The 61287-nt window shown below is 44.8% G+C and overlaps 1 protein-coding gene across 2 annotated transcripts; it reads left to right on the top strand.

The window, feature by feature from the left end:
- The first annotated feature begins 1183 nt into the window (after positions 1-1183).
- LOC142814152 (uncharacterized) lies at positions 1184-40798 on the top strand. Of its 2 annotated transcripts, none has more exons than XM_075892121.1 (8): positions 1184-1285; positions 20159-20256; positions 23390-23550; positions 25915-26069; positions 26978-27056; positions 28812-28962; positions 31658-31808; positions 40603-40798. In XM_075892121.1, exons 1-8 carry the CDS (start codon positions 1216-1218, stop codon positions 40665-40667), a joined length of 930 nt encoding a protein of 309 aa, XP_075748236.1. In that variant the 5' UTR covers positions 1184-1215; the 3' UTR covers positions 40668-40798. The 2 variants fall into 2 exon arrangements, with proteins under 2 accessions (XP_075748236.1, XP_075748235.1); XM_075892120.1 differs by lacking the exon at positions 40603-40798 and adding an exon at positions 34888-35299.
- The last annotated feature ends 20489 nt before the right edge of the window (positions 40799-61287 follow it).

Genomic DNA, 61287 nt, shown 5'->3' with positions numbered 1-61287 from the left:
AGTTTATGAAAAATTGTTGATTCACTGAACATGTTCTTGAAGTAAAACATTATGAGTGTCAGGGAAGAGATTTTACGCAGAAGAAAGGTTGCAATGGAAAGTGTTTTTTTTTTCAAGGAGTCTCAAGCTGTGAAGAAGAGCGCATATCACTGGAGAAAAAAAAAACACACAGAAATAATTTATTACAGCAAGATTTACTGATGAACTTGAGGAATTATTTTCCTGTCCCTCGTGTACATTACGGTGGCCTAAAATCTTCACAAGCTTTTAATAAAGTTCTTGAATAAATGACTGTTTTCTTCGGCTTCCACCCACTTTATAGAACCCCGATTGTATTTGAAAGGTAGCGCAATATATTTGTGATTTGTCTGCACGGACACGTCAGATAGACAGTGCTTATAAAGTGTTTGCGAAGTACATTCCGGACTTTGTACTAGCAGTGGCTAGAAAGTATACACAAAGTAAATAGAATGCGAGCATAAGTACCTATTCAGTGATTCATTTAAGGTGTTGTCCACGAGCATAGATAGCTTGGAAATCCAGAGAGCAAAGGGACGTTTGCTCAAAGGAATAAAAACTTTGGTCGAATAAATTACTTCGTCCTAATCTTTTTGTATGGTATATCGCACTTGGATTATTTTCGATTTAGGTGAACGTCAAAGAACCGCAGGTGGTCAAAATTTTCGAAGCCTTCCACTACGGCGTCTGTCATATTCCTATGGTGATTTGGGGACGTTAAAGCCTAACAATTATTACATAGATTATTCATGATATAACTTTGTGCACGCTACATATTTATTGCTGAGAGAGCCGGAGGCTTCTCTATGAACAACCAGAGATTGTACATGTGTGTGAGCTATAGACAACTGCTTTACTTACACTGGGAGATGTGAAACGTGTGCTAAGAAAAGTTAATATATCTTGCTGTTGTATACCCTAAAACAACATATGTATATATATAGGTGATATAAGATACACTTTAGTTGAGGGTTTCGAAAATTTCAAGCACATGGAATTATTCATTATGTGTCATTGTTGCGACGCTGTTAGTGCTTAGTTTCTTCTGATTTTTCGGCGGAGTAACGTTAGAGAGCAAACTCGAGCTATCTCAGCAAGTGTGGTCTGACCACTGAAGTTATTCAAGATGTTTACGGTTTGCATTCTTTCTTTCTTTTTTTTGCAGTTCAATATGACGTCACCTGTTCGAGCACGGAGATGAAAGTGGTCGTCTTCCTCAACGACTCAGCGTCAGCCACATACCTTGAGAAGCTCAAGGCCTACTCACGTAAGTCAGATTCGCTGTGCGCGATCACCAGGCTATTCAAGAAATCATGTTCCTGATTTAGTGGCAACAAAGAGCGCTGGACAGAGAATGGTTAAAACACAACAGACAATGCACTGAGTCTGTAGTTATTTCAGACATTAGCGCCTTGCCTGTCGTTTCACCACCATCTCGTTTTTCGCTCGCGTAATAATGATGTGCCCACCAGACCACTTAGGCGCCCTCCTGATTTGACCTTACAAAAATAATACTGAGCTGGCAATCGCCTTTTGGACTCATTTAGAGATAGAAAAGGAGTGGTAGACTGGTGATTTCAGGATAGAAAAGGCAACTATTTCTTCAATTTGTAAGGGAGAATAGCATACCGTAAAAAGAAAGCGGGGGTGGGGGGGGGGTGGAACATATTTATTAGTATATTTACAGTGAGAAATATGGATGAGACGAGTCTGAAGGGCCTGCCCTCCAAAAATACTAGGAGGGGATCTTATAGTCCGGTATCCCTGTAGCTGCTAAGTTGGCCGGGGCTCTAGCCACCAATGCATGTACCATAGCAGCCGAGCGGGACAGCTTCCTAGTTCTCTGGGGTGTAGGGGGGAATGGGGTAGGTAGGTGGGATTTGAGGAGAATGCCCACACCTTGTGATAGGTGTCCCAAGACTCCTCTGCACGGTGCGGGCGCGTGCCCGGAAAGGCTGAATTGAAGTACTTCAGTACTTCCGGGCACAGTACAGTATCGGTAAAGAGACGCAGAAGCCAGCGCTCCTCCGCCCTGCTGAGGCCCTTACAAAGGGGGGGTGGGGTAGAGACTTTGAGAGGATTGATAAAGAGAGAAGAGAGGTAATATCTCTCGAGGTGACAGCTGGATTGAAATCGGGTTCCGGAGCTAGACTTTGTATGAGTGTATGCCCGGCGAGTGAGCGCTCGGGTTGCAGCTTTGGGGCGTAACACAAATTTTATGAACAAGCAGCCGAGCAGCACTATAACCCCGCAGTTACCATGGTGGCCATTACTCCGTATTAAGAGGGCTCGGACTCAACAAATTCTGAAAATAAGAGAACTCTCCCCCCTTACCCCTGTAAAGCTCTCACTACCTCAAATAGGGTATTACTGCAAAAAAGTCAGCTTTACAAAACATTCTGTACTTGGGCTGAGAGGTTTAGGTAAGCTGTGGTGATGCGTTGCTTGCATGTAAGATATGATTTCGAAGTTTTCTGTACGGTGTGAAGAACGCACTGCCTACGAGACACCTATAGTTTACACTTTGCTCGGACAGGTTCAGAGAAACACTTACGTCGTCATGAACTCGGCGGGGCAATGCCTTTTTGTGCTCTGCATTGGGAAAGGGTTAGCATAGGCGGAACAAAAAAAGCTTTGGGGAATGAGATAATGAAGTAAACAAATGAGCGGTGTGACACACAGTTGTCCTAGCAAAATAATATTAGTCGGTAAACAAAGGAGTTCTGGGTACATACAATATGTATCTCTTACATATTGTACTTCTACATATTGTTAATTCTGGTAGTAATATATCTAGGCTATGCGTCGTTCTGAAATGACTTTTTAGTTTACATTGGCAAAACAAACGCGAAAGATTTTTCTGCCTTCCTTGATGTAAGTCACACTGTTTCGAACGTATTCATTAGCATGGATACGCAAAAAAACGAACGTAACTACCGCATACGGATAACGCTTATTAGCGAATTGTGTGTTTTCCTTGCAGCATGCCCACGCTTACCTATTAAAAAAACATTAGTTCAATATGAGGAGAAAAGGGAAAACCTGCAAATTTTGCAAGGCTAGGTCTGCCGTCTACCTACGACATTCTAAACCTATTTCTAATGTGTCTCAGAAATAGAAGGGATCCACTGATGCCGAAAGAATACATCTGAATGCAACTGCAACTTCATTTTCATTACATTGACAAACAAATATTATGAGTGAATTTTTTTATAGGTCTAAACCATTACATTACATTTCACTCACTTCTTTCGCACGGGGTCGTCGGATATCGAACTATGTGACGCCTTCCTGTTCAGATTCTAAAATTTCAGCTTCCGTGTGAGTCCAATCGCCTAATTTAGCAAGTGAGGTTTTAAAAGCCGTGATGTCGAAGTACACAAGAGTATAGCTTTATTATCTGGAGCCAAGATATCAGACACACATTCGTGCATTGTTGTCGCCACACTAAAACAATCATGCTTGTAACTTGAAGAATAACCGAGAACGGAACCGAATGCGACTTAGTCTTAAGTCTAAGAAAAGCATAAGCACTTAACCGTATTGCGATATGGGTTCCTATATAGAAGCAGTATCATCGCAGTTACGTTGGGACGCGAACGATTGAGTTTCAGAGGCTGAATAGAACTTCCATATCATTGTCTTCCACCCATTAAAGTATAAAGAAAAGAGAAAAGCTTGTAGCATGTAAGGTTAGCATGAAAGCCTCTGCTAAGCGCACCCTCGCCAGGTGCTATCACACACTTACTTTTTACCTTTGAGTAGGTGACTTATTGTGAATAAAGCAGCTGAACATTGTTGTTTGTAGTAGCATTGTTATTACGTTTCACGATATATATACACTAAATGGGAGAAAAGGGCACTAAGCAACACCTAGTAACTGCTACTGTGAGGCGCATTATGTGCGCCGGCCCTACAGGAAGGATAGAACAGAAAGTTTAGTGGTACGAAGAAGTGAACAAAATACAATAGAAAAACAACATGACATTTACGATGATTACAAAGAAGCAGAATAGTAATGAGAAATTAGTGTAGCATGAAAAGACTGCTGCGGGTATAGCGCTACATTGTACAAATTGTTAAAAAAATTGTTTTGCAAGGCTAGAAATGACTGCTTGGGTGGTCAGCTCTCGAGGCATTAGAGAAGAAGCGAATTAATGCAAAAAGGTAATCACACAAGAATTGAAGTCAAGCGCTTATGTTTGATCCAATTTGTTGTGCGAGTTCCAGTTCGTTGCATTCATTTGCCTCTCAATACATAATGCATGCAGCGGGTGATACACTCGTACCTTTGCTAACCTGCAACTGATTCGTCTGTTTGGATCAGATCGGTGTCTTTGAACAACGTACTTCCTTTTATAAGTACAATTGGACGGTGTGTCGGGCTGTCTAGCTGTAAAGCTGCATCGTTTCACGTAGGAGGAAACGGGCTTGAAACGATCGGGCGTGCCTCGTACTGCAGGATGGTACAGCTCACAGTCTTTGACCCTTGTTTCTTAAATCACTGATGTTGAGGCACTAGCATGAAGAAAAATAAGGCAGATGGCAAACCGCGTCAATGTTCGAAAGATTGAACATTGCTACCTTTGATCTAGAATGGATGCGGCAGTGTTCATGGGGCTTCCTCGCTGTGTATACTTTTGAAACTGTAGCAGGCCATCTCTGCTCTCAGATTGACTTAATTGGAAAGGGTTCACTGTTACGGTCTTTCAGGTAACATGTTTAAGCTAGCTTGAGAGGAAAAAAGAAACTGTAGATAAATGAGACAGTGCTGTGTGTCACACCGGTCCCGTTAATTCGGGAGGCAATCGCCGGGCTAATTCCAAGGGCCGAAGTATCAGCCCCCCGAACCGCACCACGAAAGCGTGGACAGTTTAGAAGTGGTCCTTTTTGGCGCGCCAACGGACGCCGGCTATGGCCCAAAGAACAAGTCAGAGCCGAGAGTTGATAAACAAAACAAATATTATATTCTCAAAAATGGCAGATCGAAAACAATACACAAGAATGCACACTCCAGAATAGTTAAATACAATACGTCACCAATCAAACAACGTACTACACAGTACAATCAGCCACACTCAAAACAACGGACACAGACAACAATACGCTCTACAATGCAGTCGCATGCATTGAACAACCAAGACACTTAAAGACTAAAGAGATAGAAAACCTATCCAGTCCAAAGTTCTTGGAACAAAAGTCTGGATGATACTCTTCCGAGAATCACTCACTGAAAGTCCCGCGTTGTTGTAGTTCCGCGCCCTCGAAGTTTCTCTTCCAGGAAACCTCGCGTCTTCTATTGGCCACTCTCCAAGCTTCAATCTTCTTCGCCCGATCACGTCGGCTTCACACACGCAGCTGTCGCCACGCGTCTTCGCTCAATAGCGGTAAACACACGCTCTTGCCTGTAGTTCGAGCCTTCACCCCTCAGGTGGAAATCCTCTTCATTTCCTGCTTTGTCGCTATGGACAAAACCTTCGCCGACTACACGGCGGGATCCCTTCGCGCTCTGGCGCTCACTTCCGTCTTCTCTTGCTCTCTCGTCTCGGCCGCTCGATTAAATACCTTCCGCGCCACATTCTGGAAAGTTCTCGTCATTTCATCGGCGCGATACGCAGCGAAGGCTGGGGAGAGGCGCGAGACTGTGCGGGGGCCGTCCCCGACAGATGAGTCAACCCGGCATACACACCCCGTTCCTGCTGGAAAAATCGAGTGCTTGCTCGGCCGCTGTTGTGGGGTGAGGAGGTTCGTCGGCGAAGCCACGCTTCTGCGGGGAGAGCGCGCGCCCGGGGAGCCTTGGATGTTTGTTTTCTTTTTTTTCCTTTGACCTCGCGGCGTTTCTCCCGCCCGTTATCGCAAGAATTTGGCGGCGCGCCCATTTTTAGCACTCGTTCTGTGACACTGCCCCCCACTTTAAGAATATTATCTCATAATATTCAAAACCACACAAACGAGCGCGAACAGTCCCCACACACTCAAAGACTGTAACATAGTCCGTCGCTCATGACACGTCACATTCGCAATAGATCGCCCAATACAATCTTACATTGTAGTTCAATTCCACAACACATGAAATATAGCCACAGGTACACGACTACAACACTTCATCACTCATTCCAAACAATACAAACGTACAAAGTTCTCTCATTACAACAATTTTACAACACTATACATCACATCACAGCACAGACACTTCGACACTTGTGACACAGGATAACACAACACTAACAACATATGGCACTCAGCACTGCCAAACACATTCTGATTCGACTTCAGCACTTATCCTGTGTATTTCGAGCTGCGCTTGCGTCCTTTCTTGCGGTGCTCGCTCGATCTCTTCTCGTTTTTCCTTGTTCTTTTTCGGTGAGCCTTCTCCAACGACGGGGTCTGAGGCGGCGTCTCCGCCATCGTTGTCACTTCTGACACTGTTAACGGGTGATAACGCTCAACCGATCCTGTCACCCGCTTGTTCACGTCCCGACATTTGGCCTGGCTGGCCAACTCCGTCTCCTTTGTACTGTCGGTCGGTTGAGGTCGTGCCGACGTAAGTGTCAGTTGCCCGGCCCGTGAACTCGTTCAACACGATCATCTTATCATTCATAGTCCCTTGCACCGCGGCTTCACCTTGGGCTCGAGTGGGATCCGTCACGGGTTGCTCCTCCACTGTATGTCGCGGTCGTTGGGTTGGCGAGGGCTCTATCTTAAGGTCTTCTCCCAAACGTTCTGGATCATTCGGCCCTCGCGCCCCGTCGATGTTTCCGAGGACAAGGTCATACAGGGGGGTCGTCATGCATAAAGCAGTAACCTTCCCGCTGAAGTACGGGGTTTTAACCTCAATATCTGCTTCGGGAAGCATCCTAACCGTACGGTCAATTATGCAAACCGGTTTCGTTCTGCCTGTCAACTCACTTTCCCGTACCAAATTTCTCCGCACGATAACCGTGGAGCTACCGGTATCTCTTAGAACCATAATCTTCTTGCCCGCAACCTTTCCAGGCAGTGTTGGCATTCCCTTCGTAACACCGGTTGGCTGTTTTGCCATTAGAGCACCCACAATAGGAATTTCCTTCCCATTTTTCAACTCTACGAATTCATCGGTGACGGCATTATTATCAGATTTCGGTGCCGCTTGCACACAGGGTACCTGGCGAGTTTGACTCACTTCGTTTCGACATGCGTCTACTTTGTGCCCAGTCTGACCACACTTAAAACGTTTTACTGCCGTAGGGCTCGTAAAGATCGTTCGACAGTTTTTCGCGCGATGACCCACTCGGTTGCACAGAAAACATCGCGGAATGCTCTCTGGTGCACGATTCTTTTCTTCGGGAGCCAATTTCTTCGAATCATTGGGACACTCCTTCTTGACCTTGGCCAAATTAGTTCCACCTTGCGCTTCCAAGAATTGATCAGCCAATTCAAGCCTTCCTTCAAGTGACTCAGCCTTCCTCTCTTTCAAGTACAGCGACAGGCTTGGGTGGCAACTAGTAAGAAATTGTTCTCTAATTAGGAGCTCTCTAAGTTCATCGCACTTCTGCGCTGTCCCTGAAAGTTCAATCCATCTGTCGAAATAATGGCTAAGTCGGGCGGCGTACTGTGTAGCCGTCTCACCATCAGCTGGCTTTCCTGTCCGAAATCTGTCCCGGAATCCTTCTACAGTAAATCTAAATCGCTTCAGCAAAGCAGCTTTCACCTTTGCATAGTAGGCTGCATCGGTCGGCGTCAGCCTACCGTACACACTGAGCGCTTCACCACTCAAGCAAGTACTCAAAGCAGTTGCCCATTGATGTTCCGGCCAATTCTGGCTCCTCACAATCGTCTCAAATCGGTGAAGGTACGCGTCAAGGTCGTCCTTCCTTTCATCAAATGCTACGAGCAACTTGCTTGGGTTCAAGCGGAAGCCATGATCTTCCCGTTCGCTGCTTTCAACTCTAGTTTGGACGGGAGTTTCGCTTCGCTGTTGCAAACGGAGCCGCGCGAGTTCCATCTCGTGCTGCCGCTGCCGTTCCCTTTCAGCCATCTCCGCTTCTCTTTCTTCTCTCCCCCTTTCGGCTGCCAACTTTTCTCTCTCCAGTTCCAACTTCAATTGTTGCTCTCTTTCTTCCTTCAGCTGTCGCTCCTTTGCCTCTCTTTCTTCCTTCTCTCTCGCAGCTGCCAACCTCTTTCTCTCCAACTCAGCTGCTTTTTCTTCCTTGGCCCTCTCAGCTGCCAACCTCTCTCTCTCCACCGCCTCTTTCTCCTTCTGGCTTACCCACTTCCGTAGTTCGGCGCAAGAAAGACCCATCTTCTCACCAAGAGCGTCTAACTTTTCGAGATCCATTGTGTCTTGCAACTCGCAAATAAAACCTTGCCGCGAGCAAAAAGTATCTGCCTAAATTAGTATATCGGAACACTCCCCTGCACTCGTTACCGAGAACACTGAACAACAAACAAAATTGTTCCGATAGCACTATCAACCACTCGAGGCTCTTTCTCACTATTTTGGACACACTGTGCACCAAAAGGTCCTGTCGCGGACGCAAGATTTAATTGTCACACCGGTCCCGTTAATTCGGGAGGCAATCGCCGGGCTAATTCCAAGGGCCGAAGTATCGGCCCCCGAACCGCACCACGAAAGCGTGGACAATTTAGAAGTGGTCCTTTTTGGCACGCCAACGGACGCCGGCTGTGGCCCAAAGAACAAGTCAGAGCCGAGAGTTGATAAACAAAACAAATAATATATTCTCAAAAATGGCAGATCGAAAACAATACACAAGAATGCACACTCCAGAATAGTTACATACAATACGTCACCAATCAAACAACGTACTACACAGTACAATCAGCCACACTCAAAACAACGGACACAGACAACAATACGCTCTACAATGCAGTCGCATGCATTGAACAACCAAGACACTTAAAGACTAAATTGATAGAAAACCTATCCAGTCCAAAGTTATTGGAACAAAAGTCTGGATGATACTCTTCCGAGAATCACTCACTCAAAGTCCAGCGTTGTTGTCGTTCCGCGCCCTCGAAGTTTCTCTTCCAGGAAACCTCGCGTCTTCTATTGGCCACTCTCCAAGCTTCAATCTTTTTCGCCCGATCACGTCGGCTTCACACACGCAGCTGTCACCACGCGTCTTCGCTCGATAGCGGTAAACACACGCTCTTGCCTGTAGTTCGAGCCTTCACCCCTCAGGTGGAAATCCTCTTCATTTCCTGCTTTGTCGCTACGGACAAAACCTTCGCCGACTACACGGCGGGATCCCTTCGCGCTCTGGCGCTCACTTCCGTCTTCTCCTGCTCTCTCGTCTCGGCCGCTCGATTAATTACCTTCCGCGCCACATTCTAGAAAGTTCTCGTCATTTCGTCGGCGCGATACGCAGCGAAGGCTGGGGAGAGGCGCGAGACTGTACGGGGGCCGTCCCCGACAGATGAGTCAACCCGGCATACACGCCCCGTTCCTTCTGGAAAAATCGAGTGCTTGCTCGGCCGCCGTTGTGGGGTGAGGAGGTTCGTCGGCGAAGCCACGCTTCTGCGGGGAGAGCGCGCGCCCGGGGAGCCTTGGATGTTTGTTTTCTTTTTTTTCTTTTGACCTCGCGGCGTTTCTCCCGCCCGTTATCGCAAGAATTTGGCGGCGCGCCCATTTTTAGCGCTCGTTCTGTGACACTGTGTTTTACAATAATTAAGAGCCTCAGTCTTTGAAACACAAAATGAAACCAACCGCTTTATTCTCTTTTTGAATGAGAAAGGAAGCTTAAATTCATTAGGTGCTTAATTAGAGTCCTTCCTTTGATTTGTTTTTGAGCAGTATCTAACTTGGAGACACGATTCTGTTTTTAATCGTGTCGACTCAAATTATTCGTTGTATGCAATCAAGTATAAAAAGTTTCATCCTGAACTTTCCGTGTCACTGCTTTTTCTTTAATGATTGATTAAATGCTTCTACCTGGTATTGTAAAGGTAGCGCGTTAAACTAAACGGTGTTCCTTGAATGGCAAGGTAAAGCCCATTATGCAGCGAGATTGTTTTTTTTGTTTGCAAAACTCCTTGGCGAAGACAAGTTTCCTTACGCTGCAAGCGTGTAATGCAAATACTAGGGGCGCATTGAACAGCATTAGCCGACCGAAGAATGTCACGAGTATGGAAATGCCACCTAATAAAGAAAGATGGCAACGACAACGATGTGAGATGCAGTCTCGAGCAACCCAGTTGGCTTGAACATTTGTGTTTTATAAGCTATGGCGTCGCCAATCTTCCTTGCGAATATAAGCTACTTTCCCCTATAGTTAACAGTACAAAGCGAAGCAAAACAAACCTGTGTGCTCAGAGAAGCGTTAGCCTTTCCAATGCTAACCGCGTACTGCTGAATAAATACTGCTTGCAACATAATTTAAATAAGCATGCCATTGTTCACTATACCTGCCTATCCACTTATAGTGAGGACATTTTTTTTCTGAATTAAGGGATACATGTTTATAACAGACAGCATATGCTTTCGAGTTTTTAATGGCTTTCTTAGTAAGGGTAAGAAAGCGAGACAGGAGGAAGTTGCTATCGTGTTAGTACACATAATCCGCTATTGGTATTGTGGGTTTTTGGACGTGGTGAAACGTTCTTGAACACGGAGTGTCGCATGTGCTTAGCTGAACTCCGTGCTCAGAAGCTTTTTATCTCTTCAAGCTTCGATCTTTCCCGGCACTTCTGCCTTATCTGAGAGATAACATGAAGTGGTTTGCGAAGAATAAAGCAATGGGAGTGTCAATGAATGCAATATATGTAGCTAAGTGTTAACTAAAAAAAAACTCAAAAGGTCAACCTGGCCCAACACACTGCACATCCATCGACAGCAGTCATAGACCTATGGACTTCTAGCTAGAGTGATTTATATATATATATATATATATATATATATATATATATATATATATATATATATATATATATATATATATATATATATATATATATATAGAGGAGAAGAAGTGTATATGAGGGCTAGTTTTCTGTGTTTTACACGATATTAATTAGATGTAACAGCCAATAAAGCCAAGGAAAGTATAGGGGAAGAAATTAGACCGAATTGTAATGTAACTAGGAAGAACGAAAAGTGGGGGAAAAGATAACTTGCCGTAAGCAGGAACCGAACCTGCCACCTTCGAATAACGAATAACGCGTTCGATGCTCTCTCTCTCTCTCTCTCTCTATATATATATATATATATTGTTACGCCACGTATGTGCCGGACGAAGAAGGAAAAAAGAAGCAAGGGGTGTGGAAGAAGAAGATCATCATCATCTGCCTGCGCCGATACGGCTCGTCCCTCGAACCGTGTATCAATAAACCCCCAGACGCCTACTGAGGTCGTAACAGAGTGGTGGAAGGTGCTGGGTATAGGAACCAACGACGGGACCGCTACCCCTCGGATTTCGCCGGAGTCGTCGCCTCGCCGGCCTGCCTCCTTCTTTGGCCATCATGCCTGACGAAACAGAAGCTCGGGAACCAGTCCCCAGCAGTTCTTGGCCGTATCACAGAGAGCCACGAACCTTCTCCGGGAGGGCCAATGACGACGTGGACTCATGGCTCAAACATTTCAAGCGAGTAAGCAACTGCAACAAATGGGATGCTGCCTCCCAACTGTCACGCGTTGTTTTCTACCTCACTGATGTTGCCCTCGTTTGGTATGAGAACCATGAAGATATTCTGACAACATGGGAACGCTTTGTTGAAGAAATCAAGAAGTGTTTCGGCAACTCAGCTGCAAAAAAGAAGCTTGCCGAGCAGAGTCTTGCACAGAGGGCCCAGCTATCCGGTGAGACCTGCACCGTGTATACTGAAGAGATTTTGAGGCTGTGTAGGGAAGTCGATTCCAGCATGTCGGAAGAGGACAAGGTGGGGCATTTGCTGAAGGGAATTGCAGAAGATGTTTACAACTTCCTTATTAGCAGGGAAAGCCTGACTTCAGTGTCTGACGTTGTACGGCACTGCCGCACGTTTGAAACCCTGAAGCAGCGCAGAATAGCGCCTAAGTTTGGTCGTCTGGCAAATGTCACCTCAGTAGCCAGCATAGAAGCGGCCTCAACTGGTGACCTTTCGGCAACCATCCGCCAAATTGTTCGGGAAGAGTTACTCAGACATGGCGAAATGACACGTGAACGGGCAGCTGCCACGTCTCCATCCTATTTCCCGCAGGACACCACTGCCCCACAGCTTACAGTTTATGAACATCCATCCGTCAACGCAACGGAGGTTGCAGGGCCTCGGCGTATTCAGCAGTCAAGTCCGGTTTTTTACGAGCGATCACAGTACCCTCAACGTTTCCGTTCCGTACGCCCATACCACCCACCGACAACTGATTTCATTGAATCTCGGGCTTACGCGAACGCTCGCAGACGTGAACACTTCGAAGAACGGCGACGACCTCGTCCTGCGCCTGTGTGCTACAACTGTGGTCTGACTGGTCACATATCGAGGTATTGCGATCGTTCGCGCATACCACGCTATGATCAGTGGACAAGCTTGACCGATAAACCTGCTGTCCCACCTTTTCAAGGACACTGGCCCACCGACTCAAGACCCGGCAGCAGCTTCTGGCACGGACACTGGCGCAACAACTCCCCTGCCTCTGATCGAAGTGTGACGCCACCTCCTGCGCCTCGATCCCACCGGTCTCCATCGCCACGGCGCCGCCCATCGTCACCACATCAGGAAAACTAAACAGTGCGGCCGATGGGGGTGAGGTCGCTGGTGACTTGCTGCAAAACGAAATACCCCCGTCTGTGTTGATGTTCAAGAACAAGGTAGAAGTTTTTGTTGATGGTGTGTGTACGATGGCTTTGGTGGATACTGGTGCTACAGTTTCGATTATGAGTGCTGCTTTTAAACACCGTTTAGGACAAAAGGTGATGTTTTTGTGGGAGAAGGCAACAACATTCTGTGGCGTTGGTGGTAACTCGCTGTGTCCCATTGGTGTCTGTACCGCAGAAGTGTGCTTGGGTGATCAAGTGTTTGTCACAGAGTTTACGATTCTTCCAAGGAGCACACACGACATAATCCTGGGGATTGACTTCCTTCGAATGTGTGGCGCCACTGTTGATTGTAGAAATGGAGAGGTGTACATATGTGATGCTGCCCCTGGAGAACTATTAGAGAATTCAGACAGGGAGCACGGTGCGCTCCGGGTCAGTGAAGATAGCATTGTGCCGGCATTCTCTGCAGTCTGTGTTCCTGTATACTCTTCACGCATTGAAAACAGTGACAGTGCGTTCGACGCATTAGTGGAGCCCTTTCATCTCAGTTGCATTAAGAAGAACACATTGGTGCCGCATTGCATAGTGTCACTCGTTCAAGGACGCACAGGACTATGGGCGGTAAACTGTTCAGCTGAGTCGGTGGTTCTACCAGGAGGACTGAAGCTTGCCAAGTTCAAAACATACTCACCGATGGCAGTGGCTGCCCTCAGTGATGCTCCAGGTGGGGCCTCAGCCAATACTTCTACGGCCGATTCAAAACTTTTACCTATGATCGACAAGTCACTTACTACTGACAAACGCCGCATGCTTCTGGACGTTTTGTCGAAATACGTGGCGATTTTCGATTTTTCCCATGACCATGCGCCCTCGATTCCCGCGTCTCGGATTCTCCACAGGATAAACACGGGAACAGCACAGCCCATCCGCCAGAAACCCTACCGAGTGTCGCCGTCTGAACGCAAGATAATTGATGAACAAGTGCGTGATATGCTGCAGAAGGGTGTCATTCGAGAATCATCGAGTCCTTGGGCGGCTCCCGTGATTCTAGTCAAAAAGAAGGATGGTACCTGGAGATTCTGTGTGGACTATCGCCGTCTAAACTCCGTCACAAAGAGAGATGTCTACCCTCTCCCACGCATTGATGACGCTCTAGACTGCCTCCATTCAGCATCCTACTTTTCGTCCATAGACTTACGCTCAGGCTATTGGCAAATACCTGTGCATTCAATGGACAAAGAAAAGACGGCTTTCGTTACTCCGGATGGACTATATGAATTTAACGTGATGCCTTTTGGTCTATGTAACGCGCCCGCTACATTTGAAAGATTCATGGACACCATTCTGCGCGGCCTGAAGTGGAACATCTGTATGTGTTATCTTGACGACGTTGTTATCTTCGGGCGTACATTCAGTGAACATAACGAAAGGGTAGAGCTGGTTTTGAAATGTATTCGAAATGCTGGCTTGGTTCTTAATGCAAAGAAGTGTCATTTCGGAGCTCGACAAACACTGGTGCTGGGACATCTCGTCAACAAGGATGGCATCAGGCCCGACCCGAATAAGACGGCGGCTGTTAGAGCTTTTAAACCACCTGGCTCAGTGAAGGAGCTTCGGAGCTTCTTGGGCCTCTGCTCTTACTTTCGCCGATTTATTCCCGCCTTTGCAGAAGTTGCCTTTCCACTGACCTGTCTTCTCCGCCAAGGTGCTAGTTTTGAATGGACTCCTGATTGTGAAACTTCTTTCAACCAACTGAAGTTCTTGCTCACGTCGCAGCCTATCCTGCGGCACTTCGATCCTTCTGCGGCGACTGAAGTTCACACCGACGCAAGCGGCATTGGCATAGGTGCAGTCCTCATACAGCGATGTAATCAAGTGGAACACGTAATCGCATATGCCAGTCGTACTTTAAGTAAGCCGGAACGCAATTACACTGTGACCGAACAAGAATGCCTTGCACTCGTCTTCGCTGTGCAGCGATTCCGCTCATACCTATACGGTCGTCCTTTCCAAGTAGTTACGGATCATCATTCTTTGTGCTGGCTTATCAACCTTCGGGATCCGTCAGGCCGTCTAGCACGCTGGGCCCTCCGGCTGCAAGAGTACAACTTCACGGTATCGTACAAGAGCGGCAGGAAACACGCGGACGCAGACTGCCTTTCAAGGATGCCAGTTGATGCTACAGTTTGCGACGCTGACGATTTCGATCATCTGATTGCGTCCGTAGCACCAGCGTTCCCGGATAAGGCCACCTTTGAAACTGAGCAGCGGAAGGACGTGAGTTTGAATCCGTTATTCGTGATCGCACAAGCATCCACTCCGGAAAGCCGCTTTTGCGTCCGTGATGGTCTACTGTACAAGAAATCCATCTCCGGCACCGGTTCCCGCTTCCTGCTGGTGGTTCCAGAGGCACTACGGTCATCTGTTTTGTACGCCATGCATGATGACGCCACTTCAGGTCACCTCGGAACGACGCGCACTCTTCATCGTACCCAGGAACGCTTCTACTGGCCACGTATGCGCCAGTCAGTTGAGTTGTACGTGGCCAGTTGTGCGCAATGCCAGGCGCACAAATCTCTCTCAGCAGCTCCGGCCGGACATCTACAACCTGTGACGCCTCCCAGTTCTCCGTTCGAACAAATTGGCATTGACCTGGTGGGCCCTTTTCCGCGTTCATCGAAAGGCAACAGATGGATTGTGGTATGTGCTGACCATCTTACTCGGTACTGCGAGACTGCTGCCCTGCCATCCGCGACTGCTGGTCAAGTGTCGTCCTTCCTTCTCCATTCTATCATACTGCGTCATGGGCCCCCTCGCGTCATCATAAGTGACCGTGGACGTCAATTCACGGCAGACGTTGTCGAACAACTTCTCCGTATGTGTGGCTCAGAGCTCAGACACTCGACGCCTTATCACCCGCAGACGAATGGTCTCGTCGAGCGAACAATTCGAACACTGGTGAATATGCTTTCTATGTACGTTGCTTCGAACCACAAGAACTGGGACGATGTCTTGCCGTTCGTCACATACGCGTTTAATACTTCCCAACATGAGACCACCGGCTACAGCCCGTTCTTCCTCCTCTATGTTCGACCCCCCCGTTATACTCTGGATACAATATTTTCCTTCTCTGATCGGGACCAATCAGAAATCTCCCTAGCAGAAACTCTTTGTCTCGCCGAAGAAGCTCGTCGTCTTGCTCGTTTACGTACAATAGCCTCGCAAGACAGATCGAAAGTTCGTTATGACAGCAAGCACCGGCAGGCCACATATATTCCGGGAGATCTCGTGTTGGTGTGGAAGCCTTTACGCAAACGTGGCTTGTGCCAAAAACTGCTCGCGCACTACATCGGACCTTTTGTTATCCTTGACCGCCTGAGCGCAGTCGACTACCGCATCGCACGTCTTACAGCTAGCGGGAGACGTTCCAGAAAGACAGAGGTCACGCATGTCGCTCGCCTGAAGCCTTTCAGTCAACGCGACACTGCATGAAACGCGCGGCGCGCTTTGTCTGCGAGGGGGGAAATGTTACGCCACGTATGTGCCGGACGAAGAAGGAAAAAAGAAGCAAGGGGTGTGGAAGAAGAAGATCATCATCATCTGCCTGCGCCGATACGGCTCGTCCCTCGAACCGTGTATCAATAAACCCCCAGACGCCTACTGAGGTCGTAACAATATATATATATATATATATATATATGTGTGTGTGTGTGTGTGTGTGTGTGTGTGTGTGTGTGTGTGTGTGTGTGTGTGTGTGTGTGTGAATGACTCAATTCTCATTACCATCAGTTTACACTTCGGCTGTTTTAGATAACCAGTACAACCAGCCCTTCTAGTGGCAGGTGACATAATATGTATAGAGCAAGAAAAAAATCTTGCAGGTACTTACGGTGCATCTTGTCAGTTATTCAAGTCTTTCAGATAAACGAAAATCATTTGGAACAAGTATTCAGAGGGTGTGGCTTTTCTCTTTCATACTACATATTCATTACTCCTGAGAGCAAATGAATGAATGAATGAATGAATGAATGAATGAATGAATGAATGAATGAATGAATAAATAACGAATGTGTTTACATGTGTTTGCATTATACCGAGGAGCAGTCATGATGAGTTCTCTACATCCACCCTCTTTCAGTTCCTCTCATCTTTTGCGTTAGAACATGTATACATCGCATGCTTTACAATAACGTCATCGCGTCTGCGTTGTTCGAATAACTTAGCTTGCAGTGACCTAAATTTACCGTTCATTCAGTTCAGCATTCTCCAATCACGACGTCCACATTGACTCTTAATCTGTAGTTACATAGATCCATTTCGAGTTGCGACACGACACTGTTGCCGTCTCCGGTGACTAGGTGCTGGCGTCTGTTTTGAGACATTGATTCGAGGCATGGCTCATTTCGTTTAGCTGAAAAAATACCTTCGAACACTGTTGTGTTTACTTACTAAGGCTACAGTCACATGTCTAGCGTAATGCGCTTCCCTTCCCCTTCATCGAACTCGCATTTCAGCTCACGGCGCTCGCAGGATGCACGTCGAGAGGATTTTCTTAAGGCTTTTTTGGAGGCCTCTCGCGCCGACTATGGAGCCGTGATCAACATTTGACAGGATTCCCATCGTTTGCTTCGAGGACGACGACTACTATCAGCGTTCACCAGGCGACCCGCCGCGGCAGCTTCCCGACTCCGTGACCGAGCGTGCTCGAGTGTTTCGAGCGTCGTGCGCCTCGTCCGCCGTGAGGGATTGGGGGGTTCTGGTCGGCCCACAAGAAGAAAAGATGAACGAAGTATAACACTCTAGTCGACCGACCGCAAGCAAACAATTTTCGTACGACGAGTGGTCCCCGAGGACAGCTCGTTTTTCACGCTCCTCTCGGAGGACATTACGTACGAACGCTGACTATACGAGGCATGGGATTAGACGGGTGATTGATGCCGAACCTCCCCCTCCTCGTGGATTGAACCAGCATTCGCCTGCGCTCTCTCTCTCGCGTTGCTTCAATAATTTCGTGATGAGCAAACCTGACATTGAAAGAGGAGGTGCCACGTGCCGCTGCTATGGAAGCGAGAACCTGACCTTACTGCACGTTTCTGTAGCTTGAGCCTATTCCGGTGCATAACTCGGCTAGGGATTAAGATAAAGTTAATGGAACAGTACTATCGAGATGCTGGATTTAAAACACGCGCGTCCTTTGGATATACTCGCGCAGGAGTTTAGAAACTGCTGCCCCCATCTGGATTTGTTTGATTGGGTTTTTAATGCTATGGAAGACGCTTCGTGTGTGAATTTGGAAGTAGGATTAGGTGCAATGACACTTGCCTAGGATCTGCTTAGCCTGGTTGTTTCAAGGGTTGGTTGATTGGTGTGGATTAACACTTCGAAGTAACAAGGGCTTCACTCGTTGGGCAGAGCCGAAAATGAATGCTTAACCTTGCCCGATGTATTAATGCGCACGCAGAAATTGGCACGTGGACGTTGATAAATTTAGCCAACGTAATAATACCATCGCCGCTGCAGGGAATATAGGCTTGTGGTATTGGTGCTGATATATTCAGTTGACATTCAAATGGTACAATAAGAAGTGAGAAATATTGTGCACACATTTTAGTATGTATGTAGGTGTCTGATAGTGGATCCATACTGAGGTTTCAATAATTCGGAAATCTCACTTAATAATTAGAAAGCGAGATAGATGAGCTAAATAAGTGCACAGCGCTCATTTTAAATGACACTACTTATTGTAAAACTCCATCGGTTGCGCCGACGTGGTGATCCAGTGACCAAGACATTCGGCTGCTGCCCCCCAGGTCGCAGGATTAAATCCCGGCTGCGGCTGCTGCATTTTTGATGCAGGCGAAAATGCGGTAGGCCCGTGTTGTCAGATTTGGATTCACCTTAAAGAGCCCTAGGTGGTCAAAATATTCGGTGCCGTCCACTACGGCGTCTCTTATAATCATGTGGTGGTTTTGGGACATTAAACGCCAGATAATATTATTATAAGCTCCGTCGTTTGAAATGGCTTGTCATTGTCTGTGCAGGCAACGAATGCAGTTAATACGTTGTGACTTCGATGTGGACGAGGTTGCGCAGAAAAAAAAAACGCCAGGCCTGCGCGTAAGGCGCAGCACAGTCACAGCGAAAGCTAGAAGAGCGGCCTTTCAGAGCTTTCTCTAAAAATTCATTGGGTAACTACTGCAAGCACACTTGCTTGATACTCATTACGGCATTATTAGTGAAATGTTTTGGTACAAGGCCGGCATTCGCTAAGCTATTTTTCGTCACTTGAGAAGTGTGGTATCCGACGAACACTTGCAAAGAAATTCCTGAGAATCGTTCATGCTGTTGCCGACGACGATGAGGAATTATGCCTGAAGTGGGTGTTCGCCACAGTTAATAGTAGAACAAGAACAAGCTTTTGTAATGGGCTGGAGGATTGGACGACCCACTGATTACGCTATTCGCACTGTGCAATGGCAGGTTGTTCTTTCGCCGTTTTATAACACTTTATAAGTCTCATTAACGCGATTGCTTTCCCAACATCAAGCCTACCTAAGGCAAGTTCGCCAACAAGCCCCAAGCACCGGTGTGGCTCAGTCCGCTGGGTGCCAGCTTAAGGTCAGCACTTGGGAGGGAGACCGCCTGGGCACACCGAATTCTGATGGCGTCCTCTTTTTCAATAAGAAAAAAAAAACGGCGTGGCTCAGAGGTAGAATACTGGATTGGCACCTAGCGGTTCCGGGTTCGAGCCCCACTGTGTCATTGGTGCAACTTTTTTTTTCTAAGTTCGCGCGATGTGAATATGGATGCCGGCGGCGGCGGCGGACAGCTACAGTGGCGCGTGACCCGAGTTGTGATCTCATAACAGCTTTCGCTGTAAGAACGTGTGAGGTATCTCAAGTTACAAAAGAAACATCTAATTCTTTACATGATCCTGATAATGATATCTAAATTCACTATGAATTGCAAGTCTTATCAAAAAACACTATGGTGTTGAGATAAGTTTTTTTTTATCGGGGGCTTTGTGAATATTGCGCATTTGGATCTCTTAACTTTTGAGGTGATTGTTATTAAACAAACTTGAAAATGACGTTCTCGCACTACGGAGGCGCAAAATATTTTCTTTTTCTTTTTGTGCCCTGGCCAAGGATAGCGTGAGAAGAAGCGGCGATTCGTTCTAAAGACAAAGTTTTTAGTCAGCTCGAGTAGCGACACCTCGTGAGAGGCGCTGAATAGAAAAAAAGGGCTGAGTTAGTTTGTCGAAATGTAGCATGCGAGCTCTGCCCCACCTTGCAACACAACAATGAGGAGAAATCGAGGGTTGCATTTTTGTACGCTATTCAGACACGCCTTTGCAGACACGCCTTTGCTCGCCGATTGGCGTAACTGTTCTTACACCTACACCGCAGATTGTCAACCACGAGTGTCGCCAGGAAAGGCAACGTTCGTCCTGCCCTTGGACAACATCTACGCTTGCGGTACTACAAGAATGCACAACAAGCTCACGGTAAGCAACTTCACCTGCCAAATTGGCATGGCTGAATCCTTAAGATAGAAATTTAAAAGTGTGAACAGGCAGTTGTTCCTTAAAAACGACAACTTTTCTTGCCTCTGTACAAACTTTTTCTTCTTGTAGTTGTTCGTGTACTACTACTACTACTACTACTACTACTACTACTACTACTACTACTACTACTACTACTACTACTACTAGTACTACTACTACTACTACTACTACTACTACTACTATACTAGTGCTTCTACTACGACTTTTACTACTACCACTACTACTACTACTTCTTAATCTTCAGAAACAATAAAAATTCGAAAATAAAATGACGATTGAAATGAAGAAGCTCAGCGAGTGAAGCTCAATAATAATGAAAAAAATGCAGAAGGCGTAAAGGTTATGCGTTAAAAAGTACAAAAAGATAAAATGGTATTTATCACTAAATTAACAAGGAAAATGGGTAAGTTTCATTGCCTGTCGAGCATTGTTGAAGTATGTCTTCTTATGGTATGCATAAACAAGTGTGAAATTGGGGAGGTTTTTTTTTTCCCTTCTGACAAAGCAATTGAAGTTTATCGACAGATTTTATTTACATTTGTAAGAAGCGTAGCTCTACCTAATCCTTAAATAGCAAAACTCGAGGGGCAAAGCCTGCTGATTAAACTAGAATTCGTATATGGCATATTCTTATCGATGCTTACTCAAACTATCGCTCACAGTCTTGGCGCACTCTTTTATCGAGCTGTACCATCAAGCTAAGCTCCAACTTACAGCGTTGTTGACAATCTCGCGACGCAGCACTTTTTGTATTGAGCCTGATAGACGACGAGCTGCGAGGACACACTTCTAATATATGGCGCTGCCTTGTTTGAGTTTGTCAGGCGTTATTGCACGGAAGACTGTTTACGGGAGGCAACGCAGGCACACGTACATGAATCAATGTTGACCGTGCGTGTTGTAACGGAGGGTCTCTCTTTCGTAAACTCATAAATCTCATTTGTAAAAACGTTCTTAAAGGGTGATGCGCTCTCGCCCTTATCTTGGACAGTATGCCACCCACGCGAAAAATCTTTTTCGCAGAGCTCTGCCGGCCCACGTTGAAACTGAGACGTCAGGAAGGTTTGTGGGGGCGAATTTTAAGTAATAAAAAAACGGCAACAAACAATGCCCTGCCTGCTGCACTGAAGTACCGGCTGCCGAAATAAAGAAAAAAAAATGAATATGACAACTGTGAAATGGTAATGTTGAAGAAGAAAAAGAAAGAAAAAAAATAAAGTATGGAGCACCACCACAGTTGCCAAATCACCTGCAAGGTGTCGCGTGAAGAACTCAGGGACATATAGTACAAAACGGACACGACAGAAGTGGTTCTGCGTTGTTTATGTTTTAATTATAGTGGCCCTTCCTGTCTGCTTCGCAAGAGGACTCGACTAGTCTCGCCAGCGCGACACGAGACACTGCTCCTCCTTGTAGGCGCAGATTCCCTGATCAATGGGCCCGGCTTTATTGTCACGCTAGTTACGTACACTCTTTGCGAAAGCTGTGACAGCGCGAAGGGCACCGCAAAGAGCCATGAGGAGCGGTCGTTGAATGTTTTGTACGTGCAGATATAGTGTGAGAGTTGAAGCTGTTACGTAAGTAATATAAAAACTTATATAAATTTAGAGAATATACCTGTCGATTGATTGTCCTTAAATACTCTTTCTTTCCAAATTCTATTAATGACTGGAATGCGCTAAAAATACCAATATTCTCTGATTCCAATTTCCTAACAGCCATTGAAACAGCATTTTGAGCTGCTGAAATAACCCGTATGTTTAACGTTGGCTTTGTACTTCTTTTGGTTGTTGATTTTTTTATATATATATAATTACTGCTGTCGTTGTATAATCCTGTGTTTTGTACTTTTGTTCTAATGCTGTACTACAAGTGGTGATTTCTCCTGTATACTGTAATGCACGACTTATTTGCTTTTAATTTTGCTGTTTTGTATTCTATCTTCTACTGTAACCCCCCTACAACAATGCCCAATGGGCAATGTAGGTACTTGTAATAAATAAATAAATAAATAAATAAATAAATAAATAAATAAATAAATAAATAAATAAATAGGTTAATTTTGGAGGAAGTGCTTGCGCATTGGGTTGCCCGATCTCTGTGCAGAAGTTAACTGGTAAACGAAGCCGTAGAAGTAACATTATTTTCCCATGGAGAGTTACAGATGTTACTACGTCCTGTGTGTTTTCGGTTTTACAGCAAAAGCTGCTGTGAGATCACAACAAGGGTGGCGTCCACAGGGAAACCAACAGTGAGATATTTAAATCCACAAGGGGATTTATATTTGCGAACTACTCGCACTTGGAGCACAGGAGAACGCAGCAACCTGAAACCATATGGACGCGCAGTGCGGTTTTCGGTTGGCGTGTTATTTTACTCAAGTGGGAATTGCGCACAACGCAGGTAGTCTAAATTACTCGCCATGAGTGTTTTCCGGTAAATTTGCACATGTGTAGGCAGTAAGTTTTCGTTTTCTATCCGCTCAACAGCGCATTTTATTTTCAAAAGCGGGACCCTTGAAGCAATGCATTCACGTAGATCGATTTTCTATGCCATATGCACAAATATACGCATTGCAGTAGTACACGGATTGCTGTTTGAAGAACAGCTAACTCATAACAAAATTCAGTGCCTCAGCACTCCGTTCAGATGGTTAGCCAGTGAAGCTCAAACCTGCGTCCCAGGCGTCCATCAGTAGATTAATGGCAATAGTTTGGTAGTCTTTCACTCCCTTAATTAAAACGGAGAGGATGACGTTACAAACGGTGCAGCCAACGGCGTGCCCCTATTTCTCTTTCGTTATTTTCGATATTACTCCATATTCAATGCACCTCCTCTTCGTCATCTTTAGCGGACGCGTGTTGAGTAGGGAGGCTCGCACATTTCTGTGACAGATATGAGCTAGGAGAGAGACATAAAGAGATACAAATCCATTTCGTGAAATTGCCCTTTTCACGGAGGTGTAAAAGCGTTTCCGCGCACATCGGGCTGAATAATTTTAGTTTCACCTTTTCATATGCAGCTTCGCTGTGACGATGCCACCAAACCATGCTGACTGCACTTGTTTATGCAGGGCCAATGGATCTACTACCACCGAATAATGGTGGAGACGCCCGGTGAGGAGACGCAAGTCATTCTCGCCAAGTGCGTCCTTCCAGGGGGTTTCAACCAAAGCATCACGTCTCGCGGACGCTCTCGTCGAGAATCGCTTCCATTCGACCTCATCGAGCCCGAGTAAGTAGTGATCGAGTCGACTTAGTCAGCATAGACTCTACAGCATTCTTTGCTCCTATTGTGAAGCCCTAAGGTGCGTTTACACAGGCTAGTGAGAGAGTTCATGCGACTGTTGCGACGCGCACCTCCGACGACGTTACGAAGGGCGCTACGAATGTCACCGCTGCAACCACTGTTTCGAAAGACGGCGATGCCAACACGGTCCCGAAGGCGCCACTGCTTCGAACTCCGCCGGGAAGGTAACCAGCCGTTTGGTAGCGTAGGTTTCTCAGCTCGCGACTGCTTCTGCGCAGAGCTGATAGACGAGCGGACGAGACGACGGTGAGTTAAACAAAGTTTATGTACAGCAAATATACAGAGGCGTTACAAATTCGGCACTGGGGCCGACAGAGGCGCGAAGAGCTTCTCTCTAATACATAGCTCTACTCTCAAATGGGTCTGCTGTGAAAGTGGTCTGCTCTGACACACATGTCAGCCCTCACACACACGTCTGCTTTCACCTAGGACCGCCGCTCGTGACGCGCCGCAGGGCTTCTTTTATATGCACCGGGTCCTACCCAAATGTCCAACCAGAAGCGCCGCTGGTCGTCAGGTCAGACTCCTCCAATGGGGGTCGCCGCTGGGCCGCGTCATTCTTTCTCATCAAATCTGGAGTGGCTGCGCTGCAGGTGGCTGCACCCAAGGACGAGTGACGTCGCCGCGCATTGCGTCAGACGCCAGACAGGAAGACGCCGGTTGTTTACTCGACGGCTCGCTTGCCGAGGTGACTCACTGCACGTGGGCGACAGAAAGGCGCCGTCGTGTGTTTACGCCGTTGAGTTGTTCGCGTCGGCGGGCTTGCGGGCTGGCCTTGACACAGATTGCCTTTTTCAGAGGCACGGACGTTCGCTGTCGACTCGCAGGCATAACACGACCGACAGCGACCTGCGTCGAAATGATTACATATTCAATAGGGCGAAAAAAAAGAGGACATAAAGAAGTTGCTCGTGGAATGCGCCGGCTTGAAACACACATTTATTCGTGTCAATTACAATTTTTGTCCCCGCCTTTTTAGCGCTATTCAACGAGCCAACATGCAGCTTTACAGCAATCTGTCCAGTTCTCCACTTTCGGTTACTCAAACTGACCAATGCTGCCATCGGCAAGGACGGCAGGCTTGTCACTGAGAACAACAACAACAAAAAAAACAAGAGTTTACGCTAGATGGGTAAAGCTTAAGAATGAGTGAAGCTAGTTGACCATAGGGGCATTCCGTGTACTCAGATTTGGGTGCACGTTAAAGAACCCCAGGGGGTCCAAATTTCCTGAGCCCCCCACTACGGCGTCTCTCATAATCATATGGTGGTTTGGGGACGTTAAACCCCACAAATCTAATCTAATAATCCATAAGGGCATCAACGTGGCCTTCTTCGCCGATGGTCTTTCCTCGGCGTGGGCAAAAGAGAGTTGAAGAACAGCCTGTCACAGATCATGCTAGAAGGCCTGAACTCCAGCGCCAGTACTAACGTGCCTGGCTGGCCGGGACACCCCTCGTAGAAACGCAGGCCTTTCTTCGCTCGTAGTCGGCTCACGCGACGGGCATAATCGGCGCGGCGGCTACGCATACTGTCCCTGTCGGTGGGCGCGCCTGATTAGCGAGGCGCGCACGTGAGCAGCAGTGGCGTGGAGGGTATCCTGTCGACACCCTACGTTTTCATTCAAGCTATAGGAGATTCGCTCTTGGTCAGCACACACCTTGCTAGTGCACCCCAGACATGTTAAGTAGAATTGCGACTAAAAAAAGAGCAATGGGGGTCTCGTTGAATGCCCAACCATAAGGGTGGCTATATGACACGATAAACTAAAACGCCCTGCCTATGCTGCGATATAATCGCAGCTGACTCATGACACTGGAATGAAGATGCGCTTTTAAAGTGACAAAATAAACCTGTTAATTCGTAGACAGTGGGACTAGTTGGTTTTGGTAACAGCTATGTACGTATCATATGCTGGCGACCAGGACAAGGGCGAGTTGGGGGCTTTCTACTCGACCGTGTAATCTTCGCCAGTATCATACGCTGTATAGCTATAAAAGAGAGCTGCTTGCCCAGCGAAGCGTACGTTAGGGACGACTATGTATGCTTCCGATTGCTTTGTGACCAGCTGGATCATGCGATCTTTGCGAGTCACTGGTGCGAACATTATTTTTTGTAGTATGGCGCACTCGTTGTGTCAGTACTACGGTTCGTGGGGCTGCCACAGGGACCGTGTTCTTGCGATGTTTTTCGTTGACTGCTAAGCGCGAGAAAACAGCGCTTTGTGACGTTGTTTTTGCTTATATGCTATTGTATCAGATTTGAGCTAATTAATGACCCCCTATTGCAGGCATCTGAACATCACCGAGTATATCGAGGCCCGGGCACCTGTACCCTACCTTGACGTGGCGATCCGGCAAAACGGTCGCGTGCTGGACACTACCCTCAACGTGCAGCCCGGAACGCCGCTGGAAATGCTTGTATTTTTGGACCCAAAGAGTAGAGGTATAACTACTGCCTAATTACTTGCGCCTGTCTTAAATCGCAAGAAGTCGGCCGAATTTTAAGTCTTTAGTTTAGACGTTTATTTTACGAGGCACAAGAATGTGTGGGCTAGTCAGCACGCTTATCGCTGGAAGGTAATCACTTAGCGTCATAACACCGTTTTTTGCATTTATTTATATTTGGGGTCAAACTGTTACTAATCTTCAGCTTCACCTCAAAGGTGAAACCACTGGCTTGGTGTAGCATTGAGATTTGATTCACGGACGGTGTTCTAAACATGCGCATGTGGGACCATACCAATAAATGCTTCGACGCACGTTGTTCGTTATAATAGCGTAAGTTGTGAAGGAAAGGTTTTATTTGCGGGTAAGCTTTCAGGAAATGTTCCAGACTCTAGAACAGCTGCTCTAGAAACATCAACGATTGAATAGTGTATCCACCATACATTAGCATATAGCGTACGTATGAATATGAGATGCCCCACGGTGACAGAGATGGCAACAATTTGCCTGAAATTCCCGTAAATATGGTTGGTATCGTAATTTTTAATCTATTTGAAACTCATGTGTTGTGACCCTATTCAAAGTACTGTAGGTCACTCATGGGCACTTGCATTGCGAAACCATGTTGCGATACTGTCACGAGACTTGTAAACGAGGTCGAACAGATGTTTGTTAACAGGGGATGGACCGCCAGTGCATGCTGGTACTGCGCGCCGTTCTCCTCTTCACCGTTCTGTTGTTGTTGCCGCTGCTGTTGGTTCAATAGATTTAACCCACTGTAACAATATCATACGTACGTCCACTGCTACATAGGACTTGCAGGGTGAAATTTAAATCTGGGACAGTTACTTGCAAATATTGTCTAGATGTATGCGCACTGCATGCGTGATTGGATGTTTTATGCAGGCACCTATGGCATCTTGACCAGTTACCTGAAAGTCACAGACAGCGCGAACAAGCAGGAAGAAGTGATCGTCATGAATGGGTGAGCACAGCGTGCGAGATGCGAACAAGTGTGGCTGTACAGGTTACGCTTACTGCGACATCTTGTTAAGTAATTCAAGACATGCATTCTACATTGTTTCCTGTAGATATATCAATTTTTAGAACGAATATCAGTTGAATTTTTTCAAGGTGTTCTGAAAATCTTGCGCAAAGAGCACCAAATCTAGACGGTGCAACAAAATATTTTATAGCTTACTAAAATTAATTTCAAGACAAGAAGGCTGGACCCACTTGTTAGGACGAAATAGATAACTGGAATATTCCTCTACTGACTGATTTGCTTTGAAACAATGATGGTCTTTGCCAGTATCACCTAAACACTGTCCATCAATGTAACTTTGTCCAGCCCATCTTTTTAGTTACCCAGATGAAAATAATATGAGCTGCTAAAAAATGAAAAAGCTTGATATTGCTTCTACAACAACGCTTGCGCCTTCGTCAGAAGAGCACGTTGCCTGAACCAACTTTTTATGGTTGCTGAAAGCTTGCATGCTTTGTGTCGTGACTGTGGGATGAAAAGACAACATATATTTATTGTTAATAAAGATCTGGAGACGCGTAGCTTGATTATGCGATTTAGGGGAACTCAGGTTTCTCAAGAACAGCACCTGCCATGTTTAATGACATCGTGGTTAAGCCACCGAGACCTTGCCTTTTCGTACGCGTTGCACACTCCCACTCGGATTAGTTCGTGGTGCAAGCGTCTGCCGTTATGTGTTTTTTGCCTATGACTGCTTGTAATAAGATTAACTCAGAGCTCTGAGGTCAGCGTCTGATATTGCGAAGCGTACACTCGTTAGAATTGTTAAGTGACATGTGTATAAAAAAAAGAAGTATTGGCACAGTCACCGTCAAAAAGTTAATAATAGACTCTGCTGCCCCTGCAGGTTGGTCTGATACATATTTAAAAGCGTAATTACAAGTGGCAGATTACATATGCATAATCGAATTGCATAGACTGAAGATTTTCACCAGTCCGTGGGAGAGTAAGCATGATGATTCAAATTGAAAATTAAGCATTAAGTCACGTGTAATATGGTCTAAACTAATGAAATCATTCTATAATACAGATAAAGTATCAACAATTCTAATAACGTGCACATAGAAAGAAGAAAGAAAGCCAAATAGAAGTCTACAATTTACTTGGTATGCATTGAAGAATGCTTATCCGTTTTTTGCTATAACAGGGAAACTGATTACTTCTGTTAAAGCAAAAAAGGTGGGCTTTTTTCGTCATACCATGGGCATTGCTTTTTTTTTTTGCTTCTCACAATGGTGTATAGTAAAAGATATCGACAAAAGCCATGTTGCTAAGTAGGCTTATGACAATTTCAACTAACTTTAGTATCCACGTTTTGATGATGATGATGATGATGATGAAGAATTAACTTTTAATCAGCCCAAACTACTTAGGTAGTGCAAACAGGCATGAAACGAGGTGGTTCCCTAGCTATGGAACCCCCAATATCCATGACTTGGGCGATATCTACAAATGAAACAAGAAAATTTTTTCTAGAAAATGGTAAATGTGCGGTAATTCTGAGAAAAGTGTATGCGTGATATCAAGGGCATAGATGCCGGCAACAATGCAGGTTTTATAAACACCAATATTATTTTATACTTGATGAAGCCCAGCGAGCACTGCTTGAGTGTTAAATAGGGCCGGATGGAACGTTACACCTAAGAACCTTCGAAGTAGGATAATAATAGTGGCTTTACCCTTACTGCGTTTCAGGTGCTCCATCGACCCGTACATTTTCGGCAACTTCGAGACTCTCGACGGTGGTGACACACTTTCAGCCAAGTTCAGGGCCTTCAAGTTCCCCGAGTCGAATTATGTGCTCTTTGTCGGCACCGTCAACGTGTGCATCAAGGAATGTAAAGGCGTAAGCGAAACTTCCCACATGCATCAATTTTTCATCGCGTACTCTCTAGGACCCGATTGAAAACTTTGTGAACCTCTAAACGATACCTGTTGGTAGTTATCACAGTGGGCAAGTGTCATTAAAATGCTAAGGCTTAGGCTTTGATGGCCTGGTCGTTGTGAGTTCACACTTTTCATTTAACTAGCACTAATGTTGTGCTACTTACGAAACAAAATGTCGCTGTTGCATCCCAAGGGGGAGCAACCAATGCGGGTGCGAGAAATTCAAACGTCATATGCAGAAAGTCTAGCAGCTCAAAACGTACCGCGTGCTGCTCAAACACAAAGGATGCATAAAAAAAAGACGCAGGGAAAGAACAACAATAAAAGAAAGACAGAGAGGATAACGATGGCTGAGTCCAGTAGGCTACCCTGCATAAAGGAGAAGGAGATTAAAAAGTTCAGAAGGGAGAATAAAAGGAGAGTTACAGAAGAAGCATAAAAAAAAGTCGCAGTTTTGCCAGACGGGCGAAGCACTGAACGTGATAGCAACATATTCTAATGTTTTACGAAGTAAGGCTAGCATTTTTAGGAGCAAAGGTAATTGTAGTAAACATGCGCTTGCTAAGTAACCAAGTTTTTTTGCGGCGCAGCCACAGCATATGACCACAACAAGGCTCGTGCGTAGCGACGGCGTTGACGAGAAGCGCCCCCCGTTGGCAGCGCATGCTGGTACTAAGGGCTGTCTGTGGCAGGGACGATGATTACACTAAATCAGATGAACAGAAAAGGTGAAACAATGAATGCGATAGTGACAAATGGCAATGTTATACGAAGTGAGGCTGGCAGTCAACTCATTCAGATCCGATCTCACGAAACTCGACAAAACGCTGGTACAAGAGAACACAGCCGCTCCAGATACACTCTTGGCCCCGTTTTTTTTTTTCGCGTTGAGGGCGCAGCCCGCAGAAGCTCCCGCCTGCTACGGGGGCACAAGGCGCGCGTTGATTGTTGCCACGATAGCGCAGCAACCATAAGCGCTCTTCTCTCCCCTCCCCCAACCTTGTTCGCTAACGAGATAAGCGCGCGCAGACGACCCCGGCCGGAAAGGCGATGTTCGCTCTGCAGAAAGGGAAGGATAGCGCATCCTTCCCCGTATATTATACATACATTTAAGTATACGTGAAAGACGGTGGCGGCGACGACGGCAAAAAAAAAATGAAAAAACAGCTGAGACGGTTCATATAATTGTTATTGCAATAAAGGTCTCTAGAACGCACAGGCTAAACTAGACGAGCGTGAACTATTATTGTGTTGGTTAGTAGTTCGCGCTCAAGCGAACTACCAGCTCATGAATCCTTCTTGTGTTTAAGCAGCAACCCTACCCCTGTCGACTGTGCATAACCAATTAGCCCCTACTTTGACTCATTCAGCGAACGGCTACTTGTTTCGCAAACACGATCACGGCAGCGAGATAACTACTTCTTCGCGGTCCATAGCATCAGCGCAGACTTTGTGCTGAAAGCACAACACGCGCAAACCTAACCCTAATAGATAAGCGTGGTAGCACGCTCCATTGCGCCTTGCTGGTCAATTTACCATGTGGAGGTGAGCATCCTAACTCCGGCGAAAGACAAGCTGGGTGACAAACTTGAAAGCACGCCCTTTGAGCCACTGTGCGAAGAAATAGCGAACGAGCTTCTGCCGCGCTGAAGCATATCAGAGCTCTGCGTGCTTCTAGTGGTATACGGTGTGCTTAAGAGCTGCTGGTGGCATGCCGGAGAACGTACGCAGCAAGACAAAGCCGTTTAGCACGTCGTGCTGTGGAGCGAAGGGGCGTGGTTAGAATTCCTGGTCGCACGACTCGTAATAAGTTCACAAAAAGTGGCAGTGGCATAGCTCAGCTATTCTAGGATATACGTAGCGTTAGCAAAGGTTCAGCTGATTATTCTTAGCTTTCCAGAGTGTCTAGGATTAACTTGATTATCATGCTTATTGCTGCTACAATGACACACGTATATTTATTTTGCCGGGCCACTACTTCAGGATTTGATGAGTTAAGCTTCTCCGCTCTACTGCACCGTTGAGCAGCATTTGCACTCTCCTTTTCCATGGCTATACCACAGCGGCAAACGCCAGTCAGAGGCGCTATCAAGCGGCTCCAGCACAGTGTCAGATGGCGACTGCACAGGGAAGGCGCGCGCGTCGGCGTCCATACGTCTACCAAGGCTATGACGGCACTCCTCTGGAAAGCGCACACCGGCGGCGGCGAGTCGCGTGCGGCCGCGGCCGAGTGCGAGGGAGGTGCCGGCTCCGGTGCGTGACACCACTGATCGTATGCGCAGCGCATTGAATTGCGCGCACACCGGCGGCGAGCCGCGCGCGGTAGTGGTGGAGTATCATTGCGTATGCGAAGACCAGTGCCACGCGAAATTGGCTCAGTGAGGCCAGTGTAGCTAACGCTACAATATCTATAAAATAATATTGTTTCCGTAACAGTTAACGGTTACCGAGACTCGGCCACGCTGAAGCACAAAGGATCACTCCTGTTTTCGCAGTTGAGCCGAACTTACTTAGTTTGCGTGGAATGAAACAATACTATTTGCCAGTTCTGTTAATGACATTCGTTCATTGTTTGCTTTAAAGAGTCGCTGAATGTTGCTTACATAACTGATAGCTCGAAGTGCAACGTGGTTCATTCACTTTACCTTTATCAGGTTCCGTGTGGCAACGATCAATACGGCTTTGGCAGGAGGAGGCGTTCCATCCCCCCGGAGATTCCGAACGATCCGAACAAAGTGTTCGAAGTGGAACTCACCACGTTCCTCAAAGTTCAATACAGGGACGACCTTTTCACGCTCAAAAAAGGTAAGCCCACCGCTCAAAATGTCGAACAAAAGTTGTCGTTTTTTGTGTTGTTGGTTGTTGATGCCGTTTTCTAGAGTTACTTTTTAATTAAAGCTGTGATTTGTTGTATAGACAAGTCGATTGACGTGAAACGGGCAAGTATATTCCAAGGAACAAAATGAAGTTGTATTACCACTATGGTATTGAAGATAGCAAACGCAAATTGACGGAGGTGCAGGAGCACAGATGCGCTTTTTAATACCTACTCATTAAATTTCGCTAGCTACAGCCCGAAAATTGGTAACATCACCAGCAAGTATATAAAGTTAGGACTTCTCATTCAAAAACCTTTGCTGATTTATTTCACTAACCTTCGCTACACAGAAGGAACACACGCACATTTGCTGTTTGTGGAATAATAACGTTTCGGCCGAGGCGTCCTATTTTAATAAGGAATCACACTGTTATCAATCGGTTACCGCAGAGGAATGGTGGTATCTGAATTCGTTTTTCGCAAAGGTGCAACTATGTTTAAAACTGTTTTCATTAAACATAGTTATCAATACAAACAGTAGTTCTAAGCAATGATATGTAGGTAGCACAGCAATATTTCTTTGATGAAAAAATTCATGGTGAAGAAATTGAGGCCAGGCTTGAAACTTGTTTTCACTTTTGCATAAAGCGTAACTCGCGTTTGGAACACATGCATTCTCTGTGTGTGGTTCTCTGCTATGCGCTCATATTTTATGCACGGATGTTGTAAAGCCGCACATACCTGAAATTTGTCACTCATCAACAAAAGAGTGATTATCACCATTAGCAGGAATTATCTCAGATATACATTTCCCTTAAACATGTAAAATTAAAGTTCAGATAACATCTGTGTGATTCAACTTTCAGTAATTCGTATGCATATCACAGACCCATTCCTAAGTCACAAAGTGAGCTTCACATGAAACTTTCTGTCACTATGCCCACTTAGTTTGAAATTCTTCGCAAAGAGAAACCATCTTGTAAAAATTTTTTATTCATTCTCATTCTTCATTCGACATTCCTAACTTGAATATGAGGGCACCACAAGTACTGGATCTTATTGTATTAGAGTCATTAATTGTGACACTACTATTATGCGCTGCCTCTGCTTTTAACCATGCTCAGCACTCCTCCATGCTTTCCTAACTGGTCCTTCCGCAACGTCGCTTTGCTTGTCTTCATAATAACGCACTCCATTGCTTTTGTGAGTTTATATGAAGCCCAGCCAAACAAAGTGACCGTAAAGCAATGGGTATCATAAACAGTCAGTATATATTTATTCCAAAGCCAAGACTGGGTGCCATTTTTCCGAATGCTATGGATATTGGAATACTTTTTATGTTGCAGTACTTTTGGTAAATTTCAATAACTATTGGGACTCGTAATAGGTTAATGTTTTCTATCAAAAATCAAAAATTAGTCTACGCAATTTTAGGTTAACAGTCTGTAATGCTGTCGCTTCTAGCTTGGGGTACGATCTAAATAAAATACAGAAAGAATCATAAGTACTGACGCGAAATGATTGATATAGAACTATAGTGGTCCTCATCATTTTTGCAACAGGAGGTTGGTCTTACCACTTTCCTCGTGAATATACGTTATTATCCGGACTAAATGGGAGTTCGCTGCTCAAGTCCCGCAATTCCGTGCAGTGAGGTACAAATATTGTTCAAAAAAGAAGAAAAAAATGATATGGAAAGAAAAGTCACAGCTTTGCCGCAAAGGCGAAGCAATCAACGTGATAGCAGCAAATTAGAAGGTCACGCGCAGAATGGCAAGCAGATCAAAACGTGCCCCGCGTTTCTCACGCACAAATTACGCACGAAACGTACTCACAGGTACAGACGAACGCGAACAAGCGTCTCAGTTCTCACTTCGCTCTGTCTGGAAAGTGCGCCCTCTTCGCAAACAGAGACTGCGTGACGATTGCAGTGACCTTTGTGCGCCCGGTAACTACAACAGAATCGTCCCGGTGAAAGCCCAAGGCGTAAGATTGTCCCTACCACGAGATAAGCAAGCACACGCGTGAGCGTCCACCCTGCCCCCTCTCCGCGGAGCAAAGTACGCGTGGAAGATGTGAGTGCGCGCCGCCGCGTTGTGATGATGTGGCGACGCGCACTCAAATGCGCCATCTTGCTGGTAATGCTGAAAACACGACAGTTCCCCTCGAGATGCCCATTACCAGCAATACGTGGTAGATATAAATAGCTAGCCGTTTGAATGGTAAGGGTGTTGCTCCTTCGTGACTTTGTGGCGCACTCACAATTCAGACGTCCGACGTTCGATTCGATGTGCTGGACGGAGTCTTTTTCTGGATTATTTTTTTTCGTGCGTTTTCATATTCTATATATACGGTGAGTGACGGTGACGCCGGCGGCAAAATCCAGCCAAGAGTGTTCATATAATTGCTATCGCAATAAAATAACTGCACATTCAAAATACACTGCACTATTTTCGCGGACAACACATGCACGTTTACGCCAAGTGATATTGTTTGACACGCGTTTTGTACAAATGTTGGAAGATATCGGTGCACCACGTGAGAGATTCATAGTATTTCAGGTATCTACTCGGACGATCACTTGCAGGTAATATTCATCTCAAGTTTTTAGGCAAGTACACGGAAGAGCGACAATGGTACCGATTCATCTCACCTGAAGATGCAAAAAAAAAAAGAAAAGGTGCGACTTCGTCACGCGCGCAAGAGCACGAAAGGGCAACGTTTAAAATTAAACAACTATGAATACCTCACTGGCGTGTGCGGTATCTGATCTCAAAGAGTCCATATAAAATGAGGGTTACGTAATATTATTATTTATAAAACATTGGACAAATTTGTCAGACCGCAATAATTTGCGATATCGTTTGGCTGTGTAGCATTCTCTTCATTGCTAGGAAAAGCTGTCCGCAAAGTGTAGGCTTAGAAGCGGGCTTTGAAACGCAAAGCAGATATCGGCGCACTCCTGTACCGGACAAAAGCTCATGGGCTTCGCTAAGACTGCTGCTTTTTTTGTTTTGCGCTGGTAAATCTATCTTATGGGCTTGGCGCGTTGCTTGGCGTTTGCAGGGTCCATATCGGGCGAGTTCGACGCTCGGACGGCCAACCAGCTGCCGCTCAAGCAGGACGGGGACGCGTCCTTCCAGGATCGCTCTGCTGCCGCCGGTCGTCGCGGCTGCTGCTGCTTCTGCGCGCTTCCTCTGCTTGGCCTGGTTCTCGCTTACTCGCGGGCGACGCTCAGGCTTTCCTTCTGATCACGTGGCGATTCGCTGGCCACTATTTCGTGCCGAAAACTGCGCTTCGAACCACCGACCTTTTTGTTTCCGGTGACTCCCGTCGCACCGGAGAACAAAACGAATTATGTTCCCGAGAAAGCATCGTCCCGTCGACCGTATTTGAGAGAAAGACGGGAAGTGTGAAAGTACCGTCGTTAAACGGGGCTCGTTGATCCCTATATTTGTCTTTTGGGTTTACTAGCGCAGTGTAAACAGAACACAAGGAAGAGTAGTAGACGGCTCGGGCTATGGTGATATTTGCGGTTGGGTCGTCTGCATCTCGCCTGCTTGTCCCGTTTCTATCGCGCTAGTGTCACGGACAGCGATCGTTGAAAATCGCACCCCCTTTTTTCAAGTCATGCACGTTAAGATGCCAGTCAGCTCTCCGAAAGACCTTACAAAAAGCAAGGTTGATAGCGCCTCGCGATAACTACTCATTCAGTGAGCTCAGTGGTAAGAAAAATATGTTTTAACTGGATTTTTTTACTGGTTCTTCTATATTAATAAACAAGACAAAAGAAAGCTAGAAAGATGCAAGTCAGTTGTAATTGGCTATGTGGCCCCTTGGAAGAGCCGTTCCAAAAAAGTAAGGTAACTGTAATTTAACGGTTTTCATTTAATAATTCAGGAAAATGAGAGCCCATTAGCTGAAGTAGTTCTGCTGTTCTCCAGAACCTTAGCAAAATATTGCGTTAAATGAATTAGTCGCCAAACGTATTGCACATTTGACACTGCATGGCAGTGATCTTCAATTCCACGTGTTCATTTCATTCGCAGTATCTTGAAACCTTACACGAGACACTTCGATGATTGACTAGCACATACCTAATTATTATTCACTCTAACGGTCTGTAGTGTATTCTGATATTTTAAGCGTAGTCAAATTTTACAAAATGAAAAGATAGACACCAAAAGATATTTTTTTTGTAGCACTCGAAGTTCTTACGCCGTCAGGGTCAACAAATTGAACGTTTTTGTCAAGAAATGAATAACAAAAGTCAGTTGATGTGAGTGTGTGTGGAAGTAAATATAGTTAGCTTTGTTCCCGAACTGTACCATTGCCTTTTTTGTTTGTGCTCACCGCGTGATAATTCGACATGCGCTGATTGTTTGTGTATCTAATCTGTTTGTTCGCGTTCTTCCAAGCGCGGTGAAAGTATGCCACTGCGTCACATCGGAGGCAGCTATATTGCACTTGTACGAAGTTTGAGTTTTCTACTGTGTTTTTCGTGCCGTTCTTGCTCATAATTTAATTTGCATCTTTTCGCCACGAAGTTCAGTCACTTGGCTTGTTTCATTGAAAAGATATTTCCAGACCTATGGCACCACATTTAGTAAATATCAATGCTATTATCAATAGCAGGCATGGCGTCTACGGAATAAGCAAAAAGACGTGGTTCGCCCATTTCACAAGTATGGAAATATTTTTTTTTCATATATTTATGTTGCCGTTTATGGACGTCTATTTCGAAAACCAGACTCTTTACGCGCTGTAACGGCACCCCTTTCAATGTGACGACAAAGACAAGTAGCCTAAAAAAAACGCACACGTGAGCACTATTACAACACAATAACGTTAGTGCACCACGAGACAAACAGTTTTTGAAGAAATGGAAGCGCTAGTTGCTAAAAATTGCGATACTCAACCAACACAAGTAAAAATGTATGGGACGCTATAAGCCGAAGAAATCTTGCATTAGCTTGCTGCTTCTCATAATTGCCACTAGCTCTCAAGGAAGCAAGCATTCGCGATTTGTCTGCCTTTGTTATTTTTTTTACTCTGTGGCATCGTGCTTCGCCATCCTATCAACACAAAGACATGTTGATATGATGTTACCAAGTGGCTCGCCATCTGGAGTGGAAGTTGACCAATAACAAAAAGTTATTACGAATGGAATACTTGGTGAACTCCTCCCGATGGGATTCTATCGCTAGCACTTCATAATTTAAGTCGTTCCTATTTCGTACCTCTTCAGCACCTCTTCAGCGCTTGTTCACGACGCTACTGCGTCAAGTAAAAGGTAGAACAACATTTGTTTTGCTTATTTCTGTGCTTGGGCGTCTAAAACAAGCGTTCCCGGCCCTGTACAGACTGTAGCCAAGAACTTGTACAGTTTTCTAAAAAAAAAAAAAAAACGAATCGGGAAGCTGGTAAATCATTTGACTATCACCCACCACTTTGCGTGATGCCTTTTATTTTCATTGAGTTTTGTTTTTGATTTCTGTCTCATCACTCACCCGTAGACGCCGATATATTGCACGTCGTTAAAAAAAACACGTTTTCATGGTTCTGTTTTCTTGAACTTACTTGCCTCACGTGCACATTTTCTTTGTGCAATTTGTTTCTTTTGATGAATCATCGCACAAAATGAAAAATACACACACACTGCTTCAAAGAGTTCATGGCTGATCAACTAGCCCATCAGCACATATTAGGTGTTATGTTTCGTTGATTTTTGAATTCATCAGCTTTGAGGCCAAATCATGAAGCAAGCAGAGCTCTACCTTGGGTTGTCATCAAGTACAGTCGCCAGAACAGTGCTTAATGTGTAAACCATGGTCTGTGAATAGTCCGCCGTTTGCTGGAAAATGTTCAGCAATGGGATTCTGAAGCTTTGCCACGGCAGCGCACAACAGTGACGGGGACAAGATGCTTGGAACGAATGAAGACTTTCAAGAAAGTTGGCAGAAGTCCTTGGGGTTACTGTCATGAGATAGTGCAGTGATACCGTGGGCTACTCAAGGATAGATTTGGTAAAGCCCGGGTGCTCCTCTTAAAGTCTCAACCAGTTTGCAGACTTTAACATCTTGAATGCAACTTATTTGATCAGGAGTGGTTGTCTAGTGGTGCCAAGATGGGTTCATGGGTGCGTTTGACCCGTGCTCAAACGTGTCTGTTAAGCTGCTAGTTGCAGCTATGGGCCACCTCGATATATGTTTGAGACAGGGGAAGTAGACTCACAAAAGCTAGTCTGCTTCCTCTCGAATGCTGTAAAATTTGTTTATCAATTGATCGGCGAGGCTGTTTCTGCATTCGCGTGTACTGATACATGCATGTGGGAGTTTTCCCAGAGCTCAAGCTTGCTTTTAAGTTCTCTTGGAAAAGTACAGGTGAAAAGGGTGTATCCGAAGGTTTTACAGCAGATTCATGCCTGCGTGTAACGTCACTGTTTTCAATGACCATTGAACAAACGAGTGTGGTATGAGCTTTGCGAAGTTTATAATTGGACTGGAAATGTTATCTGCACATTAGACGTTATTGGATGCCACGACTCACAATCCCACCACTTCGTGAACGCACAAAAAAGGACTTTTTAAAGCCTGCCCTATCTATACATTTGTCTCGGCCTTCGATCACCTGTCACGAAGTCATGTCCGAAGTTGCTGCGGCGCGATATGCCGACTATAGCTGATGAAATCGACCAAAGTTCTCGCGCAGCTCTTGGCGTGCGAAAAAGAAAATCCTGCAAAGAGTTTGTTTATCCACCGGCAAAAAGCAGCAAAATACGCGCATGTGTTTTTTGTTGATTGGTACAAAAAAAATCTTGATGCACAAATTTGGAGCCGTCTCCTGATTGGATATATTGGTAATTAGGACGTCTCGAGCTGACTATTTAACCATCTCTTTCTTACTTTCCTCTTTTTCTCTCTCTCCTTTGTGTTATTCTCCCTCCCCCCAACTCAAATTTAGGGTAGCCAACCGATTCAAGCTTGGTTAACCTGCCTGCCTTTGCTCTCCATTTCTGTCTCTTTAGAGGAAGTTCAACACGCAGTTTTTGTTAGCACAAACAAGTAAACAATCCACGACGTCACAAAATGTTAAGAAATGGTTGCACATACAAAAGACAGGTTATTTAGCATGTAAAAGTAAATGCTATGGATTTGAAAAAAAAAAAAGCTCCCGAATGTGCGAAGGAAGTCACATAGAAAAAATCTCAAATAATTGTAAAATACTTGGGATGTACACTACTGTTATAATGTGCATGACATTATTTGCGATAACATCTGCTTCTTAAATGTATTCTTTTATTTCATGGGACTAAAAAAAAGACAGTTATATAGACATGAAAACAAATGACCTGCACATCTTTTGTTGGAACTGAACGTGCATTCTTTTTTCGCCTCGTAGTGAAATAAGCTTTTTCACCCACCCTGTTGAAAGCAAGGCAGAAAAAAAAAACACACATGTGGTTGACTGAAAATACCTCCAATAAATATAAGAAAATGAACACGCAATGCTATTTCACCTCGACCTACATAATGAAGCAGCTTCTGGCGTCGCTTCGTGACATTGTTGACTCGCATTCAAGCAACTCGCGTCCGTGAAAACAGGAACATTGTGCCATTGCGTGCGTTCCATCATTATCATCGGCCAGTGTCATCATCGTCAGGCATAACTGAGTCATCGGCACAGCGCATTGCCAAATAACGAGCGCGTCACGTGCTGTTTGTTTGTGTTCATTGTGGAGACAGCGCGCTAACCTTTGAGCTATTAAGAGCGTTTTGTGTGTGGTCCTTAATTTTTTTTTGTTCGAGTGTTGGTCTCTCGACATCCTCACTCATGACTGTTCTCCTTTAACACTTGTACGAATAGTTAGTTGTACCTGTCTATTTCCTCTACTGTGTCTCTTTATTTCTGTACCAGTCGTCATTACTGTTTGCCTGTTTCTATGTCTTCAAAATAAGTGTGGTGTTCAAGTGCGTTTTAGTAGCGACTTATTTGCGTGACTTCTTTGTTTATGTTTAGAGATATATGCTCCGTTTCGTACATAGTGCGCTACGCACCCGATGCTGCGGTCTAGTGGTTATGGCTCCTGACTGCTATACCGAAGGTCGCGGGTTCGAATCTAGACCACTATGGCCGCATTTTATTGGAGCCGAAGTGCTAAAGGCCTGCGAACTTTGATTTGGCGGCACTTTAAAGAAGCTGGTCGAAATTTCCGGATCCCTCCTATATGGCGTCCCGCATAATCAAATCTTCGTTTTGGGACGTAGAACAATGATTATTACTCTTTTGCGTACGCTGCAGCGGAAGCGTGCACAAGAAGTTCGATCATAGAAATGCTTGGCTGGCCGCATTTCGTCGTCAGCAATCGTAGTTGCAAATGGCGGCGTGACGCTGAGGGGGACGCACCCCAAGGGCTACGAATGGGAATTAAAAAAAAATTTCCCGTAAAAAGTAACGAAGCGCTAATTGGTTAGCGATGGTGTACCATCAGCCGTTTACAACAGCTTGTGCATTATCGAGCTACGAAAACGCCCTCATTTATTGCTCAGCCTAAGTTTAGAACAAAATCAAGCAATGAATGGGGAAAACGATGAAATATTCATTGGTGCGGAGGCAGCTACAGCGCAAATCCAAGTCACGCCAGCCTCCGCAGTGTTGCACTATATGCATGAAACGGAGCATAGGCGATGTGTTGTAGTTCACTGCCTTTGTACTGTAAATGTTCACTGGTTTGTTCTGTGCGCATTTCTATGGTTGTCTATTTTCCCTCTATTTTTGCAGGCGTTTTGTTGAATGAAGGACGCCAGAATGAAAGCACGCGCGTCGGCCACGTGAAATTGCAGTAGCGTTTACATCCTGCTGACATTACTAATGTACATACTTTGGATGTTCCAAAAGAGTGTAGCGTTTTAGTGGTGCTGGCAACTAAAAAGCCAGTAGCCATGTGAAATAATAAAGAAACGCCTTAACATTTGTACGTGCAGTGTTTGTCTGAGTTCTATTGACCCGTATTTGGGATACAAGATTAAAAAAAGAATGCTTCCTGTTTTTGGAAGAACTAGCTCGCTTCAATGAACGCATGTCCACTCCTCTCTTCCACCTACTCTTGTTTTCAAAGAAGAGACATCGAACGTCTCCTCTTCGACAAGCATCGGCCCTGAAATGAAGCGACTACTTCTACTGATGCCTCACACACACTCAAATCGGCTTCAGCATGGTTCACATTTAGAAATCTTAACAGACTTCAATATGGATATTAAGTGCCTTATACTCTTTGATGTTGCCTTTCCTCTGTCGATTTTCTTGCAATTTCTCTCTCTTTGCACCATTTCTTTTTATCTTCTTTTATTCCCCTCAATCCTTTCCCTAGCACAGGGTAGCCAGCCGATTTAAGAACTGGCTAACCTCCCTGTCCTTCTTCCTAAACTTTCCTCCTCCTCCTCCTTGAAACAAAGCGCACACCTGACGTGTACGGGCAAAGGAAACACAGGACACGGGATCTGACTAACAACTAAGCACTTATTGTTCATACGCCATGATAAATATACATCACGTATCAACAACAACAACAACAACAACAACAACAACAACAACAACAACAACAACAACAACAACAAGAGACACTGCAAAAAGGAGCGAATCCTGACAGATACACACTCAAAGTAGTTTAACAAAAAAGAACTATGATTATCCAGCCGCGATAGGAAGGCTAACTTTTTATCTAAAATTGCCGTGGTGTCACTAGTCCCATTGATAGAGAAGAAATCGCTGGGCTAATTCCAAGGGCTGACATATCGGCCCCTGAAGTGCACCACGAAAGCGCAGACAATTTAGTGTTGATCCCTTTGGCACTTTAGCGAGCACCGGCTGGGGTTCGAAGAATGAGGAAGAGCTGAGAGTTGTTAACAAAACAAAATAATATTCTCGGAGAAAGCAGAACAAACAACACACAAACGTGCACATTCGGCAGTTATCAAATACAATACAACCCGCAAGGTACTACAATAAACGCAAAACAACACTCGCGTTAATATGCATTCTCTTGCATTAACCAACCAAGACAATTGTAACTAAAATGTTCGTGAAACGTATTTGGTCTAAAGTTCTCGGAATCAAGCTTAAATGCTTCTCTAACAGTAAACGCTCACACTATATCCAGGCACCGGTCGTCGTCTCGCTGCGTGCGAGATTTCTCTCCCAGAAAACTCTCGCCTCGTAACTGACCACACTTCGATAACCAAACTTCTTCGCCAGTAACACGTCGGTCACTTATGCTCTACTACTACAGGACACGTATTTGCCCACTGGCGGAATACGCACTGCAAATTCACCTGCTTTGTGCCTGTGGGACAAGCCTTCGCTCACTGGCTGATAACTCACTTCGTCTTCTTCTCCGGCTGCTTATACGGTCGCCCCGAGTTCTAGATGTTTCCAGGCTTTTCGTCAGCGCACTGCACAGCCAACATCGGGGAAGGGGCGCGACCGTTCTCCATAATTTCCATGCCCCATGACGCAACCAGGGAGTGACTTACTTCTTCCTTCTCGATATTTTTAGAGTTCGCTCGGCATATCATCCCGGACTTCGTCGGCGTGGCGGTGGCTTTTCGAGGGGGAGAGGAGATGCGAACGCGGCATCTCTTGATGCTTCTTCGTTGCCTCGGCGCCTGCTTTTCACGTAGCCGTTAGAAATCGGAGGCGCGTGCTTTCTTGAGTGCTCATCTGTGACACCTGGAAGGGGTACTAGCGCCGATGTCTTTTAAAGCAGACGGGTGTCCTGAAGGACGAGTTGGTGCATTATATTGTGAGTGAACAGTGCAAAAAAAAAACAAAAAAACAAGACTACAGTGGAGAAACAGTGTGTTTTTCCGATGCAGTCTCGATTTTCCCGCTGTATTCTAGGCTCACGATGTTTTGCGCTTTTACGATTTGTGGAATCAATTTTTCACCAGACCTGCATAGTACACTCGTGCTGCTGCATTGAGGCGAGCGTTCACAATCTCTGCAGTGGATGCTCAGATACCCTGAAATGCACATGGTCACATTGTACTTATGCTATAAAAATTTTTCATGAAGTCAACTGCCCGTTTGGTTGAGTTAGGTGTGGCCGCCGATCGGGGGAATAGAATAAGCGACGCCCTCAATGCATGGTACCAACTGATCGCAATGATTTGTGGTGCAGCCTACATTCGTACGACACATCTGATTCATTTGTTTGCAAATGCTTGACGAGCAATTACGAGCTGAAAAAAAAACAAAAACGTGTATCCCATTTCAGCTGCCTATCTTTGCCAGGTTGTGCGAGATGCCTTGCGCGCAGAGGATGACCGCGGACCTCTTGTCTTGCTCCCTTATGCCAGTATTTTTTGTCCTTAGCATTGCCTGCGCTTCTAAGAATGAGAGTTATCAAGTACCCGGTTAGCAGTGGCATACTTTTATGACATACTCCTGCATATTCCTCAGGACAGCACAGTTCCTAAATAAATAAGGTGGTGCGGCAGGGGCTTATCTGCAAGTCCCAGCTGTTAAGTTAAAACATCATTTTCGTGCTTGCTCTGAAAAATTTTGTTGCACCCTTTTCCGCTTTTATAGGCAAGACCTAACTAATAGATATATTAGTGGGTGCTGGCAGCCAACATTTCAGAATAATCTCATTGGGAACTAATTTCGTGTCGCTGTCGTCTCACTTGCTTTCGTTTCTCTCTATTTTTTGTAACTCTTTCTAATAATTTATGTTGACACTAATTGGCAAACCGCTAGGAACAGCAGCAAGACGGCTGCATGAATTTTCGTTTTTTTTTTCAGTTCATACGTCTACGCTAAGGTGGCTGCATATTATCGCGGCCTGAAGCTAATACACTCCTGCCAAATTCTATTAGCCGCAGTCGGATTGCAGCCTGACATCCTGCCGCACCGAATAACTACATGCCACTTTCCATCGAAGAAGAAGAGGAAGAAGAAGACCTCAGACTATTCGTTGTGACCATCTTCTCTCTTGTAGATCTGCTGTATATGTTTGCATATAGGATTATTAGATAGAGTATGCATGGCACTAAACCTCTGTTGAAGAGAAATATAAAAAAAAAACAACTGTGCTCGCGACAGTAGTTCTCTTTATTGCATAAGAAATGTCAGGAATGAAAACTGAAAAAAGTATTTTATCTTTTTTTTCTTCATGACCATTAGATCTTCCAAAATGACATTCCTAACGTGATACTTGATACCATAGTCTGTTCTTTTGTGTCACTTAATATAGAACATATAGGGAGTCCGTTATGACGTGGTTATTTGGGTAGAATTGTCGTGACAGTTACTACTTATTCTCGCGAAGTTATCTTTAGAGCCTTTCGCGTCGCATATCACTTGTCGCCCCCTCCCCCCCCCCCCTTTAAGCAGAGTACGGTGCAGGCCCCAGCGAGGTGCGCTACTATATGGTGCGGGGAGAATACTGCCCCACTACTCTCTTAAGTTGGCGTAGGTAATTCAGGGAGCGTAATGAAAGTGTTAAGGGTTATCGAGTGACATGTGTTCATTTACACTGAAAAAAAAAGGAGCTGAGAAGTTACCGTCGTTAATTCGATTAAGTTTGATAATTTTCAGTCCAGTATATAGGGCCGATAAAACTACGGACATTTTTTAGCTAGGACATTGCCGGGTAATGATAGCATCTCGTGACTATCGCTAACAATGCTTCGCATTTTGCACAAAACTGAGTTTTTTTTTTGTTGTTGTTCAAGCGCTTACTAAGATGCGAATCATGGCAGAGGTGTACTGTGTTTCTAAACTGGCTTGCCGCGTCGTACATTCTATAGTGGAATTTGTTGTAGCGTGTTCGCAACAAGAAGACCAGTACTATTACTAGAAAACACGCAAAATTGTTCTTTCGGTAAGCTGAGCGATGTGGTTGGTGTTGCTACCTAAAGAAAATTATAGCAGCTTCACACTTATGGTACTAAGCTTTAATGATGCGTGGAGCTGAACGTCCTCCCTTGTATATGTATATTTTTTTCTGTCTGTCTTCATATGTTTCAATTTGTTTGTCTCTGCTCGTATATTTCTCTTTCTTTATTAATTTGTTTATCCTCCTCACTTTTTCTTCATTTCTTTCTCTTCCTGTATTTTATCTTTTCTCTTTTCTATTTCTCCATTTTTCTTTGTTTCTATTTCTATCTCTTTGCCTTTCTTCGATTGTGTATATTTGCCTCTCACTCTCTTTCTATACTGTTTCGTTTTTTTTCTATATCTTTTTGTGTTTATTTATTTCTCTTATATCGTTTTCTATATTTCTGCCATTTCTTTCTTTCATTCTTCCTTTTATCTCTATTTGCATATTTCTTCTACGCTTTATATGCTCGTTCTTTCAACAGATCTCTATACATTACAAAGCTATGCTATGCTCTGCTAGCACACCGTTATAGTCGAAGAGGGTCCCGACGCTACACTCCGGATTGTTGTTACACCAGTTGGAATAACGCCTCGCCAATGTTAATTTTTTTTTCGCTAAAAAAATTGATAAATTTTTCTTCCTTTCTGTTGCTTTCTCTCTCTTTGTGTAGTCGTTCTCTCACCTATCAGAGTTATTGCATCTCACGCCGGACAAATTGGCACACGGGTTCTCGTAGCGAAGCAGGAAATGAAGAAGAGGATGAACGAGTAGAACAAGATGAAGAGATCACGTGCCGGTTTATGATTATAATAATTTGTGTTCGCAACTAACGGGAATCAACTGGTCTCATATAGCTGCACGGTGTAATAAAGATGCTATGCAGTTGATGGTATACTGCTTTCAACATTCTATTGTGATAGCGATTATGTGGAGACTGTCGGCGGGTCTTCGTCGCCGTGCTCTGTATATTGACCCAATATGCAAATATCGGCCCATACACATTGTATGTTCTGCGCGCGAGTACGAACTCTTTAGCACCGAACGTGAACAAGGCTCAAAGAGCTAGGTAGAGTAATGCGAGATTGAATCGAGAAGAATGAGCCTCAAGGCTTACTTCGTGTGACATTTCTATTCGTTGCTATGACATTCGTTACGAGCAAACAATAAAATTACACTTAGAATTGTTCACACAGGCCGCAATGCCGTTACATTTACCGCATATTAGCTAACATACATGGTTAAATACAGGTCTTACTCAACGTCATTGAATATCCAGTAATGTTTTACAACACAATATGCCGCGGCACTGAAACGCTCCTAGTCTACGTAACGATTGAACGTTGGCGCAGCCTTAATGTTTAGTCAATTATTCGTAAAGAAGGCACGGACATATGAGATGTAGAAAGACGGGTGACGCATGCCACGCTTGTGTGCGCTGCACTGTCGTAAAAGAAGTAATGCCAGTAGGTGGTTTATATGTAAGTAGCTTGTCAACATACAGCGAAATCGGAAGCCGCCCTGTTGTATGAATGGCGCGTGCATAACAAATGCCAGCTTCTTTCATACCGCACTTTAAAGTTTCAACTTGTACTCTACTAGATACACCGATTTTGAAAACATTCAGGGCAGAATGTAGGCGTTGTGGCATAACGAAGCCAATATCACCATCGTCTCACCACAAGGACAGTGTTTCATATGTATTTCATATGTATTTATGTCGCTGTCATCATCTTTAGTCTTCATGAGCACGTGTTTCTTATTTCTACTACTCCTAAGTAGGCGCGTGAGGTTTATTGAAGATGTGTTTAATTTTTGATTCAGACATCAATGCTTGAAGCAGTAGCTACAGGCACGCCACAAACCGACTTGAGAAAACTTTTAACTCAAAAAGTGTGCCTCGCGAATGAAGAAGCTGGCAGCAGGATCAATATATTAATTTGAACCACCTAAGTTCGTGCCTTCTTTTTTTTTCTCGTTTCTCTCTCTCTCTCTTGTCTTATGAGAGTGGAAAAATCATGCTACGAACTCAATGAACATTACAAATTCAGAAAAGTTTGAAGCTAACAAAATATCGAGGTGATGGAGTGACCAGCAGTGGTTTAATAATTGCTATCTTTGCAGTTATAATTCCTAGAAAGTGCACGAGTGACTGCGGCTCTCCTCAAATAATACAAGAAATCCCGAAACGTTGGTTCACCACCATCTTTCGTGCCATCAGTCCGCCTTGTGCGTGTTAAGGATAATTTTTCTAAAATGACCACGAAGATTCAATGAAATTGAAATCAAGATAGTGTAACTTGTTTTTGTGAAAAAGCTATATAAAAATTTCGCAACACACACACACACACACCCACGCACACACACACACACACACGCACACACACACACGCACACACACACACACACACACAAACAAACACGCACACACACACGCACACACACACACGCACACAAACACACACACACACACACACCCAAATACACACACACGCGCGCGCGCACGCACACGCGCAAATACACACACAGGCACAGACACGCACACACAGAAACACACGCACGCACGCATTATAGAGTTAACACTCGAAGTAACACGCGGCAGAGAATGATTCTTTCGATCGGGATACTTCCGATGACATTTGAAGTGTAAGTGTTGGGTACAGGTTGGTGAACTGTGTACTCGGAATACCGGGAATATTCTCCATCGAATGTAGGCACGGACAAGCCAGCGTACATTTGCGTATTCCTCGGCTCTTTATAGCAAGCAGAACGATTTCCTGCAAACCATTTCCAGAATCATTCCTAGCAGCATTATTAGTCCAGAGCATTAGTCCAGCACATTTGGCCCTATTGATCGAGTAATGAATGATGTGAACACCCCTCTAAACGATATACATAATGCACACAAGTAAGATTGCAGGCGCTTTTATTACAGGCCCTTCCAGTGCACCCCCCCCCCCCCCCCCATAGAAAACTGCAGCATTGCAAGAAGTCGGCTTCGCCACTGCTATTTTTAGACATCGTTCTATAGCTGCTGGGCGTGCATAAATGTGAAAATATGGTAAATAACTCTTCTGTGTCTGTGTTGTGCGTAATAGGACTGTGCTAGAACGCCGAAATTTTATCTTAGGTTTGAACTAAGGGTCCCCAAACAAAAACGCCGAATTTGTGGGATTCGCACCGAGTCGGTCATTAAGTAGTTTAGCTGGCCTAGGCGCCTGCGGTCAAAATAATTGCTTCAGCTGGCTCCAGACTAAGTGCCAAAATAGACAAAAAATTATTGAAGGTAAGAAGGATGAAAATACAAAGGGAAAGTTAGGATGAAATTACCGAAACCTTAATGAGGGATCAAGACGCAGACCACCACACACAAAAAAAAAATCTACATGCCTCGAAAGTATTCCTGAAACAATTAGAAAAGGTAATTAAATGTGAAGGCTCATTATAAGAAAAGCCGCTCTCCTGCGTAAATTATATTCCCCCGCACATTTGGCCATTTATTTTCTCGCAGACCATGGCTTGCACGCTTGTGATTGACTAATTCGCCAGTAATAACGACTCGCTGTTCTCTCAACTTTTATCATATAGTGAATGAGTGTTGCATTGGATCTATAATTTTCCGTAATGTATAAGTGCGCAAACTGCGCTCGAAGTAGCCCCGGCATAAGCACTTCCGTGTCACCGAATCTTGACCAAACATGTGCGGATCCCTATTCATTTATTCATTTTTTCTTTGCGTCGCGCTTTTAAATGAAGCAGAAATGGAGCGGAATCACTACTGAAAAAAAAAAGTAGAGTGGGTCGGGTAAAATCTTCGTTTAGTAGTGCAGGCTGTCGGTTTTAATTCGATGACGAAGTTGCAAGTACCCCATAGGCACTAACGTTCTACTTCGCTGATTTTGTAGGTAAATTGATTGCCATTGAAGAAACCAGTTGGTATGTTTCCTTGAAGGTGCCCAAACTGAATGACCGTTTGCGGTGACAAGGAGCTGTTATTAAGTCTGTGGCAACGATGCGACCTTCTTTCCATTTCAAGTTTTCGTTCCCTTTTTCCTTAATAATAATAATAATAATAATAATAATAATAATAATAATAATAATAATAATAATAATAATAATAATAATAATAATAATAATATTATTATTATTATTATTATTATTATTATTATTATTATTATTATTATTATTATTATTATTATTATTATTATTATTATTATTATTATTATTATTATTATTATTATTATTATTATTATTATTATTATTATTATTATTATTATTATTATCGTAAAACGTTCTATCTCACAAACGAGCGCGTAAGTCGAATAGTACAGTTGATCAGACTTATTTTCATTGATTAACTTCAATTAGGAGCTAACTGAGCACACGATGTGTTTGCGCAGCATAACGAACACACCACTTAGGTATATTCACGTTCGAGCCTGTCTCTAATCCGAGCCTGTCGGTCAGTCCGTAATCGCTATTGCTTTGTGGTAGATGCAGCGCGCGGCGATGGCAGCCCGATATATAAAAACCGGCGATGGTACGCAGCTTTAAAAGGAGTCGTCATAGGCCCTAGACAACTGAAGATCTTATTTTAAGAGCTGACTTGACCCTGGCCGAGCCTTTCATGTTCGAGATACGTAAACCGGTAGGCGTCACAAACAATAGGTAAATTTCTCTACTTACGACTGGTCTATAGGCCAGCCATAAGGAGAGAGATAAGTAGAGAGAGAGAGAGAGAGAGAGAGAGGTACTAAAAATCAAGGCAACAATTAGCCCAGCAAAAACAGGTATGCGCCACAGATATCTGCGAGGCCTATCATAAAGCATCATGATCATGAATGCGTATGAGCCAAAGAAATGTTGGTCAATCGCACTGCGCACGACTTGCCCTGAATAGGAAGAAGTTAACCACCCAGCAACTGACGTGCGCGCTAGTATAGTCACGGGAGACTTGGTGGTTATAAGAGGTAGTGGCTATGCTACCGCCTCAAAGACTATTGAAGAGTGTTTAATAAAGCGCAGTTATACAGCATATCGGAGAATCTCAAGCTTCTTTGCAAACCTCTCTATATCAGTGGTGTGTCCACGATGCAATAAAACTTTACTATCACCTTCAAGCTTAACAAAGAGCGTTTAACAAAGACGAGTGATGCAACACATCTGGAGGACTTACAGAACACAGAAATGCGCTCACTTAACTTCGACAACGCAACCAGCTTCGCCGTGTCGTCGGTGTGCGCGAAGAGGAGCATCGTTGTGTCTTTGTCCTGAAGGGCCCGCGGCAACGAGGAGGAGCGTGCGACGAGTATTGATGGTGTTCCTGCGAAAAACCGGGCTGTTGAACGCGTGGTGACAGACGCCTGTACAGTTCATTAGGTGTTCAGGCGTAACGATTTTCAGGCTTGTAGCCCATGCTAACCCCACCTGCTGCATCATCACAACCACAATCTCCACCGCGCGCCACCGTACCGATGGGCTACATTGATTGCTTGTGCCGTAAAGACGACGAATGAAAAGCTTCGCCATTTACTCCTTTCACGAACAAGAACGCACGAATATCCGGGTGTTTCTCTCAAAGACCTTTGCACGTTGACGCACGCATCTATAATAAATCTTGTCACCTCCGCAAAGTAAGGCTTGCCGTCATGCGGCGGCATTGTGGTGCAATGGGTGAGACATCTGCTTCGTGTGCATGCGGTTCCAAATAAATTCCAGTGCCTAGTGTGACTTGCCAGTTAATCTCACAGATGTTGATGAACGGGACACTGTCGATTTTATAATTAGCCGTAGTTACAATTTCAATTGTGAAATCGGCTAAGAAACGCTTGCGATAGCCTAAAGAAATACTTTTTTCCACAACCTCCACAACCGCGTCAGGGCCAGGCCGCCTATGGAAGTGTGACGCTTAACCGTAGGCCAGGAAATATTTGACTTTCGGAAAAATTTTGCATTACGGAAATATAGCACATAATGAAATGCGCATATCATCAAAAAGTACCAAATATGGAGGGAGATGTAGCAAAAGAGAGTCTTTGGAATTAAAAACATGCTTTTATTTTTGTTCGTTCAATAAAGTGTGCCTATAGACCATTGGGAAGGTCACAAAATAACTGCAGCACTTATACACGAGTAATTCGAACTTGATAACACTGCATTTATTTCTTCGTAACCACTGATGCCACGTGCCCGAAATGGGTGCCTCAATAATCTCTCTGAACCGTATACTCACTCGAAAAGCCTGGCGGAAAACTTAAACGAGAGATGTGCAACGTTTTTCTTTTTGCACAACTTTTCTCAGACACGTTATAATTTATTTATTTATTTATTTCCGCCATTACTACCACGAAAGCTGGCGATTGCGCCAGCATGACGCATGGCTAATATGGCGGGCGATTGAGGCCACTGACTCCGTTCAGCAGTGACCGTAAAATACGAGAAACCACGAGCGAGTAAAGAAGAAAACTTGTGCGAAAAGGGAGGAGATTTTAGGCCGTGTAAGGTCCACTCTGAGCCCGTTCGCGTAACAACGCCCCGCTGAAGATCAATTTTCGAGTGGTGCGTTTGAATTGTCCTAGTGATTCTGTTCCTCCCACATAATATTCACTATTTGCTCATTGTGATTTCCTTATTTTTACGTTTCACTTTTGTTGCGCCTCATTGAGTAGAGGTTTTTTTTTTTTTTTTTTTTTTTTAGTTTTGTTCATGTATAAAATAGCACGTATATTTTTCATGTTGTAACCCACTCCCCTCTGTAAAGCTTCGGCGATTGAGGGTAACAAAATAAATAAATAAATAAATAAATATTGTATCCCCTCCTCCCCTCTCCGCACTCGAAGCTTGGAAGGAGGCGCGCCCTCAATGAGCGACGGCTGCCCAGAAAACGTGATATGCTAAAGAAGCTAGTCGTTTAAGGCTTAGCGCGTGGCATGTGTTCAGAACGAATGGCTGCTTTATTTCATTTTTCAAATTTTTTCTGCTACTTCACAAGAATGTTATATGATAGCTACATAATGTCCCGAGGAAACTTAATGGCAAAAATTTAGGCTGCGTGTGTTGAGGTTGAAGGATAAATTGGGGTGCGTGTGTTTGGAGGGGGGGGGGGTGCGTCTCTCCCTCTCACACTCGTGATCAGTTGGTCAGTGTATTAATCAATCGATCAATTAATTAAGTGCTGTCCCAGAAGCTTGGACCAGCCAGGGTGCGCGTGACTTTTTCCACAAGGAAAACAAAGTAGGCTGGAGAAACAATGCCGAAATCTGCATTTGTTGGAGACGCAGTACCACAAGCCAGATAAATAAACAATGGTTGTGTGTAGGTGGCCTTTATTGCTGCTACATTCCACTTAAAAATTTCATTATAATTTGGTTATCTTATTTCATTTGATGAGTTCTAAATGTGTGATGGAGAAGTCGAAACACATTTTTAGTTACCTTGTAGTAAATTCATACACTCGAAGCTGTTCTCTCGCTGCTCAATACAGGGCTAACCACGAAATGCTAGCGTACCAGATATATGCTACATAGAGTTCAGTGCCTCAAAATGTTGCTTTGTACATTGAAAACACGACGCACTACTTGCAGTAATATTTTTATTGCACTAAAGCTTCTCAGCATACCTTGAATATTTTAGCAAGCATATTGTACATATGTAAGCTCGCTGCCATAAATATGTTTAGAGTGTAAAAGATAACCCCGTAAAACGTCTACGAAGAGTTTTGATTAAGTTAAAAAATCAAGCACAAGTTGTCTAGCGACTTTCAGCTGTTTTTATTCATGTGAAAGTCGAAGTACATATTCCTACTTCTATACGCCCCACATTGAAACCACCTCAATTCTTGCGGTTAAGCTCGAGTGCTTTCTCTGGTGAGGCTTACAACAACAACAACAACAACAACAACAACAACAACAACAACAACAACAACAACAACAATAATAACAACAACAACAACAACAACAACAACAACAACAACAACAACAACAACAACAACAACAACAACAACAACAACAACAACAACAACAACAACAACAACAACAACAACAACAACAATAACAACAACAACAACAATAACAACAACAACAACAACAACAACAACAAAAATAGCACGACGGAAGCAGCAGGGCTGCATTCTCTTGCGAATATTGAGTTAGCTATAATTAGTATGGTGGCCGGAGATCTCGAATTGTGCTCGCCAGACCACTTCTCTCCTTAACCTAATCTAAGGAGCCCCATATCTGCTTCTCTCCTCCTTCTCTCCTCCACCCTCCCCTGCCTTCACGAAAACACAAGAAACTTGAAGAAAGATGAATAAAAACCACAAAAAATGTTTTGATAGCATCGTTTTCAGTACGCTTGAATTACACGTTCACATCCCACGGCAATCAAAACAACCATTTCATCGTGACATTTTGCATATATATGAAAAAAAGGCATTAAGAAATCGAGCTCTTACTGACTCGCTAGTTTTATTTCGGTTACGTGCGTATTTCGCGAAGGACCGTAATAGCTTGCGCACCGTAGATGCTGACGGCTGCAGAACGCTCGCGGAAACTCGATTTGCCTGCGCAGTCGGTGTAGCTTGCGGACATGTGCGTGCGTCCGCGTGTGTGCGCCCGTGTCCGAGCATGGCCGAATCTGTGTCGGCTGCCGTTCACCGAATACAACCCTCAATTCTAATTACCTGCCGTCAGCCATGCGTCGCTGTATTTCCAGTCGCATCACTGTGCCAGCACAAGCACTACGCATTCCGAGGACTGCTTTTTTGGCGACGCATTGCTTGTTTTGGTATTAGTCTTACTTCGTTGTTACTTTTTCAATGCTATCCCGTGCCACGTGCTGTCAAGCGGGATATTTGAACTTTCTGAACACTCAAAGAGCTCCAAATTACAAAAGTTTCTTTTTTATCCTTGTTTTTGGTCACCGTTATCGTTATACCCATGTTGCGCTTGATGAAAATAGCCGCCGTGCACAAGCTCCGCGTCGCTAAGTGCTAATGAAATGACTTTGGCACTTTTATTCCCTTGCTTCTTGTCAGAGCACTGACTTCCGGCGAGTTATACTCCATTCACATTCACTTGTGTTATTTCTTGGCGATAGTTTTACGGGAACTTAGTTTGTTTGGGCCATGTTAATTTGTGTTTGTAAGGAAGTGGGAGCCGGAACATTCCAACTATGTTTCGGGATACTGCCGAAGTGCGCAGGTTAGTTTTGCACAGTCCAAAACATTCGAGCCCAGGCTCTTAGGATATGCCTTGTTTTACCCCGCTGTGCATCGACGGCTGAAACCGCGTTGTTATTGCGCAGGACTACCCGATGATGACGCACATCACCATTGAAACGATGCGTATGTGCCTCAGGCTATCTGCTAGAAACCCTTCTCGCCGTTTGGCGAGCCTCGCTACTGAAAGGCCTCGCAGAAAATTTCGCGGAATTGTCTGCGCGCATCGTTTACGTCAAGTTATACGCCTGCGGAGAAGCCGGTGTATCTTCAGGGGTGCCTGACTGTTCTACAAGTACCTTACAATTACAGAAATGCAGACGAAATCAAATTGGTGTTAATCAGCCATAAAACAATTGAGCCGGCTCCTCTTGCAAGAAATGCACAGTAAGCACGTGCACATATACACCGATGGTTGAACTACAGAGTCTATTCTGGCAGCGTGGTGGTGAACCAGCTCGAGGAATAATCCTGCGAATCAAGCTTTCACATGTCACTACGTCTATGGAGGCAAAACCGGTGACTCTGCCTGGTGCTCTAAAAACACCACATTCCAGGGCCCGAGTAAATGGGCTGTTTTTTTTTTTTTCAGACTCAAAAGCTGCCTTACAGAACATGCAGTCAATGCTTCGACGATGTTGCGCGAACAGCTAACGTAAGAGGTTGTAAAGCTTCTTCACCACGTCACAGAAAGAGACCACGAGCTCGATTTTCAGTCCTGATCTTTGTGGGATAAGTGGCAATGGTTCCGCAGACAACACGGCTTACACATCCCACCAAAAAGAGCGCATCTTTGGATTCCTCTGTCAAGTACAGACGCTGCAAGTCAACTTTATCACCTGGCACGTAGTCTGTGTCTGCCATATAGGAACACCACAAGCATAATACATACCAGACTCCATGAAATATACCTTCAACTGGAACTTCGACCTCCATCCAGACTTCGTTCACGTGAAGCTTCGTTTCTCTGTCGGCTTTGGTTGGGGATCGCCTTCACAAAAGCATGTACAACCCTCATGAGAGTGACAGACAGTGCGCAATGCAGCGTCTGTGGCCCCGATGAAGACATTGACTATCTGCTGTGCCGTTGCCCTCGATTCACCTCGGAGAGACAAAGACTTAGTGTCGGGTTGTGGCCTTTGGAGGATCAGCCACTCTCTTGTGCAGATGCTGCTGGAGCGCTGTCATCTTTCGTTGGATCAAAATACAGTCAAAGCATTCTTGCGCATTTTGAGGATTACGGGAATATATTTGAAAGCCTTTAATTTTGTGTACTACCACCGCTGCATACCCGTCAGCCCATCGACTGAAAATTCTTCTTGCATCTTTCCACAAGCGTAACGTAACATCCATCCTTTTTGCATCCTTCCACAAGCCTGACAATAGTTATGGCGCGAGAACAAAACGACGACACAGAGACAAGAAGGACACGAAAGACACGTGTTCTTCTTGTCTCTGTGTCGTCGTTTTGTTCTCTGTGTCGTCGTTTTGTTCTCGCGCTATAACTATCGTCATGCCATACCAACTAGCCCAAGCTGCCACACTTCCACAAGCGTAACGTAACAAAGTGGGCATGTGCCTGGTTAACCTTCCCGGCTTCTTTTTTAATTGTCCTTCCTTCCAACATAAGTGCGCCACTATTCAACAAATAGAAGTGTTATTTTTTATTTTTTTTGGTACTGAGGTACTTTCATCTTCGGCAGTGAAAGAATATAATAAGCTGGCATTGTTTCTGTTTTGATAACTTGCTTCTTTGGTTTGCTGTTTTGTGCATTTGTTGTTTTGTGTTTGAATGAATACTCCGTTCATTGCTATTACAGCACTAAACTAGATTATTGTTAGTTTTATACATGCATTTTATCATACAATCACCAGAAGCTATAACATGGCTTCAAAGGGGCTGTCGAACACATCTTATGTGCAATGATGTGCAAGCTTTCCGTATTACAGTAGAACCTGTCAACACGTTCTACTGGCAGCACTTCGCACCATCAGTGACGAGTGAATTGGGGTCACCGGATCCCATTAAAGTCGAGTTGAGGGTAGGGATTATTTTTTCCCCATTGAAATGTTCTAGTCTGAATAACTTCTGATTGTGTGCCCTGTCAGGGCCACCCTTAAGTCTACGCATCCCGCACGTAAAGAATGCGAGCTTGAATAGGGTTACAGGACCTTTCAACGAGACTCCTTATTTCTAGTTACTTTCGCGTCTAGTTAATTTCGGCATGCATAATACGGAAAAAGATATCGTGGATATAATTTAATAATACAGCGATCTGCAGTACTTCCCTGTGTGCTGTTTTATTTTACTTTGAAGATCACATAAGCTGTTTGTACGCTTTTGTCTTACGTAATCTGTCTTCGCACAGAAAATCAGTGAAGGCCTTATTGAACTTTTTGCGTAATAGTGGCCAATTGAAGAGGCTATAGCACCCCAGCTGGCTTTTTTTTTCTTTTCTTTTTCGCGCGTCTATTTCGCTTTTCGCTTTCTTTCCCATCTTTATTCCCCATTCCCCGTTCCCTTAGTGCAGGGTAGCAATCCGGATGCTCCAACTTCTGGTTATCCCTCTGCCTTTTTCTCATTTCATTCCCTTCACGCCTCACCGTGGTGGTCTAGTGGCTAAGGTACTCAGCTGCTGACCCGCAGGTCACGGGATCGAATCCCGGCTGTGGCGGCTGCATTTTCGATGGAGGCGGAAATGTTGTAGGCCCGTGTGCTCAGATTTGGGTGCACTATAAAGAACCCCAGGTGGTCGAAATTTCCCGAGCCCTCCACTAAGGCGTCTCTCATAATCATATCGTGGTTTTGGGACGTTAAACCCCAAAAATCAATAAATCAATCAATCATTTTATTCACTCTCTTATCTTACGTAAGCTACAAAGCTTAGATGCCCAGTGGTTTATCTCAGCAGTTTCTGGAGTGTATAGGCACCAACTTCGCGAAACGTTGAACAGATTCGGCTGCAAAACTATCTGCAGAACACGCCGTGCGTGGGTATCTTGTTTAGAACACAGAGTCTAGATAGATATGTGGGGTTTAACGTCCCAAAACCACCATGTGATTATGAGAGACGCCGTAGTAGAGGGCTCCGGAAATTTCGACTACCTGGGGTTCTTTATCGTGCACCCAAATCTGAGCACACGGGCCTACAACATTTTCGCCTCCATCGGAAATGCAGCCGTCGCAGCTGGGATTCGATCCCGCGACTTGTGGGTCAGCAGCCGAGTATCTCACCCAGTAGACCACCGTGGCGGGGCTAGAACCCAGTCTATAATTGACTGACATCTGTTACTGTCCATTGTTTCTCGCTTTATACCTCATTCTCTTTTCTTTTTGTTATTTCTACGCGTTCCTTTTCAGCTGCAAATGACTGTGGTGCACCGTCGTAGGAACCATTAGGTGGCCGCGCTCTGTATTGCACCCGAAAGATTGATGAGCAGCTCGCAAAGTATGTTTGCGCTGTCTCGAATACAGATGTGCGTTATGGTAGCTATATTTTTCTCGGCAACCCAGTTTCCGGCCAAGCATGTTATTACTGGTCTCCATTCTTTAGGGTAAATAATAGCCGTTACCCATCCGAAAAGAGAGTAGCTGTATGCCTTGCTCTTTGTTGATTCGTCCTTTGATTCTTCAGTATATTCGGTACATATATCCAGCACTCATTAACACTAGCAACCTGCTGGTAAACAACTTCGCAAATAATTTGTATCGTATCCTACTTAACGATGTCGAATATGCATTGTTTTGCAGCGATTAGTTTGGTGGTATGTGAATGAACAAAATTATGCAATTTCTCTAACCTTTTTCTCGGTTGGGCTGTCACGAGTCCTACCTTCAATTATACAGGATAGGATACTGAGATGAGGTTTTCTATTCCATGATGGTTCGTTCACATCTAGTTTATATTCTCCCTTCGAAGTGCAGTTGACGTCGTGTTGTAGCGGATGTTTAAAGAACCTTCTATAGATGTCAGCAAAAGGCGCCTATATTTGAAAGATCAAAGCGGAAGCGAACTAAAAACCGGAAGCAGCATAGTGCAAGCTAGGTGTTATGCGGAAGTAATATCTGTAAACAGGAAGTTATGTCAAAAAGGTGAAGAAAGTTCGACGTTATTGCAATGTCTTCTTCACTCGATTTCAATTCAACGGTTGAGTCATGTCGCATACTTTCGCAAAGTCGCATACAAGCACTATACAATGAAAGTGATGTAGGACCATACGTAGCCAAGAAGAGAGAGGAACTACGACAGTAGTTTATGCGTGACACGGAGAAGAAAGACTTGGCACAGAACATTGATTTCCATGCTCGTCAACTACGACGAAGCCTTCAGCATTTCTTCAAAGACGTCATTCATCGCTTTTAGGGAGCTTACAAGAGATCTCATACCTTCCCGGAAGTGAAGTGATCGTGAGTGGAACACAAGCGAAGATCCGCGAAGTTGAGATTACACTCATCTACTCAACAAAGTTCACCGGAGTGAGAGGATGGAAGTACCTGGTAATAATAAAAAAAAACAATAAAAGGAAGAGGCCGCTATGAGGTGGACCAGCCAAGAACGTTCTCGCAAACGACGTCAGTGGGCGCCTTAGTGCTTAACCCGGGTTTATACGGCGATGAGGACAACCATGTCTTCATCTTGCGGCGTACTTTGCGTCCACGTAAACGCAGTGACTGAGATTCGGCTTAGCAAACAAGTCTCTGGGGCTTTTCTGTCGCCTCGCTTCCTCCCTCATCCAAGGTCACCCTGCTATATAAGAGTGGCGGATTAAGCCCCGGGAAAGCTTATTTGCTAAGAGTAACATTTCTGTTCTCCTCGTAAATGACGATCTTTTCAGAAGGAAGACCAGTGAATAGTGGTTCAAGCATAATGCCTGCTGTGAAGGCTGAATTATGAAGGTTTAATTTAATTTTGAATGTAAGGGTTTCGGGGACAGACCAGCTTCAATGCTCCATCTGATCTTAAAGGTTGAGCTACGTTAGCGGTGGCTCTCTTATTCACTTTACGAGCACCGACATAACAGTTACCATATTATATATAAAACGCACATGGGTGGAATCTAATTGAAACAGAACACTGCAGAAAGGTACAAAGATAGTGCAATTTTAAGGCTTGCAGCAGCATATTTATAAGGCAAGATGTGAAAACACGAATGCAAGAAACAAGAAAGAAGGAAGGCAGAGATGTTAACCAGATGTTAGTATCCAGTATGCTACCCTACACTACAGTCGGGGAATAGGGGTTTAAAGAGAGAGAGAGAGAAAGAGAGTTAAAAATAAATGAGACAAAAACATGGCCACACACGCACACACAAAATCAGTCCACTCAGAGGCGCTCCGACAGGCCAGTAGGTCGCAAAAAGCCTAGTAGCGCTTGCACGGCCTTTTTCCGTGATGATGAGTCATGACGATAGCGCAGTATACTTCCTTCTGACGCAGCTGGTCATCTAACTTGTTTAGCATATTAAAAGGGTGTTGTCTTTCTAGGTTATATTTCGGGCACTGCCACAGGACGTGTCAAATTGTCTCTTCATCTGCGAAGTGTGCACAGGCAGTGGTGTCGGCCATCCCCATGCGGAACGCGTATGCACGGGTAAACGCGACTCCAAACCATAGTCTGCACAGTGCAGTAGCGTCACCTCGTCGAAGTTTTATTGGAAGCTGCAAGCTTTACGTAGGATCAATGGATCGCAATCCTGCATGCGTAAAAAGAGCCTAATGCAAATTGACAAGAAGCGTTAGCAAACAAGCGCGCGGAGCCTCCTAGCAGCGTCCGCCCTAGAGAGGGGTATCGAATGATCGCTGTCTTCTGTATGGGCTCAACGGGCAGCTTGATCAGCCCGTTCATTATCGATAATTCCACAATGGCTTGGCAACCATTGAAATATAACGTGGTTCTCTTTCGCTGTTACATAATGTAGCATTTGTGCTTGAGAGCTGGAATTGACAAATATCGTTTTTTTTTCTGAATGCCTGGTATTGTTAGGTTGATGAGTGGCTGTTAGAGGCACCATGGAGGAACTGAAGGTCTCGGCGCAGGCGTAAAACCAGTTTGTAGAGAGTCACCATGTGAAGTTACTGTTCGACAAAAGAAAGTATGAAGCCTATCCACTGGTAGAGAGGCTAGGTTGCGACAGGGAGTCCGGGCCACATGCCTTATGTGTGTTGTCAGAGCTTCAATTTCAATATGGGTCTGCACGAGGTGGTCTTCAGCTAAAGCTATAGTTGCCAATGTTGAAGCACCCTGACGCAAACCTAGACAGATTTGAAGTGCCTGTGCCTGAACGCTTTGTATCATGCGTCGACCTGTTTTGCTGGCGTTTGATAATGCGGACAGACTATGGTGGGAAGCCAAAGAAAGGCACCCTGTACAGTAGTAACATAGCATTGGGCTGCATTCCCCAAGTTTTTCAAGCGAGAAACTTGAAAAGATGGCATATGTCCGTCCATCGCTTTTCAAATACAAAACATGTCGAAATACGTCTCTGTCGAAATTTGACACCAAAAATTTGTGAGATGGACATTATGGTGCATTTTAACCATTAATCGACACCCTGTAATTCGTCATGGGTTTGCGCGTAAATGCCAGAAGAGCGCACTTTCCGGCGGAAATTTCCAGGCCTCGATTGCGGAGATACAAAGCAGTTGCAGTAGCAGCTTTCTGTATTCTCGCTCGTAACTGCAGGCGAGTTACCGCAGATGTCCAGATGCAGATGTCATTTGCGTATATTGATATACAAATATTGTTTGCTAGGTGCGCATGGAGTGCGATCAGTGTTACATTGAATAGCATGGGGCTCAGTACACCACCCTGAAGGACGCCACGACAACATAAATGTGCAGAGGCGTTCCCGGCCTCCGTACTCACGAAAAAGAATCGCATTTGGAGGTTGCTACTAATCCACCTAAACATTCGGCTACCCACTCCAATCTCTTCTAGTGCGGTAAGGACGGCTTCATGAGTAACGTTAGCATAGGTTCCTTTTGACATCAAGGAATAGAGAGGCGCAATGACGCTTATGGCCTTTCTCATGTTCAACATACGTGATTGGGTCGACGATGCTATCGATTGATGATAGACCACTAAGAAAGCCAGCCACGGCATTTGGGTAGATCTCATGATACTCGAAGTACCACTCCAGGGGGTCGAAGATCATTCTCCCCATCACTTTACCCACACAACTAGCCAATACGATCGGGCGTTAAGAAGAGAGATCCAATGGTGACTTGCCAGGTTTTAGCAGTAATACTAGTTTTCCAACTTAAGGGGACAGCGCCCTCTAGCCAAAAATTATTATATAGTTCAAGCAGAGCTATTCTCGCACGCTCACCCAGATGACACGGGCTCTGTAGGAGATTCCGTCAGGTCCT

The sequence above is a fragment of the Rhipicephalus microplus genome, chromosome 4 (assembly GCF_043290135.1).
Source record: "Rhipicephalus microplus isolate Deutch F79 chromosome 4, USDA_Rmic, whole genome shotgun sequence".
Lineage (NCBI taxonomy): Eukaryota > Metazoa > Arthropoda > Arachnida > Ixodida > Ixodidae > Rhipicephalus > Rhipicephalus microplus.
The sequence above is the reverse complement of the archived record's forward strand: the minus strand, read 5'-3'. Positions and strand labels throughout refer to the sequence as shown.

Bases quoted from the DNA above. Each gene is read 5' to 3' on its own strand.
- LOC142814152 (XM_075892120.1), top strand. From the start codon at position 1,216: ATGAAAGTGGTCGTCTTCCTCAACGACTCAGCGTCAGCCACATACCTT. The intron at 20,257-23,389 runs GTAAGCAACTTC...TTGTTTATGCAG, and splicing joins GAATGCACAACAAGCTCACG to GGCCAATGGATCTACTACCA. The intron at 27,057-28,811 runs GTGAGCACAGCG...ACTGCGTTTCAG, and splicing joins GAAGTGATCGTCATGAATGG to GTGCTCCATCGACCCGTACA.